Here is a 72,089-nt window from a genome sequence, read left to right on the forward strand (position 1 = left end):
GCCACCCTTTGCCTTGATGACAGCTTGTACACTCTTGGAATTATGTCATCAGCTCATGAGATAGTCACCTGGAATGCATTTCAATTAGCAGGTGTGCCTGGTTAAAAGTTAATTTGTGGAATTACTTTCCTTCTTAATGGTGTTTGACTCAATCAGTTGTTGTGACAAGTTAGGGGTGTTATACAGAAGATAGCCCTATTTGGTAAATACCAAGTCTATATTATGGCAAGAATAGCTCAAATAAGCAAAGAGAAACAACAGTCCAACAACTTAAGACATGAAGGTCAGTCAATCCGGAAAATGTCAAGAACTTTGAAAGTTTCAAGTGCTGTCGCAAAAACTTCAGATTGCATCCCAAATAAATGCTTCACATAGTTCAAGTAACAGACGCATCTCAACACCAACTGTTCAGAGGAGACTGCGTGAATCAGGCCTTCATGGTCGAATTGCTGCAAAGAAACCACTACTAAAGGACACCAATAATAAGAAGAGACTTGCTTGGGCCAAGAAACATGAGCAATGGACATTAGACCGGTGGAAATCTGTCCTTTGGTCTGATGAGTCCAAATTGAATGAGTAGGTTTGTCAAAACTTTTGACTGGTACTGTATATGTTTTGCAAATTCGTAACATGTTGTACAAAATTGCAAGTCGTAACATACTATTCAAACTGTAATTTGTAACGTATAATAAATGGATGATGGACAGTCACAAATTAATACACACCATATCAAACTTAAATTATCACACTAATTGGGAGTGTCCTGGATTTACATTTACTATGTTACATCTACCCCTGAGTCCAGGTTGGGGAAGAGAGTGGGGATATCATGAATTATCATTTGCAGTCCATTACAAAACCACAAAAAGTAAATCATTATACATCTTACAGAAAGTGTGAGTCTAAATAAAATGTCTGTTGATGCCACATAGGCCTACATATTTAGATAAGTAAAAAATATAAAAGAATAAGATGATAATGGTGGATAATAATCAAATAGTAGGGGAGAGTGTTATAAATGCTAGGCCTTAGTCTACTTGAAAACGGTTTAGATTAGATGGCCATGGGGTATGTATGGTGAGCAGCAGAGTATAATGCAATGTCGCCATGCAGCTATGTTGTCTTGTAAACCTTATTATCCTTGCTGGAGACGCCATCTCACTTGCTGTGTCTGAATGGTGTAACCACCCTCATGTCTCTTTGTCTCCTGATCTATTTTCTGTCCAAGACCCGGTGAACTGGCATGCGAAATGCCACAGGTGGCTAGAGGCTGCACGCCAAGCTATCAATAGGACACCTTAGCCAGCGAGTTGGAGGCTGTGATATTTACCTCTCCCAGCATGCTGCCGAGGCAAATGATATGCAGATCATCGTCTGTAAATAAGAGATAGGGTTCTCCCCATCGCTTAAAAAATGAAGTAACAACACACGCACACCAACTCACGCACAAACACAACAAGACGAACGTTTGTTTCCCTGCTTTTTAATTGAGTAAATTTGGCAGTCGTTTTAATCTCCTGGCAAATTGAACCGGTAGGGGATCGTGGCAAGCGTTGGATGAATGCTATTAATTCTTCGCTATATCCGTGTTGCGCAATTAGTCACTGTTTGCTGCGGAAAACGTCTCATTAATTATCAACACCCGGTATTCAACCAAAGGTATATTTACCTCGAAATACGCACCAGTCAGCAGCCAGTCAGCCCAGCAGCCGTCCACGCTTCCCGGGGCCCCTTGGTTGAGCACCTCTGCAAATAAGAGAGGGGTAGAAAAGGTATTTGAATGCTGTTGTTTTTAATTCCTGAACTCCCAACCTCTATTTTCCTTGATATATGTAACATAGGATCCCAGCGTCTCAAAAAAAAATAGGCATAGCCTACTCTAGGTCTAGTTTGAATATTACATATGACATTCTTGCTCTAGGATTGTAGTGGTTTTTAATAAACTATATGTTTTTAATACACTATATGTGACCCGTTTCAGGAAACTAGGCACACGTCTCAAGTCATGACTTCACAGGAGAGCCGTTTTAACTTAATAAATTATATATATTATTGGGTAACTTTTACTTCAGTCATTTTCTATTAAGATATCTTTACTCAAGTATGAAAATTTAGTACTTTTTCCAACACTGGATGTGGATGGGGGTTACATCATTTCTTTCATATAGTGGTCATCAATTTAGACAAGTGTGTCTGGGTAAGAGTCATCTAATATTTATGAAATATTTTTATCTGGACACTTTCTGTTTACCTGGAATTTTTCCTTATTGTAGACTTCTACCACTTTTAGTCTTAATCGATACTACATTACTCACTGTTTGGCACATGACCTCCCATGTGAATCCTTAAAGAGATGGGGGGGCTGGCTTAAGAGGGTGTGAACAATGCTGAATGGGTGTAGACAAAGGAGAGCTCTCCAGTGGGTACCAAAACATTCAAAGGCCCTATTCTCAAAATTATGTTTACAAGTTGATCAACTTTCAAAGCAGAATTACTTTCCAATTTTTCCTCAAATGCAGTGTATGATATACCATTTTGTAGCTCAGTCTCAACCTTCTACCAATTTAAAAAAAAATGATTTCAAATTGTCCTACATAAGACCGAATCCAGGTGGGGAGTCACATTTTTTTTTATATGTGACACCCCTTGATATTAGTGGATTCGGCTATTTCAGCCACACCCATGCTGACAGGCATATAAATCGAGCACACAGCCATGCAATCTCCATAGACACACATTGGCAGTAGAATGGCCCGTACTGAAGAGTTCAGTGACTTTCAACGTGGAAAAAAATCATCTGTCCTCTGAAACACATAGTCTGGGGCTGTTTTTCATGGTTCGGGCTAGGCCCCTTAGTTCCAGTGAAGAGACATCTTAACACTAGAGCATACAATGTTGGAAGCACAGAATCATATAGAATGTCTATATGATTCTGTGCTTCCAACTTTGTGGCAATAGTTTGGGTAAGGCCCTTTCCTGTTTCAGCATGACAATGCCCCTGTGCACAAAGCAAGGTCCCTACAGAAATGGTTTGTTGAGATCAATGTGTAAGAACTTTACTGTCCTGCACAGAGCCCTGACCTCAACCCCATCGAAGACATTTGGGATAAATTGGAACACCGACTGCGAGCCAGGTCTAATCGGCCAACATCAGTGTCCAACCTTACTAATGCTCTTGTGGCTGAATGGAAGCAAGTCCCCACAGCAATGCTCCAACATCTAGTGGAAAGCCTTCCCAGAAGAGTGGAGGCTATTATAGCAAAGGGTGGACCAATTCTGTATTAATGCACATGATTTTGGAATGAGATGTTTTGGTCATGTAGTGTAGGGCTCCCGAGTGGCGCAGCTGTCTAAGGCACTGCATCTCAGTGCTAGAGGTGTCACTACAGACACCCTGGTTTGATTCCAGGCTGTATCACAACCGGCCGTGATTGTGTGCCGCCCTATGGGACTCCCAATTGGCCCAGTGTCGTCCGGGTTTGGCCGGAGTTGTAAATAATAATTTGCTCTCAACTGACTTGCCTAGTTAAATAAATAACATTTGTCATTAAAATTGTCCCCACTCTCCCCTATACAGCATATGCCTATTGGAAGGCAAAAGACCCAACCTCATTAAGAAGACCTTGACTATGACTGTAACGGCGGTTTGAAGAAGTGGACCAAAGTCAAATCAAATGTATTTGTCACATACACATGGTTAGCAGATGTTAATGCGAGTGTAGCGAAATGCTTGTGCTTCTAGTTCCGACAATGCAGTAATAACCAACGAGTAATCTAACCTAACAATTCCAAAACTACTACCTTATACACACAGGTGTAAAGGGATAAAGAATATGTACATGAAGATATGAATGACTGATGGTACAGAACGGCATAGGCAAGATGCAGTAGATGGTATCGAGTGCAGTATATACATATGAGATGAGTAATGTAGGGTATCTAAACAAAGTGGCATAGTTTAAAGTGGCTAGTGATACATGTATTACATAAAGATGCAGTAGATGATAGAGTACTATATATATATATATATATGAGATGAATAATGTAGGGTATGTAAACATTATATTAAGTAGTATTGTATAAAGTGACTAGTGATGTATTTTACATCAATTCCCATTATTAAAGTGGCTGGAGTCTGATGGCCTTGAGATATAAGCTGTTTTTCAGTCTCTCGGTCCCTGCTTTGATGCACCTGTACTGACCTCGCCTTCTGAATGATAGCGGGGTGAACAGGCAGTGGCTCGGGTGGTTGTTGTCCTTGATGATCTTTATGGCCTTCCTGTGACATCGTGTGGTGTAGGTGTCCTGGAGGGCAGGTAGTTTGCCCCCGGTGATGCGTTGTGCAGACCTCACTACCCTCTGGAGAGCCTTACGGTTGTGGGCGGAGCAGTTGCCGTACCAGGAGGTGATACAGCCCGACAGGATGCTCTCAATTGTGCATCTGTAGAAGTTTGTGAGTGCTTTTGGTGACAAGCCAAATTTCTTCAGCCTCCTGAGGTTGAAGAGGCGCTGCTGCGCCTTCTTCACGATGCTGTCTGTGTGGGTGGACCAATTCAGTTTGTCTGTGATGTGTACGCCGAGGAACTTAAAATTTACTACCCTCTCCACTACTGTCCCATCGATGTGGATAGGGGGGTGCTCCCTCTGCTGTTTCCTGAAGTCCACAATCATCTCCTTTGTTTTGTTGATGTTGAGTGTGAGGTTATTTTCCTGACACCACACTCCGAGGGCCCTCACCTCCTCCCTGTAGGCCATCTCGTCGTTGTTTGTAATCAAGTCTACCACTGTAGTGTCGTCCGCAAACTTGATGATTGAGTTGGAGGCGTGCGTGGCCACGCAGTCGTGGGTGAACAGGGAGTACAGGAGAGGGCTCAGAACGCACCCTTGTGGGGCCCCAGTGTTGAGGATCAGCGGGGTGGAGATGGTTATCTACCCTCACCACCTGGGGGCGGCCCGTCAGGAAGTCCAGTACCCAGTTGCACAGGGCGGGGTCGAGACCCAGGGTCTCGAGCTTGATGACAAGTTTGGAGGGTACTATGGTGTTAAATGCTGAGCTGTAGTCAATGAACAGCATTCTCACATAGGTATTCCTCTTGTCCAGATGGGTTAGGGCAGTGTGCAGCGTGGTAAGTGTTCATGATTTATTAATAGAACACTGAATAACAAAGAGAACGAACAAAACCGAAAAAGTTCGGTCTGGTGCAGACACAAAAACAGAAAACTACCCACAAAACACAGGTGGGAAAAGGCTACCTAAGTATGGTTCTCAATCAGAGACAACGATAGACAGCTGCCTCAGATTGAGAACCACACCCGGCAAAACACACAGAGAATGCCCACCCCAACTCACGCCCTGACCAAACCAAAATAGACATAAAAAAGATCTCTAAGATCAAGGCATGACAGTACCCCCCCAAAGGTGCGGACTCCGGCCGCAAAACCTAAACCTATAGGAAAGGGTCTGGGTGTGCATCTATCCGCGGTGTCGGCTCTGGTGCGGGACGTGGACCCCGCTCCACCTTAGGCTTGGCCCACTTAGGTGGAGACCCTCGCCGCCGACCCCGGACTGGGGACCCTCGCAGCGGGCCCCGGACAGGAGGGAGACTCTGGCAGCGGGCCCCGGACAGGAGGGAGACTCTGGCAAAACATTTTTGGGGCTGCCTCTCGGGCTTCCTGGTCAGCCGTGTTCCCTCAAACCTCTGGTTCCTTTCTCCTGGCTGCCTCCACCTGTTCCCATGGGAGGCGATCCATTCCAGCCAGGATCTCCTCCCATGTGTAGGATCTCTTGCCGTCCAGAATGTCCTCCCATGTCCAGTCCTCTCTTCCACACTGCTTGGTCCTTTGGTGGTGGGTAGTTCTGTAACGGCTGTTTGAAGAAGTGGACCAAAGTGCCGCGTGGTAAGTATTCATGATTTATTAATAGAACTGAACACTGAATAACAAAGAGAACGAACAAAACCGAAACAGTTCTGTCTGGTGCAGACACAAAAACAGAAAACAACTACCCACAAACACAGGTAGGAAAAGGCTACCTAAGTATTGTTCTCAATCAGAGACAACAATAGACAGTTGCCTCTGATTGAGAACCACACCCGGCCAAACACACAGAAATAGAAAACATAGAACACAAAACATAGAATGCCCACCCCAACTCACGCCCTGACCAAACCAAAATAGACATAAACATAAAAACATTTTCACCTACCTCATCCCCACAGTTTTTATTTATTTACTTTTCTGCTCTTTTGCACACCAATATCTCTACCTGTACATGACCATTTATCAATCCAGTGTTAATCTGCAATATTGTAATTATTCGCCTACCTCCTCATGCCTTTTGCACATATTGTATATAGACTCCACTTTTTTTTCTACTGTGTTATTGACTTGTTAATTGTTTACTTCATGTGTAACTCTGTGTTGTCTGTTCACACTGCAATGCTTTATCTTGGCCAGGTCGCAGTTGTAAATGAGAACTTGTTCTCAACTAGCCTACCTGGTTAAATAAAGGTGAAATAAAAAAATAAAAATAAAAAAGGATCTCTAAGGTCAGGGTGTGACAATGACCTTTTCGCTGTTATTTTGCATAGGCCTACTCTGAATGTGCATTTTTGTCATCAACTCAATTTGTTTGGGGGCAGATGGCCTTTATTCTTCTGATTTTACCCCCCCCCCCCCTTTCTTTTCTCTGACACTCCCACCTTCTTCAATTTCCTATTTTGTGGCAGCTGTGGCATATAGTCTACTCATCCCAACAAGGGGACAAATTACTTTAATTACATAGCAATTGCAGAGTTGTGTGTTAATTAAATCTTTATCAGTTTAAGTAAGTGGATTGCTCCCACATGGAAGTCATGCTGTGACGTTCAGTCTCTCTCTCCCTCCTGTTATTTCTAAATTCTCCACACCACAGTCTAGGACTATCTTATTTCCTTTATTCTCATACTCTCAGCCCTGTTCTCTCTCTCTCCTCACCCTTCTCTCCCTCTCCCTGTCTAAATGCATTGTGTAGTAGGATTAGTGCCATTTTGGAGGGGTAGTTTGGACCAACTCTGTCAGTAGCCAGCTGCTTTTCTGAAATGCCACAACAAACATGATAGAAACCAAAGTAAGGGAGTGGCCTTCACTGCAAACTGAGATACAAGATTTATCTTCAGGTTCCTGTTGTTTTGCAAAATTGAATCCACACATTTTAATTGGTCTCCATTAAGTGTACTGCTCTGGGCGATTGGAACAAGGGCTCACTTTGTTGTCCTCTGTTCTCCCAACCCCATTGTGTTCCATTGTGCAAAATGTTGATTATCATTTGTCTTATCCTTTCCATCTTGCGGTCTAGTTTAGAAACATTTTGTAAACCACATGGTGCAAAGGTAAAACAGCTAACTTTAGTTTACAACATCCTTGTCTTTCAGTTGATACACAAGTGTGTTGGGACCCGTGTGTATTTGTGACCCCTGTCAACAGACTTAGATTGAGAGTGGTACCTAATTTGCTTTTTGGAATCACAACAGGATCTGTGAGAATACCTACATCTGAAATGGCTTTGCCACCTGCAGTGTTTAGACCACCTACCAGAACGCACAAAGAAAGACTCAGTATACAGTAGACCTGGGCCTAACTATCACCTCTGGACATAGAAGATACGTTTCTCTGGTGTAGCGATACATCCCTTTGCAGCTTTTGTATGCGGCCGACTTTCTGCTTGTTTGCATTTGATCTCCATGGATAAACACCGTGTCTGAATCCTGGCAGTATATGAATCTCTGGATCTCTATGGATATACACTGTGTCTGAATCCTGGCAGTATATGAATCTCTGGATCTCTATGGATATACACCGTGTCTGTATCCTGGCAGTAGGCCTGTACTTGTAGACAGTATCACTTAGTCTGTGTGTGCAACTGTTTGGTGGGAGGATGAACAATTCTATTAGGACTTTGAAGCATATTTCACAGAGGCTTTAGTGGATTACACAGGGTTTGCAGGATGCTTAAGTTAAGATTAAAACAGATGTATAGTAAATCACAGTAAGAGGAGGGAAGTCTGATCAAATAGATCTCTTTGAGTAGCCATTTGTCTGCATTGGTGTGTAGTAGATAAGCTCTGTATGGGTATTTGACAATGTAAGACATATACACTACCGTTCAAATGTTTGGGGTCACTTAGAAATGTCCTTGTTTTTGAAAGAAAAGCTTTTTTTGTCCATTTAAAATAACATAAAATTGATCAGAAATGCAGTGTAGTGTCACGACCATCTGAATGAATGGACCAAGGCGCAGCGAGTTCCACATGTTTAATAAATATGAAACTCACCAAAAACAATACAGAAGAAAACGAAACGTGACATTCTGGGCTGCTCACAGGCAGCTACACAAAAACAAGATCCCACAAAAAAACAGTGGGAAAAGGCTGCCTAAATATGATCCCAATCAGAGACAATGATAGACAGCTGCCTCTGATTGGGAACCATACCAGGCCAACATATAAATTGAAAAAACTAGACTACCCAGCCCTAGTCACACCCCGACCTAACCAAAATAGAGAATAAAAAGGATCTCTAAGGTCAGGGCGTGACATGTAGACATTGTAAATGTTGTAAATGACTATTGTAGCTGGAAACGGCAGATATTTTATGGAATATCTACATAGGCATACAGAGGCCCATTATCAGCAACCATCACTCCTGTGTTCCAATGGCACGTTGTGTTTAGCTAATCCAAGCTTATCATTTTAAAGGCTAATTTGATCATTAGAAAACCCTTTAAAATTATGTTAGCACAGCTGAAAACTGTGCCTTCTTTAGACTAGTTTAGTATCTGGAGCATCAGCATTGGTGGGTTCAATTATAGGCTCAAAATGGCCAGGAACAAAGAACTATCTTTTGAAACTTGTCAGTCTATTCTTGTTCTGAGAAATTAAGGCTATTAAATGTGAGAAATTTCCAAGAAACTGAAGATCTCGTACAATGCTGTGTACTACTCCCTTCACAGAACAGCAGAAACGGTCTCTAACCAGAATAGAAAGAGGAGTGGGAGGCCCCGGAGCACAACTGAGCAAGAGGACAAGTACATTAGAGTGTCTAGCTTGAGAAACAGACTCCTCACAAGTCCTCAACTGGCAGCTTCATTAAATAGTACCTGCCAAACACCAGTCTCAATGTCAACAGTGAAGAGACGACTCTGGGATGCTGGCTTTATAGGAAGAGTTGCAAAGAAAAAGCCATATCTCAGACTGGCCAATAAAAAGAAAAGACTAAGATGGGCAAAAGAACACAGACACTGGACAGAGAAACTCTGCCTAGAAGACCAGCATCCCGGAGTCGCCTCTTCACTGTTGACGTTGAGACTGTTGTTTTGCGGGTACTATTTAATGAAGCTGCCTTTTGAGGACTTGTGAGGCGTCTGTTTCTCAAACAAGACACACTAATGTACGTTTCTTTCAAAAGCACGGACATTTCTAAGTGACCCCAAACTTTTGAACAGTCGTGTACATTGTGGATATTAATGATGGGCTGCACTCTGACAAGGGTGGGGAGAGCACCAGTGTCATCAGATTGTCCTGAATGCTTACCTCTGCATAGAAAATATTCCTCCAAGAATTGGAATAACAACATGACCAAGTACTCATGCAATACTATCAAGAGTGCTCTTTCCCATTTTCAACATATGGGTCTTTGTCACATAGAGGTCATTAATTATTCCTTCCTAGTGAGACTTTAGCGCAGCTCACAATGTGCCCAATGAACATACTGTACAGGAGAATAGTGCTACAACAAGTTAGACAAAAAAAACAACATAATTATAGTTCAGATGCCAGGCACTAACCCACAAGCTCTAGCCTACCACCACTACCATTTAAAGTGGATGCCCTTACCCTATCACTGCACTTGACAAATTCCCCTTGCTAACACATGAACTCTCTCTACACCCACATACAACGATAATGAATGTAATACCACAGCCATTAGAGAGTAGGAATATTTTGCTAATATGGAACCAGGACATCTTTGGACAAGCTGTCAATGAAAATGCATTGCATTTTCAGCAAGCGCTGGGGATGAGTTCTCTGTCACTAATGTGGCCTGCCAGCCTGCCACATAGTGTACAGACATGCCTCTGTACTTTGTACACACAGTCGAATTTGTAGCTACACTAACAGCCTAGCATGGTCTGTCTACAAAATATCATAAATGCAACATGAGACAAATAGAGGTGAATAGTTGTGGTGTGGTGGGCAAATTTGGATTTCCTAGCCAAGAGAGACATTTCAAATAACGAATGAAACATGTTTCAAGCTAGAAAATGGGAAATACAGAGTAGCAGCAGTTCTGTATTGTCCAACGATCCCCTTGGAGAATTCCTCTGACAACCCTGTTGTTTGGAAGATCACTGGAATCGGTGTGTATTTTAATTACACCACCATTCATCTGTGCATCTATACAGTCTGCCGTAAATCCCCCTTTTCTATGTGCTGGGATTTGTGAGGGTAATGGAACAGGGAGTTTAGAAGGAATGCTTCCTGGTGTGCCTGAACGAAGCCCCCCCCACCCTCCCTCATATCCCTCTGCCAGCGCTGCAGCCCAGCGGATAACCAAGCGTGGATTAAGAGTGACATCACATTGAAGAGATAGCTGAGCTGAGAGTGAAGATGTGTGTGTGTGTGTGTTTAAGACTGATTAGACAGAACCATCTCTGAGTTCTTTAGGTGCTGACACCACTCCACCTCGCCAAGGGCTCAATTTACTGAGGGATCAGACTCATTTATGATAGTCGTGGGATTATTAGCAGTTCAATAGGGCAATTTATTTATTAGGGTAACCCTTCAGCTTTGGAAGGTGGACACTTGTGAGACATTTAAGGATGCATGGACACCTAATTTCAGAATCATTGAAAGGTACAGTATATTATTGCGCAGTAGCCCACATTTAAACCTATACATAGATGTAGCTGGACATATAGAACAAGGGATCTAGCTATAAAATATTGGGAAAGTACAGTATGTAATTTACTCCCTAGAATTATGTGGCTACACTTCCTTCACAACCATGTTTTAATGCCATTAAATACTTGACTATTTTAGTCAATTTTATGAACAGTTTTGTAGAACTGTTTAAATGAATTTGCACCATCTACATTCTACACAAGTGAACATATGATTTGATCTGAGAAGATGCTGACCAATTCTCATCGGCTGTATGTTACACTGTGCATATATTAGTGGAGATGCTAATCTCTTCTCTCTCCGCCTTTTTCAGCTTGATTGACTGTATCAACACCCCCGTTAGGGAAACCAAGACAAATACATTTTTGTTCAGTCATTCTTTAAACACCTCACCAGGTTTAAAGGGGGCTCGGATGACCGTGGCGTATAGCTTCTTTCAAAAGGCTCTAAATCCGATAAGGCGGTCGGCTATGTTTGACTTTAGGTTTACCTGGTTTGTCAACATTCTTAAGCTGGCCCGGTGTATGGGATCCCTTGTAATGCATTGTGCTTCCTCCTCTGACTTGCACAGAGTAGTCCATCATTGATTACAAGCTCAAAATCAGGTTAGAAGATACAAAAAAAGACAGGGAGTAATGGTCCCCATTCTCAGCATGTTGAGCAAACTACAGGACAACCTCGTCTTCCCTAAACACCTCTGTTATAAACATCTTCCATCTTCACATTTTATAGATCCTTATGATTATCACAAGGAAAATGACTTTGACCACACAGAAAGAACATACCTAAATGTAGGTTAAAATAACGTTTTACCTTCAGTCATACATGGCAACCAAAGTGGCTTTATCCAAATATGATAGCCACTAATCACTCTGCAGGGACTGATAAGGGAGGGGGTGGGTGATTGGTGTCTGTATTTTAGTAAAGAGTATCTATGCTATAAATGGATGTGGTTTGATGGATATGGTTTGTTTGTTTCACATAAAGACAAGAAATAAATGTTTTGCTCTAGGCTACTTTTGGTTTGTTTCCTATGATCAATAAAATGTTGATTCCACATGGGGCTTGCCTGGACTCGATCATCAACAGGTGACAATGAACAACTGACTGACTATATGTGGTTTCCTTAACGGTGGCAAATTACGATCATCAACAGCTGATTGTGCGTAACGACAGGGACAAAGACGCGATAGAAATCTACTTCGACGTTTGATGAAGCGCTAACAGACTGACATGCCTGTCTAATTAGCCAGTTTATCCTATTGATGCGTTTAAAGGTTGGGCCTTTACACATGTAGATCAACAACGGCAACAGCCAAAAACAACACCCCTGCACTCGAGGCTAATGGTCAGTCAATGAAACTTCTCTTTTGCCCAAATATACTGTTGAATTCGGATGTTTACATACACCTTAGCCAAATATATTTAAACTCAGTTTCTCACAATTTCTAATATTTAATCCTCGTAAAAATTCCCTGTCTTAGGTCAGTTAGGATCACCACTTTATTTTAAGAATGTGAAATGTCAGAATAATAGTAGAGATAATTATTTATTTATTTCAGCTTTTATTTATTTCATCACATTCCCAGTGGGTCAGAAGCTTACATACACTCAATTAGTACATACTTTTCCTCCCTCATGATGCCATCTATTTTATGAAGTCCCTCCTGCAGCAAAGCACCCCCACAACATGATGCTGCCATCCCGTGCTTCACGGTTGGGATGGTGTTCTTCAGCTTGCAAGCATCCCCCTTTCCCTCCAAACATAACAATGGTCATTATGGCCAAACAGTTTTATTTTTGTTTCATCAGACCAGAGGACATTTCTCCAAAAAGTACAATCTTTGTCCCCATGTGCAACTGCAAACCGTAGTCTGTCTTTTTTTATGGCGGTTTTGGAGCAGTGGCTTCTTCTTTGCTGAGCAGCCTTTCAGGTTATGTCGATACAGGACTCATTTTACTGTGGACATGGATACTTTTGTACCTGTTTCCGCCAGCATCTTCACAAAGTCCTTTGCTGTTGTTCTGGGATTGATTTTCACTTTTCGCACGGTATGCGGTATGACGGCTGCATGGTTCCATGGTGTTTATACTTGCATACTATTGTTTGTACAGATGAACGTGGTACCTTCAGGCATTTGGAAATTGTTGGAAAAATGACTTGCGTCATGCACAAAGTAGATGTCCTAACCGACTTGCCAAAACTATAGATTGTTAAGAAGAAATGTGTGGAGTGGTTGTAAAACGAGTTTTATTGACTCCAACCTAAGTGTATGTAAACTTCCGACTTCCAACTGTAAATATAATTTGTTACCTCAGGTAAATGGGGCAATGGGCTCCCATCTGTGTGACTCAGTTATGTGATTTCAATAGGCGAAAGGCCTCATTGATGTATCAGGTAGGCCTATCCCAGAGATGGGAAACTTTGATGGTGGTGGGGGCCACAAAAAATCTGAACTCCTCATGAGGGGCAGCAGTTATGAGCAGATCTGCACACACAACTCCATACCCACATCTAGCCTTTTGGGGGCCCTAACTGAAATTGTTGCTTACCTTGTGAGCAAAACATTCTAACGGCCACCCTATTGACAGCAGAGATTTTTTTTGTTGTTTTAAGGTTAATTTCCTGCAATTTTGCCATGGGGTGTAGAGGAAATTTAGCAGTTTTAAAGCAGGTTTGATGCAATTCTACACATTTTGCCAAGGACAGACTGAAGATTTTGCGATTTTATAGCTTATTTCATGCAATTCTACTCATTTAGCCATAGTGTGGGGAGAAATGTTTGACGTTTTGAATATGATATCTGAGTGAGAGTGACTAACGAAATCAGTGTTGGCCACCCGGCAGTGATGTTAAGTACTTAAGTAGTACTTTAAAGAATTTTTACTTCCAGTGCATTCGGAAAGATTTCAGACCCCTTGACTTTTTCCACATTTTGTTACCTTACAGCCTTATTTTAAAATGGATGAAATCGTTTTTTCCCTCATCAATCTACACACTGTACTCCATAATGACAAAGCAAAAACAAGTTTTTAGACATTTTTGCAAATGTATTAAAAATGTATCAGGTATTTCAGTTTTTTATATATATATATATTTGCAAAACATTTCTAAAACCCTGGTTTTGCTTTGTCATTATGGGTTAGTTTTCTATATTTTTTTAAATGCATTTTAGAATAAGGCTGTAACGTAACAAAATTTGGAAAAAGTCAAGGGCTCTGAATTCTTTCCGGCTGCACTCTAAATAATGTTTTGGAGGTATCTGTACGTTAGTGTATTATTTATTATTTTTGACAACTTTTACTTAACTATATAACTGAAGAAAATAATATAGTTTTTACTCCATCCATTTTCCCTGACACCCAAAAGTACTCATTACATTTTGAATGCTAAACAAGAAAGAAAATGGTCCAATTCACGTACGCACTTATCAAGAGAACATCCCTGGGCCTCTATGTCACATCCAAGAGGAAATAGAGTGCTTGTGTTAGCAGAGACTGCTACAACTCAGCAATGTTTGTGTGTGCTCGCCAAATGTTTACATTTTAGCCGGATTTCCGAGTTGCAGCAGTCTCTGGAAACACGTTAGTGATCACGCAAGCACTCTTATCTCCTCTTGGATGTGACATAGGCTAACCCTGACCCACTTTTTCTCCCAAAATCTCTATCCGTCGAACTGCAGTGCTACTCTAATTTCCTCTGGTTGTCCCAATGTCCATTGGAGAATGCTGCTGATAGGGCAGACCAGGAAGGGAAATCAGCAGTGTGACTATTCGGAGGAATAACCTGTTGTGGACCATGCAAGTACTTTTTGGAAGCTAGCTATTTGTTTTTCTTACAGTAAGACATTTGATAAAAAATACTTCATAAGCACGCGTAGGTCTGGGGTACAGATATGTCAATGAATAGGCTAGCTAGCTCACATAGTTGCCTGGGCAACGTTAGCTAGTCTGTGTTGTAAAGATTAGAATAGCTACTTTGGCAACAAAACATATATATTTGTAAATAGAGTTCTGGGTGTTAGCATTGACACCTAAAGCTAGCGAGCGATCTACTAATTGTTTCAGTGATAGCCAGCTAGCTTAGCTTTCCAGTTAATTGTGCAAGCTAGTTAGCGAAAACACGAATTGTTATCTGACTAGCCATGGTGGTGGAGCGGAGAACCTGGCGCCTGTGTCGCGGCTCTTTACCTGCCCTGCACGCAAAAGGCTGTCCCGGAGGAGACTCAGGTTAAGCTTATGCAGCCATGGTTTATCAAATTTTATTGGTCACATACACATGGTTAGCAGATGTTATTATGAGTGTAGCGAAATGCTTATGCTTCTATATCTGACAGTGCAGCAGTATCTAACAATTCCACAACAAACCTAATATCTAATAAATTCCTCAACAGAACCTAATACACACAATCTAGTAAAGGAATGGGATGAGAATATATAAGTATAAAATATATGGATGAGCAGTGACCGATAGCAATAGATAGTAATGGATACAGTATATACATATGAGATGAGTAATTCGAGATATGTAAACGTTCTTAAAGTGGCATTATTAAAGCGACTAGTGTTCCATTTATTAAAGTGGCCAATGTTATCAAGTCTGTAGGTTAGCAGCTGCCTCTCTGTGCTAGTGGTGGCTGTTTTAACAATCTGATGGCCTTGAGAGAAGCTGCCTTTTAAATCTCTCTGTCCCAGCGCCGATGCACATGCACTGACCTCGCCCTCTGGATGGAAGTGGGGTGAACAGGTAGTGGCTCGGGTGGTTATTGTCCTTCTTGATGATCCGTTTTGCCTTCCTTATCAGTGACTGGTGGTGACCTATAATCTACTCGTGATCCGACAAATTCTACAGGTACATTAGTACTGCCATGGTTAAGGATAACGCCATGGACATCAAAGGGATAATATGTGTTCATGGTGTGTGAGCGAATAACTTTTGCATCAATGTTTTCGGTGTGCCTGCAGAAGTATTGTACAGTAGCTAATGTGAGTTCCCTACTCTTTGCATTCAAATGTTCTCCACGTATCTATATAGGCTACTCTGATACAGCCAGAAAGTTTTCTATTATATTAAGTGTACACCTTTTTGGTGGTGACATCCCAGTGCGTTGAATCTTCTCTTGAAATGAGCTGCCTTCGTGCAGCGCTGTTCAGTGGTCGTGGTGCTGAATTGGCGATCAAGTCCTTTGGTGCTATACTGTCCATGGTGCTGAATGTTTTTCATGCGTCCATGCAAACATACTGTAAACATCTATGCCGTTTTTATAGGCCTACTTGATCAAATGAGCAAGTGAAATTCAATGCGATTTACTACTTTTACCAAATCTGCTATTTATGGTCTCTTGGGCTCCCTCTGTCTCTTTAGGTGCTTACTTTAAAAACGTTCCTATCAGAGGGGATTATTTTAGCATAAAGTGAAGGTTGGCAGTGCATATTAATTTGGTGATAAAGTATATTTTTCATTCTAATTATGACAATGAAGCGACAAGGAGCTGTGTCTAAAGTTGTTCAGTAATGTATTCCGTAAGCAGAGGTGTCTCTCTGCTTGCCTGCTGGCTGAGACAGGGAATTACTTCAGTGTCAGGATTACTGACGCATAGATGATCATGGATGGGGGACTGTGACATCTATTATTCTACCACAGTATTTTTGTCAGGCTTTAGTGTCAAAAGCCTCCTCTCTTCCACCATTTGCATTGTTAATAACATAGTGAGGGTCTATTTCCTTAGAGAAACTGCAAGATCCAAACATTTCTCTCTAAGAAAATGGTTGTGTGTTGTCTTACGTTCAGAAGTTTAACATTTAAACTCGATGTAGAGTAGCTACTAAAATGCCTAATTATATGCACTGTTACAGAGAGAAATCAATGGTTATTTAGTGTAGGTAGACTGTATATATATGTATATATTATATGTTGTTACTGGTACTCTTGATGCATGGTAACAAATGTCAATACTAAATCCTCTTTTGATTATGATTTCATGCCCAGTGTAAGTAGGCTCCAGACTGTGCTCAGAAAGAACATACCTGTAGGTTCAGAGACAGTGAAAGTGGACTTGGGGACATGAATGCTTTGCTCAGTAGGTTTGTGTAGTCCTGGAATACATTTTGCAAAGGGGAAGTACATTGAAACTGCATTTTGCAAGATGGAACCATTTTGAAAAGCCTGGGCCAGATATGGGGGGCAGGGGTGAGTGCATGAGAAAAACCCTGATTAGCCCTGCTGGTCGTGCTGCTGCCGAGCGGCCCGGGCCTTAGAAAAAATGTCCAGCCCCTTCTCCACAGCATTTAGGGATGGTGCAGGATGCCCGCTCTGATAGTGCCAGCTGGACACCCTTCCCAATTCTCCAGGTCTCCGTGTCCTAATCTCTTTAGGTGTGATGCGCCCCAGAGAGGCTTGAGCGCAGCCCCGCAGGAATGCTGTTGTCTAGGAATGTGGAGTGTGGAAATGACCGGGATTATGGGAAGACTGGTGTGGGTGCCCATGCTCTGCTATCACAAAGACTCTTGGCGTCCATGCTGCTACCCTGTCGACTGATATATTTTCCCATTTTAGTAATGGGGCCGTAGCAGTGACTCTCTGTGCATCTGCCACTCTGATGTTCTGCCCTTATATTTGTTAGAATTTGATGTTGGTGTGTAAAAGTGTATAATATGGAATATGTCGTTTTGTGTGAAATTGATGGAGGATGAGAGAGTGATGAAACATTTGGGCAGGAAGTTCTCATGCCAGGTGAAATGGACCAATGGAAATATTTGAGCTGTGCAGTTGAATAGGGTTGTGGTTTCACGGCCTATTAAACTGATAAGACTTCATGCTCCAGAAACTCAAATGTGATGATGCAGTGTATCACAGAGGTTAAATGCAAATGAAATTATACTGCAATGTTCTGTAATTTTGGTATTGCATCAAAACCCCAGTACTTGCAATTCAATCATTTATGGTAAATATAGCATATAACTGACTATTTACAACTATATAGCCTACTGGTTTTTATTGCAAATTGACCACATTCAATACCATCAATACAATTACATATAAACATTTTCAACAATATTTGGAAAGAATCTTATCCACAGTAATGCCTTGGTCAAGTTATATTTCATGCAAAACCGTAATGCAAAAATGACAATTCTCATGTTTAAATATAGGAAAATTTGACTTTATGCCAGCCCCCCCCCAAAAAAAATAAAATAAAACATAATATGAATAGATACAGTGCATTCGGAAAGTATTCAGACCCCTTGACTTTTTCTACATTTTGTTGCATTACAGTCTTATTCTAAAATGGATTAAATAGTTATTGCCCCTCACCAATCTAAGCACAATACCCCATAATGACAAGGCAAAAACAGGTTTAAATGTATAAAAAAATAAAACCCGGAAATATCACATTTACATAAGTATTCAGACCCTTTACTCAGTACTTTGGTAGTGATTGCAGCCTAGAGTCTTCTTGGGTATGACACTACAAGCTTGGCACACCTGTTTTTGTGCTATTTCTCCCATTCTTCTCTGCAGATCCTTTCAAGCTCTGTCGGGTTGGATGGGGAGCATCGCTGCACAGCTATTTTCAGGTCTCTCCAGAGATGCTTGATCGGGTTCAAGTCCAGCCTCTGACTGGGCTCTCAAGAACATTCAGAGAAGCCACTCCTGCATTGTCTTGGCTGTGTGCTTAGGGTCATTGTCCTGTTGGAAGGTGAACCTTCACCCCAGTCATCAAGGATCTCTCTGTACTTTGCTCCTTTCATCTTTCCCTCGATCCTGACGAGTCTCCCAGTCATTGCTGCTGAAAAACATTTCCACAGCATGATGCTGCCACCACCATGCTTCACCGTTGGGATGGTGCCAGGTTTTCTCCAGACGTGGCACTTGGCATTCAGGCCAAAGAGTTCAATCTTGGTTTCGTCAGAGAGTCTTGTTTCTCATGATCTGAGAGTCCTTTAGGTGCCTTATGGCGAACTCCAAGTGGGCTGTCGTGCCTTTTACCAATGAGTGGCTTCTGTCTGGTCATTCTACCATAAAGGCCTGATCGGTGGAGTGCTGCAGAGATGGTTGTCCTTCTGGAAGGTTTTCCCAGCTCCACAGAGGAACTCTGGAGCTCCACCCGAATGATCATCGGGTTGGTCACCTCCCTGACCAAGGCCTTTCTCCTTCGATTTCTCAGTTTGGCCGGGCGGCCAGCTCTAGGAAGAGTAGTTCCAAACTTCTTCCATTTAAGAATGATCGAGGCCACTGTGTTCTTGGGGACCTTCAATGCTGCAGAAATATTTGTGTACCCTTCCCCAGATCTGTGCCTTCGACATAATCCTGTCTCAGAGCTCTACGGACAATTCCTTTGATCTCGTGGCTTGGTTTTTTTCTCTGACATGCACTGTCAGCTGTGGGACCTTATATATATGTCCAATCAATTGCATTTACCACAGATCGACTCAATCAAGTTATAGAAACATCTCAAATATGATCAATGGAAACAGGATGCACCTGGGTTCAGTTTCGAGTGTCATAAGCAAAGGGTCTGAATACTTATTGCAAATAAAAAAGATACTTTATTTACATAAGTTTTTTTTAATGTAAAAACCTGTTTTTGCATTGTCATTATGGAATATTGTGTGTAGATTGATGATATTCTAATAACAATAATATTTTTTTCAAGAGGTCTGAATGCTTTCCCGAATGCAGTGTGTGTGTGTGTGTGTGTGTGTGTGTGTGTGTGTGTGTGCACCAGCAGAGGGTGCTATGTAAGACTCACACATTTATCAATTTAATCTGAATAGAATTTCAATTTTCATGAGTGGGAGATGCAAACATTGGGTGAAAAATCTGTTTAAGTGAACGCGCTTTGGGTGTATTCTGGCACGTGGGTTTGTGTCCCAAATGATCTGAGGCATCCTTAAATAGCGTTGTGTTGTATGCAGTTTCCACTGCACCCCACACAGAGGTAGAGACAGTTAGAAACTTTGCAACCAGCTTGTGTCCTTAAGCTTACCTCATCATGCTTTCATTGTCACCAATATTGTCTCTGTTTCTGTGTCCTCTCTGGATCAAAGGAGAGACTGGGAGTGTGGGAACAGAGAGAAAGAGAAAGGAATAGAGGAAGAGAAGGGACCTGGTGCATGGGGAGGACTGGGAGCAATACTCTCAGATCAGCCTACTTGTATGCCTGTGTGGCGGGGCATTGGGGAGGGAGTGTTATAGTGCGTGTAAGTGTGTGTGGCGGAGAAGGGAGTAGTGTGTGTGTGTGTGTGTGTGTGTGTGTGTGTGTGTGTGAGTGAGTGAGGGGAGAAGCAAGAGATGAAGAGAATGAGCGTGCCGCTTAGGAAATGTCACACTGGGAAGATTTGCAGGTTTTGATCCAGGCAAATTAATGCAAAACCCCAGTGCAAGTATTTGATTTGGGAAAAACTTTGGAGCAGACTCGTCTCTTAATAATAATGATTGGGTTTACATTCATTTCCTCCCCTATTCACTTCCACAGGAGAGCTGATCACCGCTGCTTGTGAGCTGGGGGTAAGAATTAGCCTTATTGTTTAATCAATTCACTCATTAACTCTTATAAGCATTAAGGGAGTTTAATTAAGCATGGGCAGAAAGCAGATTAATTTACTTTCAGTCCACATTTTTTCCCATTCTTTTCTTATTTTACCAAGTTAGAAGTGGAGAATGCTATAATTTGCATCCCGTTTTTTAAATCCAATTAAAGTCAATGGTAAGGCGATGGCTTTTGTAGGCTTTGCCTTATGTAGGGTATAAGGCTTATTATATCCACCCCTCTTTTTGTGTGTGTATGTGTGTGTAAGCCGCGAAGAATGAACTAAATCGGGTTAACAGTTATAATAAGTTGTATTATTTAATAAAGTTTATTACGCCGCTGTGATCCTTTTAGGGAGGCTGTGTCAGTGTCACTATGCCAGTAATCCTGTCGTTAGTGCCGCAGTCCGTGTGGCCTTCCCGTCTGTCTCAGGTCTCCCCAGGGTTCGGAGGGCCGCCGGCCCTTCCCTCCAATCCCCAGAGCTCTGGAGCTCTCTCTGCTCACAGCTTCCCGTGGCTTTGGTGCCCCTCCGTTGTCCTTTCATTCTTTAACTATGAGCCTGTCCGTCTAAATCTGCTCCAACATCCCCTCTTTCCTACCTCCACCTCATGTTCACCTGCCTGCCTGTCTGATACAACCGTCTGTTTACCAAACTGGGATTTTTCCCTTATTTCCCTTAGTCTTCCCTTATTTTCTCTTTCTTTGCAGTCTGTCCACTTTTCTCTCTCTCTCTCTCTCTCGTTGCTCGCTCTCGGGCTCCTCCCCTTTCACTCTTCCTTTTTGCCACCCACTCATCCTCTCCTTGTCTCTTTCCCTTTGACCATTCATTTACCTCCCTAGCTTTAAAAGCTCCTCCAGTCTCTCCTCAGACCTGCCTGGTTGTCGTGGACCTGGCCAGGGGTCATTGAGCCTCGGCAGTGTCTGTGATGATTGGTGGGGTAATCACACTCTCACCTCTCAGTGGCGGCTCCATTTGAAGGGCTGCCCCTGCTCTCCGGCTGGCCCAGCCTTATCAGTGCCAGGGAATGAGTCTGTGTTTAATGACTGAGCCCTTATCGGCCTGGAGGAGACTTAGCGGCTAATTGCAGTGATTTCTGGGATCCCCAGGGCGGGAGTGGCTGCGGCACCGAGGTAGTTTGGGTCCAGGGCTGGCGAGCACTACGTGCTGCATCACGGACTCCAGAGAGGTGCCTTGTCCTTGGGAAGTGATGAGGGGAGGAAGAGGAGGAGGAATGGGTTTTGTAGAGAGGAAGAAGAAAGAGGGTTGGGAGGCCCTCTCATTGCGGAGTCAGTCAGCGGTCAGGTCACACAGTAACACTATGGCTCTCTAGGCCAGGCCTGCCACTCCATCCATTCCTTCACCTCTACCACCGCTCCTCCAGGGTCACACACTCACTGCAGACAAAGATGCAGCTCACGTACAGCGCTGGTGGCAGTGGGGCTCATTAAAATTACAGGCTTTCATTTCCCTTCTACCCTCTCTCCCTTTCATCCTGCCTCAGCCCCATGCCCCCTCTCCTTCCCTCGCTGTATTCTTCCACCACACTTCATTTTGCACTCCTCAAACTCTTTAGCCTGATATCCAGGGCAAAGAGTATTTCCTCCATTGACCAGGAAAAACATCTACCTATACCCAGATGTTCTCAGTCTGGGATGGATAGCTGGCTTTCTCCGGTCTCTCTCTTCATAATCCCTCCCCTGGTTACTGACGTGTCCTCTCTCTGTGTTGGTCGGGGCAGGTGGCTCACCCCCTGGGCTACCCACTACCCAGTCTTCAGCCTGCTGGCCCGCCTTGCTCTGTCCCTGCTGCCCAGCCTCTCCATGTCTCCGGCCCACAGTGTCAACTTACTGAGCAGCCTGCCGTGGCCATCAGGGCCCTCTGCTTCACTGTCTGCAGGTAGGACTACAACTTAACGCCAAGGTCAGGAGTTCTCCTGGTCAGGCCACCTAGTCAGTGAAAACTCCTGGTCCTTCTCATCTACTCATTATAGTCAACATGATTAGTCTGCTGCATCCAATAGTGCTGTAACTCTGCAGTTACACGTCTGTTAATGGACCGCCGCGACAACAATTGGCTTGAAGGTCAATGTTACATTCAAATCTCCTGTCATCATATCTAAGCCATTATGATGCCAATGTCGATGAAAATTCGCAAATCACCTTGTTTGGAAGTACACAATAAACTCCCTCCTCTCGTCATGAGTTGTCAGGCCGTTACCGAGAACCACATACCGGATTTTTAACAGGGTCGTTAGCATTAGGAGTAAGGCAATTCTTTGCCCCATCTTAGTGCAATATCTAGGCCTTAGATAAGAAGGAGACTACAGCATCCACAAAGTGACCATTAGACATACCACCTTTCAGACTGAATATGTTTGTAGGGGCAACAGTTTTGATTTAAATTGATCATTTATCGCTCTCACCTGACAATAGAAAACCAGCTATGTGCTACCTTTTTTGTAGCATTTCTGACAAAGCTCATATCTTTTTCAGCCAAAGCTCAAGAGTTCTAACACCAGGTCAAGCAACTCGGTTGCTCGGAAACTCACAGGTGCTGCTTCACCAGGCTGCCAATCATAAGAAGTGTATGATAACAAACCTGGGCTACTGTAGATAGCTAGCTATATGGTGGTTTTTAAGCTGAGGTTTATCAATAAATGCAAACAGATCATTTGATTAGCTAGGTAGCTATCTAGCTAATGTTAGTGAGTGCAGCAGCTAGGCTCTGTAGCTAGCTAACACCAGACAGCTGAAAGCTAATTAGCTAGAAAGGCAAAGAAAGGTAGCTAGCTATATTTGGTTATTTAAGGTTTTTACACAAATTCCTTCAGCCATTAGCTAGCTAGCTAGCTCGAGCCAGACAACAACAGCTGACCTCAACACAGAGTTTAGCTCACGTCCAAATTCCAGTTTTACATTTTTCCACAAAACATAGCTAGCTGGTCTGCCTGACACATTTCACTGTCAGAAAGGACACAACTCAAACTGAGAATTGCTAGCTAACTCCACATGTAAACAGTGCCTTAGCTGTACACCACTGCAGTGTGCAAATGCATGCTTTTTAGCATCAGAAAAACTCACCAGTTTCTAGCATCCATAATAAATTCCAGTACGCTCCTTCACTTGTCTTCTTCAAATTTTTATCCAAATGTGTGCCAAACTAGCAACTCTGCCATGTGTTGGATCTTTGTCAACAACTCTGCCGTGCACAGCTCTAGGGGAGGGGGCTTTGATTATATAAATGTATAGGACGCATAACTGCAATGCTGTAGGCTAGAAACAAGCTGTAAAAGGCACAAGAAAGACACACCTCTAGTGTAAATGGAGGTATTTTTGTTTAGTCTCTATGGCTGAGTTATATGACTTTCAGAAGTGAATGACTTAAAACAGTTTTCTTTCTTTTTACTTGAGCCATCACCTTCTGAAAACTGCAGACAATTACTTTTGACTATCAATGGTCAATTCTACACATACTAACTAATAGTTAGTTCAACTTTTATTTGAGATATTAGAGGGCAACAGCCAGCAGACCAGGGTTTAAACCGGCAACCCTTGCAGTTATGCAAGTACACCACCTGTGTGTGCCATTAAGGTCCAGACCTTTTGTCAGATGCCACATTACAGGTTACAATAGCACTGCCAATGACAGCCTTTTGGTTGCTTAAAAAAATCAGACTTTGCATTTGGAAATGTTTTATAATGCTCCTTTAAAAGAAAATCACCCTCCGGTGTAAAAAACATGGAAATAAAAAACAAACCATGATTTTAATGGATAATGTAGATAATTTAGGTTGGCCTAATAACTAACCTGAACAATTACTAAATGAGCCAACAAATGGGATTTTATCACAACATTTCAACTCCCAAAGACCAGTTCTTCATAGCATAATTCTGTAATCCCTGAACATTTTCCAACTGACGTTTGCATCTTGCTGCTTAGAGAAGGGGTTGGTGATATTTGTGGGTTGTCTCTTTCAGCTAGTAGTGTTTCTGATCCCCTGTTCTGTATTCAGAACAGAGTCCCACCACACTCCTCACCCACAAACACACCCAGCCTGTTTACCCATTGCCCTCCCATTGTCACTGTGTGTGTGTGTTTGTGTGTGACACAGTCACGCCCCCTCCAAGTGCCTGACCCCCCCCTCTCATCACCCAGCATGCTCCCAATCCTGACATGGCATGATTTCTAATCTCTCCCCTTCTGCCCACCTGGGTCTAAGACGGACAGGATCACCACTCCTCCCTCGCTGTCCCTCCCTCCCTCAATCATGAGCTCAGAATGTGTTATGTTACTGTGTCTCTGCACATTCCCATGCCAACCCGCCTGTGGTGGTCCTCCTACAGCTCAGCCTGCCTGCTGACCCCATCATGAAAATCTTTTCCACTCTCACTCTTTGTGTGCGTTTATCTCACACTGTCGGCTGGCATACCTTGCATAACCGTTTTCTGATTGAGGTAGTTTCCTACTTGTGTGCGCTGTGCACCATTGGTGGCAGTTTACTGTTAGAATGTTTTCCCTTTGACATAGTTTGACATTTTACAAGGCCCATTTATGCATGCAGTGCTATATTAAATATATATTATACGCTGTGTTTGATTTACCGTTCCCACAAATTAGTTGTGGCATATGTTAAAAACTGTTTTAGCACAGATACACTACCTATCAGCAAGCTGTTTTGGGCCAGAGAAGGCAGGTGATACAGGGCTGTGAGTGTCACACTGTGTGCTTGGCCGGTGGTGGGCTAGGTGGCAGGTTTGCTGGAGGGGTCAGGGTATAAGGTTAGTCCTGCTGGAGCAGGACTGACTGCAGCCTTAGCCCCTGCCCTGCCTCTCCCTTTCCTTTCCTACTCACTGCTCTGGACCTGCTGTGGTTTGGGCTCTGTGGATCTCTGAGTCTCTGTCTCTCTGATATGGACTCAACTCCATTTTGGAATTTGTTTCATAAACGATCAATAGCACTATTTCACTAAGCTCTGGCTAGCCACTTCCATACTGTGATTTCTGGAGCCAGCAGCTATGCATGCTGTCTGAAGATATTTGGACCACAGCACATGCAAAGTGCAGCTCTGTTTGTAATCTCTAAGGATTTAGATCCAATTTTGGATTATAGTTAGACTAAGTGAAAAGTCATTATGTAGACCCCCCCACCCCCCCCCCCCACTGGGCTGATGGGCACTGAGGACTTCAGCCAGAGCACCAACCCACACTCTGTAAGCTCTTAAGTATGTATAATCTAGCTTTTCAATTTGAAAAATAGGCATAAAAGGTTTTAGTCATTATCTGTTTGGGGCTTGGTTTGGGTTTAGCCTGTGGCTGGAGTTCAGCTGGCAGACTTGGTGTGGTACTGGTAGGGTTTGAGGGGCAAGGGGGTAGATGGTTTCCGGAATGGTTGTCTGGGGGCCTTGGGTGCTTTGCCCGTGCCCGGTAAGGTGGCAGAGATGGCATGCTACGCCCCTGTGGGGGTCCCTCCGGCCAGACCGGTCCTTCAGACTATATGCCAAACCTGACCAGTCTGTACTTCCTACCTGCCTAGCCCTCTCATGGACATTTAGGTTAAGCTCTATAAGTGGAATTCTAGTAATACCTATAATATGGCTGTGATTGGCATTTCCCCTGGTTTGTATCCAATTTGCGTAAGTTTTGTTTGTACCCCAGCAGAATATTGAGAGTGGTTATGGAAGTGGGTGCACCAGAGGAATAGTCCCAGTTTTAAATGCATAGGGACTTAGTATCAATTGTCTGCAGACCTATTGCATTGAAGTTATTACATGTTATGCACTTTTATTTTTTTAGACTTGAAATGTTAGTTTCTCACGAACAGTAAATTGCAAGACCTTGAAATTTGTCTGGAATATTGCCAACATAGCAAGCCTTTGATGTATCAATTTAAATTAGTTGGACAGATTGCCGTGTTTAATGTGGTGGAATGTAAGTTGATAGGCTTGGAAGCCATTTCTCCCTAAACTGCCAGTTGCGTAAGTTTAAAATGTAGCACTTAGCTTCCCTTTGATTTGTCAATTACAGCACACTTGGCTTGATCACATGGTTTGATGGCCAAATTGCACATCTCGTTATGTTTTCACACCAGGACTTGATAGGCCTTTGAAGATGGTGGCCATAATGATAATAATTAGTATCGATTGCACTTGAAACTTCATAGGAATAATATGTGGCCCTGTCAGTCCTAGATGACAAGCCAGAGAGCTCAGTATTTGGTGCTCCCTCATTTCACAGTTGATCTGCTAAAGCTCCTCTGAAACTGTGCTACCTGAGAGGAATCTCTCTCACTTCAGAGAGAGACAGAGCACACAGACACAACCAGAGGAGCGCTAAAACAACAACAACATTGTCTGTTACAACCACTAACATCCAACAATCAGCACTTTTGACACGTTGTGTAAGATTAAGATTACAAAACAACAGGATTCGTGAGGCTCACCAAATGGGCCCCATACCCCTTCCTTGTCCCAAAGGTACACCTGCGAGACACTCAACTGCCAAGAGCAGGCCTCTGTGGACCAGCTGATAACTCAGTGGACTGGCAGGGGCGGGCGGTGTGCCAGACCCCTTAAACGGGCCTCCACCACATGGTCCTGATGGTGCACCCCCTTCCTCGTTGCTGCTCCCTCAGATGGGTTGTTTTTCCACAGGGCTGGGGCTGCTGGGGGGACGTGTGTGGGGGGGTCATCACTGAATCAGTCTGTGTATGTGTCTTTTTGGGTGCTTATGTGTGTTTTTGTCCGGAGTTTTATAGGGGTTAACAGCTGAACATCCCCCTCTATCCCCATCCGCTACCCCCCCCTTTCACATCAGACCCTCCCTTTCACATCTGTTGTGGTCAGGCTCTCAGTGTTCAAGGCGCTCAGTGTTCAGAGCCATAGCTTCTCTCAACCATAATTGAAGAGGGTAGTTGTATTGTTTGATAACCTATGTTTGGACCTTTGCCCTGTCTGTATGATATCCTACTGTCTCCTAAGACATGAGGCCTCCTGCTCCTCTCACCCCCATCCTCAGCATGACCAATGGTTCCCCCCAGGACTCATTCTGTAATGCAGTTGAACAGATGTTTAATGAAGATGTTATTTCCTCATTACTGGCAGTGGGATGGGGTAGGAGGGGGGTAGAGTGGGGTAGATAGACAGCATAACAAAGTACCAGTTTTAATATTCCTTTCGCCCGTGGGCCCGAGATTGTGTCGGCCTCGGACGTCAATATTACATCCCTCACCCACCACAGGCAGTCTTAATAAGGCACCAGGCTAGGAGATGGATCAGACTCGGCAATTACAATTCTTCCAGAATTAGTTAATGGAATCTGTAGAGCAACATTTATATATCAGTGGTGGCTGCCTAATGACTTTGTTAAAATAGCAGCAGCAGCTGTATAAAAATGGCTTTCTATGAATTGCATAAACATAGGATTTCTGTAATTTGTTTTTTTCTGTTTTATGTAATTTTTGTGTGTTGGTCTGGAGATTAAGATGGCATTCTGGGCCAAATTGTCATATCATAGGCTGCATTGTTTGAGCAGGATTGTGGTGATTAATTTTGCACGCGCGATCGGGCGGGTACTCTCCTGGAGGAGGGGTGTCTGAGCCTCATTCCCCTCTCAGGTCCTTTTTTACCTCTCTGCTCTTCTCCTCTCTTTGCTGCTGTGGCTGCCTCTGACTGATTGGAGAGTTTAAACAGCAATGGTTGCACATTGAGGAAGGTTAGTTTACTAGCTGTTGGAAGGCACATACAGTGCCTTGCGAAAGTATTCGGCCCCCTTGAACTTTGCGACCTTTTGCCACATTTCAGGCTTCAAACATAAAGATATAAAACTGTATTTTTTTGTGAATAATCAACAACAAGTGGGACACAATCATGAAGTGGAACGACATTTATTGGATATTTCAAACTTTTTTAACAAATCAAAAACTGAAAAATTGGGCGTGCAAAATTATTCAGCCCCCTTAAGTTAATACTTTGTAGCGTCACCTTTTGCTGCAATTACAGCTGTAAGTCGCTTGGGGTATGTCTCTATCAGTTTTGCACATCGAGAGACTAAATTTTTTCCCCATTCCTCCTTGTAAAACAGCTCAAGCTCAGTGAGGTTGGATGGAGAGCATTTGTGAACAGCAGTTTTCAGTTCTTTCCACAGATTCTCGATTGGATTCAAGTCTGGACTTTGACTTGGCCATTCTAACACCTGGATATGTTTATTTTTGAACTATTACATTGTAAATTTTGCTTTATGTTTTGGATCATTGTCTTGTTGGAAGACAAATCTCCGTCCCAGTCTCAGGTCTTTTGCAGACTCCATCAGGTTTTCTTCCAGAATGGTCCTGTATTTGGCTCCATCCATCTTCCCATCAATTTTAACCATCTTCCCTGTCCCTGCTGAAGAAAAGCAGGCCCAAACCATGATGCTGCCACCACCATGTTTGACAGTGGGGATGGTGTGGTCAGGGTGATGAGCTGTGTTGCTTTTACGCCAAACATAACGTTTTGCATTGTTGCCAAAAAGTTACATTTTGGTTTCATCTGACCAGAGCACCTTCTTCCACATGTTTGGTGTGTCTCCCAGGTGGCTTGTGGCAAACTTTAAACAACACTTTTTATGGATATCTTTAAGAAATGGCTTTCTTCTTGCCACTCTTCCATAAAGGCCAGATTTGTGCAATATACGACTGATTGTTGTCCTATGGACAGAGTCTCCCACCTCAGCTTTAGATATCTGCAGTTCATCCAGAGTGATCATGAGCCTCTTGGCTGCATCTCTGATCAGTCTTCTCCTTGTATGAGCTGAAAGTTTAGAGGGACGGCCAGGTCTTGGTAGATACTCCTTCCATTTCAATATTATCGCTTGCACAGTGCTCCTTGGGATGTTTAAAGCTTGGGAAATCTTTTTGTATCCAAATCCGGCTTTAAACTTCTTCACAACAGTATCTCGGACCTGCCTGGTGTGTTCCTTGTTCTTCATGATGCTCTCTGCGCTTTTAACGGACATCTGAGACTATCACAGTGCAGGTGCATTTATACGGAGACTTGATTACACACAGGTGGATTGTATTTTTATTCATTAGTCATTTAGGTCAACATTGGATCATTCAGAGATCCTCACTGAACTTCTGGAGAGAGTTTGCTGCACTGAAAGTAAAGGGGCTGAATAATTTTGCACGCCTAATTTTTCAGTTTTTGATTTGTTAAAAAAGTTTGAAATATCCAATAAATGTCGTTCCACTTCATGATTGTGTCCCACTTGTTGTTGATTCTTCACAAAAAAATACAGTTTTATATCTTTATGTTTGAAGCCTGAAATGTGGCAAAAGGTCGCAAAGTTCAAGGGGGCCGAATACTTTCGCAAGGCACTGTACTAGGCATTATGAATACATTTATTATATTTTAATAATTATATACAGTACCAGTCAAAAGTTTGGACACCTACTCATTCTAGGGTATTTCTTTATTTGTACTTTTTTTCTACATTGTAGAAAGCAGTGAAGACATCAACACTATGAAATTACACCAATGTAATCATGTAGTAACCAAACAAATGTTAAACAAATCAAAATATATTTTATATATGGTTTTCAATTAACAGGTGTGCCTTGTTAAAAGTTAATTTGTGGAATTTCTTTCCTCAATGCGTTTGATCCAATCAGTTGTGTTGTGACAAAGTAGTGGTGGTATATAGAAGACAGCCCTATTATGGCAATAACAGCTCAAATAAACAAAGAGAAACGACAGTCCGTCATTACTTTAAATCCGGTCAATCCGGATATTGTCAAGAACTTTGAACGTTTCTTCAAGTGCAGTCGCAAAAACCATCAAATACTTTGATGAAAGGGAAAGGGGTTGAGACCTCGTCAGTTGTACAACTGAAGGCCTTAAACTGAAATGTGTCTTCCGCATTTAACCCAACACAACCCTCTGAATCAGAAAGGTGTGGGGGGCTGCCTTAATCGACATCCGTGTCTTCAACCAAACTGGCTCTCATGAGGACTGCCACAGGAAAGGAAGATCCAGAGTTACCTCTGCTGCAGAGGATAAGTTCATTAGAGTTACCAGCCTTAGATTGCAGCCCAAATAAATACTACAGAGATCAAGGAACACACATCTCAACAGCAACTGTTCAGATGAGACTGTGTGAATCAGGACTTCACGGTCAAATTGCTGGAAAGAAACCACCACTAAAGGACACCAATAAGAAGAAGAGACTTGCTTGGGCCAAGAAAATTTGATTAGTGGAAATCCGTCCTTTGGTCTGATGAGTCCAAATGTGAGATTTTTGCTTCCAACCATTGTGTCTTTGTGAGACGCAGAGTAGGTGAACGGATGATCTTCGCATGTGTCGTTCCCATCGTGAAGCATGGAGGCAGTTTGGGGGTGCTTTGCTGGTGACACTGTCAGTGATTTATGTAGAATTCAAGGCACACTTAACCAGCATGGCTACCACAGCATTCTGCAGCAATATGCCATCCCATCTGGTTTGCGCTTAGTGGGACTATCATTTGGTTTTCAACAGGACAATGACCCAACACACCTTCAGCATGTGTAAGGACTTTGACCAAGAAAGAGTGATGGTGCTGCATCAGGTGACCTGGCCTCCACAATCACCCAACCTCAACCCAATTGAGATGGTTTGGGATGAGTTGGACCACAGAGTCAAGGAAAGTCAGCCAACAAGTGCTCAGCATATGTGGGAACGCCTTCAAGACTGTTGGGAAAGCATTCCTCATGAAGCTGGATGAGAGAATGCCAAGAAGGCCAAGGCAGAGGGGAATACTTTGAAGGATCTAAAATATATTTGATTTGTTTTAACACTTTTTTTGGTTACTACATGGTTCCATATTTGTTATTTCATAGTTTCGATGTCTTCACTATTATTCTACAATGTCGAAAATAATAAAAATAAAGAAACCCTGGAATGAGTAGGTGTTTCCAAAAATTTGACTTGTCCTGTATGTAGCAGCCATACAATCATGTTCATGAGCTACTATACATGTGTATTGTACTTTATCCCATTACACGTGTGTGTGTGTGTATAAGGTAGTAGTTGTGGAATTGTTAGGTTAGATTACTCGTTGGTTATTACTGCATTGTCGGAACTAGAAGCACAAGCATTTCGCTACACTCGCATTAACATCTGCTAACCATGTGTATGTGACAAATAAAATGTATTTGATTTGGTATGCTTTATATGACAGTTTTGTTACCCCTATTTTTTCCTAGCTTGGCTCAAAAACAGGGTTGCGTGTCTGTTTTCCAAATGTGATACAACAGAGCACTAAGCCACAAACACTCTCATATTATCTAAAGATCCTCAGTGTTCAGCCCACTGTCCTGTCCTGGCCACAGCTAAGCCCTGGGGTGTCAGTGTTACTGAGCCAAGGCCAGCTGGAACCCTCTGTCACACCAGACCAGGCCGGGACACCACTTCATGGGCTTCATCCTAGCCTCTTCAGGAATGTGTGATTCTTTTCCAGCCATGTCTCTCTCAAAGCGCCACTCTCTGGGTGAGGGAACAGTGGTGGGCCGATCTGTGATGGCACAGCTGTGGCATTGTGTGGTCCCTGGGGTGTTGTGTGACAGTCCATCCCCTGGTCTGGCTCTTTGTGTTGCCTCATTCACTACACATTCACTACAGACTGCTGCTTCTGCTGGTGGTGGCGCTTTGTGTGGTATTATTGTGGCCAGCCCAGGCAGGCATTTGGTGCTGGGCTGCAGTGTAGTGCTGGCAAGCCTCTGGCCCATGTTTAGGAATTGAGGGGGTAAATGAGGCATTTTCTGCTTTGACTCTTCAACGTGACAGTGGCAAGCTATTAGTGTCCTACTGTCTGTCCTTGTGGAAGACACTGGTAACTGCAGTGCATTCAAAGTATTCAGACCCATTTACTTTTTCCACATGTTACCTTACAGCCTAATTCTAAAATTGATAAAATTATTATAGTTTCATTTTTTTCTCATCAATCTACACACAATACTCCATAATGACGAAGTGAAAACGGGTTTTTAGACATTTTTGCAATTGTATTAAACATAAAAAACATATACCTTATTTACATAAGTATTCAGACTTTTTGCTATGAGATTCAAAAATTGGCCTCAGGTGCATCCTGTTTCCATTGATCATCCTTGATGTTTTTACAACTTGATTGGGGTGCACCTATGGTAAATTCAATTGATTGGACTTGATTTGGAAAGGCACACACCTGTCTATATAAGGTCCCACAGTTGACGGTGCATGACAGAGCAAAAACCAAGCCATGAGGTCGAAGGAATTGTCCATAGAGCTCCGAGACAGGATTGTGTTGAGGCACAAATCTGGGGAAGGGTACCAAAACATTTCTGCAGCATTGAAGCTCCAAGAACATAGTGGCCTCCATAATTCTTAAATGGAAGAAGTTTGGAACCACCAAGACTATTCCTAGAGCTGGCCGCCCGGCCAAACTGAGCAAATGGAGGAGAAGGGCCTTGGTCAGGAAGGTGACCAAGAACCTGATGGTCACTCTGACAGAGCTCCAGAGTTCCTCTGTGGATATGAGAGAACCTTCCTGAAGGACAACCATCTCTGCATCACTCCACCAATCAGGCCTTTATGGTAGAGTGGCCAGACGGAAGACTCTCCTCAGTAAAAGGGTGGCAGGGTAGCCTAGTGGTTAGAGTGTTGGACTATTAACTTGAAGGTTGCGAGTTCAAACCCCCGAGCTGACAAGGTACAAATCTGTCGTTCTGCCCCTGAACAGGCAGTTAACCCACTGTTCCCAGGCCGTCATTGAAAATAAGAATTTTTACTATTTTCTACATTGTAGAATAATAGTGAAGACATCAAAACTATGAAATAACGCATGCAATCATGTAGTAACCAAAAAAGTGTTAATCAAATATATGATATATTTGAGAATCTTCAAAGTATCCACCCTTTGCCTTGATGACAGTTTTGCCCACTCTTTGCATTGTCTCAACCAGTTCATGATGTAGTCACCTGGAATGCATTTAAATTATCAGGTGTATCAGGCCTTGCTAAAAGCCTTGTTAAATAAAGGTTACATAAAAATAAAATAAAAGGTTTATTTGGGGATTTTCTTTCCTTCTTAATGTGTTATGAGACAATCAGTTGTGTTGTGACATGATAGGGGTGGTATACAGAAGTTAGCCCTATTTGGTAAAAGACCATGTCCATATTATGGCAATAACAGCTCAAATAAGCAAAAGCAAAGAGAAAGACAGTCCATCATTACTTTAAGACACGACGGTCAGTCAATAAGTACAATTTCAAGAACTATGAACGTTTCTTCAAGTGCCGTCGCAAAATCCATCAAGCGCTACGATGCAACTGGCTCTCCCGAGGACCGCCACAGGAAAGACCCAGAGTTACCTCCGCTGCAGAGGATAAGTTCATTAGAGTTAACTGCACTTCAGATTGCAGCCCAAATAAATGCTTCACGGAGTTCAAGTAAACAACACTCAGTAAACGATCTCAACATCAACTGTTCAGAGGAGACTGTGTGAATCAGGCCTTCATGGTTGAATTGCTATAAAGAAACCACTACTAAAGGACACCAATAAGAAGAGACATGCTTGGGCCAAGAAACATGAGAAATGGACATTAGACCGGTGGAAATCTGTCCTTTGGTCTGATGAGTCCAAATTTGCTTTGTGATGCAGAGTAAGTGAACGGATGATCTCCGCATGTGTGGTTCCCAACTTGAAGCATGAAGGAGGAGGTGTGATGGTGTGTCGGCTTGCTTTGCTGGTGACACTGTCGATGATTGATTGATTGGTTGATTTAGAATTCAAGGCACACAACCAGCATGGCTACCACAGCATTCTGCAGCGATACGCCATCCCATCTAAGTTGAGGTTAGTGAGACAATTTGTTTTTCAACAGACAATGACCCAACACACCTCCAGCGTGTGTAAAGGCTATTTGACCAAGAAGGAGAGTGATAGAATGCTGCATCAGATGACCTGGCCTCCACAATCACCCTACCTCAACCCAACTGAGATCGTTTGAGATGAGTTGGACCGCAGAGTGAAGGAAAAGCATCCAACAAGTGCTCAGCATATGTGAGAACACCTTTAAGACTGTTGGAAAAACATTCCTTAAGAAGCTGGTTGAAAGAATTCCAAGAGTGGGCAAAGCTGTCATCAAGGCAAAGGGTGGCTACTTTGAAGAATCTCAAATATAAAATATATTTTGATTTGTTTTAACACTTTTTGGTTACTACATGATTCCATATGTGTTATTTCATAGTTGTGATGTCTTCACTATTATTCTACAATGTAGAAAATAGTAAAAAATACAGAAAAATCCTATAATGAGTAGGTGTGTCCAAACTTTTGACTGGTCCTGTATGTAAATGTGATATTTAGCTTTTTATTTATTTATTTTTGCTAAAAATTCTAAAGACCTGTTTTTGCTTTGTCATTTTGGGAATTTGTGTGTAGATTGATGAGCGGAAAAATATTTTATACATTTTAGATTAAGGCTGTAACGTAACAAAATGTGACTGGGTCTGAATACTTTCCAAATGCACTGTATATCTGTTGGTTTGAGGACAATGTCTACAGGGTTTGTGGTTAGGAGTATTTATGGGTATTTGTGTTTGCTTGAAGGTATTTGTTCTGGTTACTGACTTATATATTTCTTTTAGGATATTTTATTTTACAAAGTGAATTATTATATGATTTCGGTAGATTTATTTTACTTCAATAAGAGCTTGATGATTATGGTTCAAATTCCCAGGATTTAAAAAAATATTTTAATGAAATTAATTTCCATTATTTATGTGTTTTTTTTAGCAGAGCTAAGATCTCCCAATTCATGAAATACAATTTATTTACAGAATTTCTGTATAGAATTCCTTTGTCATCCAGTTAGTTACCCCAGTGATGAGACTGAGACATTCTGGCAAGCTGGATCAGTTCAGGGTAAAATACCCATATATTATTCTCCTGCCATGTCTCAACATTACAGCTATTGTCACTGAGCCACAACATTACAGAACAGCAGCACCCTGCACCACATTGAGCTTTGATAACAGTAAACATGGCCACAATGGTGTCATATTCTCTCCCTCTTCATCTCCCTACCATGGGAGTAGCTAGCCCCATCCCCAGCCCAGAGAATGAGCCATGGAGACGCTGACTGGGACCCAGGTGGTCCTCTGCAGACAGACAGGTAATTTAAACCTAAGTGTACACACATCACTGGGTTTTAACACACTGACAGGCCCTGAGAGAGAGATGTCAGCTTCTCAGAAAGAGAGGACAGGAGTGTGTGTGTGTGTCTGTCTCGACAGGCATGTCCGTAGAAGCCATGGCAAGCCTGGTGTAATAGCCACATTACTTCCAAGGACCCCCACTACTGCTCAGCACCCTGCTTTGCCCCAAAACCAGCACCCCTGCTAAGTGTGTGGGCTGCGTGTTAATTGCTACACAGGGGGGTAGAATTGAGGGCGAGGGGCATCCCTGCACCTCAAGAAAAGTCCCCATCCACCCCCCACCCCCTTCTCCTACCGTTCAAGTTGCAGTTAATTCCTGGAGCGATGCAGTGAGAAAGACGCTGCTATCTCTTACTAAGACTGACCCCCACTCCCACCACTAGACACGCCCCCCACCCCAGTCCTGCATCACATAGAACACAGAGCAAAAAGACTGGCAGAAAGGAGAGGGAAAAATTAAGGAAAAAAGTCATCAGCAAGCAATACTTTTTTTACTCTCCTCCCTCTCCTTTTTTTTCTGATTTACGGCGCTTTCCTCAGAAAGCTCCATTGTTCCCCTAGCCTAAGTCTCATCAGGCCTTTTGTGGCTGACTATCATAGCGGCAGGCAGAGAGCTGGAAATGTATAAATGGTATCATGCCTTGTGATTAATGGCGGTACTTATGAGTCAGGTCTGATAACGGGCCTGCTCTCTACTCAATTTCAGATACCGTTAATGGAATCTGTCTTCTGCGATTGTAATGTGAGAGCGCCTAATTTGCTATGGAGCTTGAAGCTGTCACCGGCAAGGGATTGTGGGGTCATAAGGGACCTGGCAGCCGTTTGGCCTGCAGCTTGTATCTGCCGTGCTGAATAGAGCAGCTCTCTGCCTGTCAGTTAGCTGATAGGCTGATGAGGACTCTAAGCCACTCTACACAATGGCGGAAACGGCCATACTGCCTGACTTCCTTAATTGTGGAGCCCGCTCATATTTCAGAGCCAGCGTGCCAGGGACTGGGCGGATTTTTTTCTTCCTCTTTTCCCCCCTCTCCTCCTCAACGTATTTTCTGTTTTCTTCATTTCATCCTCACGTACTCTGACCCCCCCCCCCCACTCACACATCTGTACTATTTGAGTTGTCTTCCCCTTCTCCTCCTCATCATTTGTCGTCCCTCTCCCTCTGTGTCTCTATTTAGTAAGTGGTGGGTCTTGCATATGACAGATTTATCCCAAGTTTGCTTCAGTTACCACTAAAGAGATGGAAGAGAGGAAGAAGGGGGGGGGGCTTTTGAAGTAAAGGAGTACTTCTCCCATAGTGGTTATCTATGTCAGGCTGGCGGTTGCTTCTGGAGAGAGAGGCCTGAAGGATGTGGTATGGGAGTGGTCAGAGCTTTAGATAGTTCCTATGGCTACAAAAATAGAATTGTTTCAATGACCGGTACTTGGACATTTTCAAAAATATGTCAATGATTTTGTTTTGCAGTCGTGGTCAACCATATCCGTCTATCATCATTATGAGTTTTCTAACTTTGGATAGCCACGAACCATACACTTACCCATACCTGAGGTTGGACATGTGGTCACCCCTGTACCTGACCCCTCTGCCACTCCTCTAGACGGGCAGACCCGGGGCCAGGTGCGGTGCTGGCTGGGGGGTGTTTGCTGTGTCCAGGCCCAGCTGGCAGTGGTCGGTGGTGGCCGAGGTCTTCTCCCTCAACCTCTTCATTGGGCTCTTCTCCCTGACTGCCAGCTTCCACTGTGCAAATAGTGCCCCCCAGAGGAGTCAGGTAACTCCACCATCCTTCTATACCATCCACCCTCACACAGGACAAGACATGCATATCAGCCCCCTGAAACCAGATAGGCCGTTCCATTGTGATATCACAACTGTGTGCCCGAGGAAACTATATGGTACAATTTATAAAAATATGGTATGTTAATATACAGACTGTTTGTTTATTTTTTCAATGACAAATGCCATATGTTGATACATTTAAGGAGTTGTTCACGATTTTACAACTTGATGTTAGACTACTTTCAGGGTAACCATCTATCGGCCAAGAGAAACTAATCCAGGTTTCACTTTTCTTTAAACAGCCACTACAAACGTCTGCTAACCTTAGCCACCATAAGCTAACAATCAATGGATGTGATGGGGGCATGTGAGCATGTTTTTACAAAAATGATGTCCAAATCACCTGAAATCAAATCAACTCCATATTTGGTTTGCTGTTACTTAAAGGTGAATTGGCCATAAACATTTTTTTAACATGCTCACATCACTTCCATTAATTGTTAGCTTGTGGTGGCCAAAGTTAACTGAAGTTTGTACTGGCTGTTTAAAGAGAACTAAACCATGGGTTACAGTTAATACTGGCCATAGACTACTTTCAGGGTGAGGAACCATCTAACTACTCCTTTAAGTCTCGTCTTGTTGTTGTCAGGTTGCCCATTGGGGGGCTGGGCCCGTGTAACCAGCACACTCTGGTGTTGTACGTGATGGTCATCATTCCCAGGGTCCTGCTCCACCTCTGCTCTCACAAAGTAAGTTTAACGACACACCGCTCTTTTCCATCTGAGTGGCCATAGAGACGTAGGCAGAAAAACTGGCCTATCTGTTGCTGGGGAGACCAGACTTCCCTCTCAGGTCTCCTCACTCACCTACAGAGGACTGAGTACGGCACCTTTAGCCTGATACACACTTATATACATTTACATATACTGTACCAACATACATTACAGTATATTGGAGCTGTGGGAGGTATGGTAGTGAGTGTTGATGTGTTTCTTTCTTTAATAATTGACCTTAGGCCAAGACCGAGGGAACCTCACCATGATGCTAAAGTGAGTATTATTCACTTTATTTTACAGATGAAGTCATTGCTATAGCATGAATCTTAATTCAACAGTTTGTTTACACATTGTTTCCATTTATTTGAGCTTTTAGGGTATTTTATTTTGAAATAGTTTTCTGGAATATTACATTAAATGTTGAATATTGAAGGTTATTTATTGGATAATGTGATCTGTAGAAGTGAAAGAGTTGTTTTCTAATGCTTTTGACTCTAGACAGACAGGTTTAAACATCAGACAAAAACCCATCAGTTCTGTTCTGAAGGAGGGAAACCATCCATCGCCAGTACTGGAACCCGTCTCTCCCTCTCTTTCTCCTCTCTCCCCAGCTTTTGTTCTTCCCGCTCCCCTCTCCACCATCAAAGCAGAACTGAACCTGCTTAGAGGACCACATCTCTGTGTTCTGTTTCTCTAGCAGTTTGAAATGATCACTCAGCTCTGGTGTTTAAGCATGACAAGCTGTGATGATAGACACTGCAATATAGCTGGAGAGATTGTGTTTTCCTCCAACAACCCCCTCTATCCCCCCTGTCATCCAACTTCTGGTATTTTTCTACGGCTGACGCTTCTTAAGACCCCCCACCACCAACCCCCTCAGCCCGGCCCCACCCACTTCCACCACCCCCGCTGGTTGATGGACAAACATACCTTCAAGATGAGGGAGAGAGGCAAACATGACAAGCATGTCACATTGGGGACGTAAACCTCCCTAGAGAAGCTGACACAGTCTTACACACATATGCACATAACACACACACACACACACATTGGCCTACACTCAATGATATGGAGACTCAATAAGCTGTCAAAAAGAGATGGTATTAAAGAAGAGGCAGGGAGCCATCTCTGCTCCGGGGAAGTGTCTGTGACTGACAGGCTCTCTGACAGGGGTTGGGTGGAGGCCACATTCATTGGTGTCTGTCAATCGGATGGAAGGGTGCATACAGTCATTAAAGTTAGTCTGTTTGATTGGGGAGGGGTCAGTTATTTGTGTCTTCCAGTCACAAGAAAGGGAAGTGGGAGGTTATTCAATAATTGCTGTTCTTCAGTTTGATGAAGGTTAGAGGGATGCGGTCATGGAGACATTGGTGTCTGCTAATCAGAGGTGTGTGTGTGTGTGTGTGTGTGTGTGTGTGTGTGTCAGGGCTCAGCTGACCCACTGTATGGCTGACCTGTCCCTCTCTGTGCTGGTCCTGGCTGGACTGGGCTTGTTCCTCTCCTCCTGGGACAGGTATGGAAACACACCAGACAGACAGAAATCAATCTCTCAGACAGGCACAATCCAAATCCATATACACTCACTTCATTCCTTAATGAGAAAACTATTCGACCTGTCATGCTGCCATGGCACTGTACAATTAAAAGAAAGGGAGATTTTGATGTGTGTGTTTGTCTACTAGTTGTAATGATGTGTATGTGAATGCATGTATCTGTATGTAGCAGTGCTCTCTGATGCAGTAATTCATTACAGTAGTGTCTGTGCTGGGGTCGGTTGGGTGCCACTGATAAGGCAGAGCAGAGCCAGGCAGTCCCCAGGGCACAGCCAACCCCCTGCCTCCCCCTGCCTTCCCTGGGGGGCACCCAGACACACTTGGCTTTACAGACACACAAGCATGAACGTGCACAAACATACGTGGGTCATTCCATTGAAATTCCATGAAAATGTCAGCAAAGTTTTCTGAAATACAGCACAAATAAATATGTACTTTTATTTCCACTTTTTGTTTTCAATTTCCATGTGTTTAGATTACCACTAGGGGATAGTGTTTTGTCGTTCTTTTATATAACCATTTACAACTGTCCTCTGCGTTGTAATGGTGATGTGAGGCAGAGTGGTAGGCCCCGTCACACAGTGACTCACACTCTGTCATCCAGACCCAGCATTAGGAAAGCAATCATGCTGTGGGCTACAGAACATGTTAGCTGTGATAGTGTGTCTGTCTACGGGTGGAGTGACATTATCTCTCGTGTACCTCAATACATTTGGGAGGGAATTGCACTGCAAGTACTGTATTTTCATGTACTTATTAGGAGATTGAAAATAAATGTGATTTGTAAAATGAACAGGTACCCTGCACATGTATTGTTGTTTTGGTTCTGTACTCCAGCACTTCAGATTTTAAATTAGACAATGACTGAGATTGAAGTGCAGACTCTCAGCTTTCATTTCAAGGTATTTTTGATCCAAATCGTGTGAACCGTTTAGAAATTACAGCACTTTTTATACATAGTCCCTTCATTTTATGGGACCAAAAGTAATGGTACAAATTCACTTATTTGATTACATCAAGCTTGTGACTCTGCAAGCTTTTTGGATGCATTTCCTGTTTGTTTTGGTTGTGTTTCAGGAATGAATGGTAAATAATGTATTTTATCAAAACAAACAGCAAATGCATCCAACAAGTTTGTAGAGTCACAAGCTTGATGTAATCATTATGTGCTAGGAATATGGGACCAAATACTACACTTTTGACTACTTTAATACACATATAAGTAAATTAGTCCATATACTTTGGTCACCTTAAATGAGGGGACTATGTACAAAATTGCTGTAATTTCTACACGTTTCACCCGATATGGATGAAATTACCCTAAAATGAAATCTGACAGTCTGCTCTTTAATCTCAATCATTGTATCATTTCAAACCCAAAGTCCTGGAGGTAAAAGAGGTAAAACAAAAATGTGTTACTGTCCCAATAATTACGCAAAGAAGTGTATATGGTATTTCTGTCTATATACAGTAACTATGTGTAAGGTCAGTGGTCTTACGGTGATGAATGCCTGTCTTCCATTCCGGATGCAGGGTGCTGTTCCCTGGCTTCTGACGGCCATGCTACTACTCTACTCCCTGTTCTTCACCTGGAGAGCCAACCTGGACACTGGCAGACAGCGGACCCCTACTGCTGGGAGTGGTGAGCGATGGGGCTTAGTTAGGGCAGGGAGATGACTGGATGGGCCTGAGTTGGGCTGCCACAGTCTTCTCGGCCCCAGGTAAAAGCTGTGTAGTGTGTTTAGTCTCTCTGGTGGAGCAGTTCTGGCTTCAGAGTGATGCTGTGGTGTGTGTGCTGGCTGGGCTGGGCCTGAGTTGGACACACACAGGCCTGGGGAGGAGGCTAGGCCATGGGGGTCTGTGGAGGGCCGGAGGCTCTTCACTATAGGTCTCCTGGTACACATGGTGCACTCCAACCATTGGTAAACATCATATCCAGTAAAATCAACTGACTTTGGCTTGATGGCACCATCCTGTGTGTGGTGTTATAACACTGTAGTATCTTTACCTGCAACAACTGATTTCAGGATGACCGACAAACTGTAAAATAAATGCTGTCTTGTAGCTAAAGCTCGTGTCAAACTCAAGAATATTTATTTTTGCGGGAAATAACATTGAAATGACATTAAACTAAATCAAAACTGTGTAGAAATGATAATGATAATGACCTACATTTATAGTCTCCTCACTCTGTCCAGCTCACTAACAGTCATCAAACGGAGGCCAGGCCGTCAGGGAGCATCGTTCCATTTTAAAGCGATGGATAGAGGACAATTCTTTTGCTGATTTTAGACGGCAAGGAAATATAATCCATTTTAAGTGTGGTCCTCTGGACCTCGATTGAGACAGTTTGCCCCTCGGGCTGCATTCTGAGTTTGATACCCCTGGGCTAGAGGGTCACACACAAAACATCTTGAGAATTTTACTGACAAAAATCTCTGTACTTGTTTCACCTGAGCTAACCCAAAATGTTTCTCTGTACTTCAAACTGGGGCCCTGCACTCCACATGCCAGGTATTTTATTCTCCCGTCTCTCTTCATCCCATGGTGGGGGCTAAAGAGAGGCACGGTTAGCACATAGATTCCACTGTGAATGCTGAGTGTGAGATGTTAGCCGTGAGAGGTAGCAGATTACACCAGTGTGGTGCTGCGCTCTGCCAGGCAGACTGAGGGAGCATCACACAGCTGCTTTGATCAGGGGGAGGGCATACGCAGTCAGACCCATCACACCTGTCTACCCGCGATTAGATAGACAGAGCTGGGGTGGGGGCACTGACAACTTACCACAGAGGCACTTGAAAGCATACATAGAGTACACACACACACACACACACACACACACACACACACACACACACGGAGACCATCCTCAGTAGTGGAGATGGACAAACGTAACTCCACTCAAAAAAAAGTACACAGACACACAGTTGTAAGAGAATATATAACTCCTGTTGACTTGTAGAGGTTTGTGTTGCATCCCTCCCAGGGAGTGTGATCAGAGCAGTAACAGTGTGGTGGAGCAGTTTGGGCAGGAGCTTCTGGTCTCTGTCCCTCCAGACTCTATCATCCTGACCCAGGGAGACCTCCCAGGGAGTGTGATCAGAGCAGTAACAGTGTGGTGGAACAGTTTGGGCGGGAGCTTCTGGTCTCTGTCCCTCCAGACTCTATCATCCTGACCCAGGGAGACCTCCCAGGGAGTGTGATCAGAGCAGTAACAGTGTGGTGGAGCAGTTTGGGCAGGAGCTTCTGGTCTCTGTCCCTCCAGACTCTATCATCCTGACCCGGGGAGACCTCCCAGGGAGTGTGATCAGAGCAGTAACAGTGTGGTGGAGCAGTTTGGGCAGGAGCTTCTGGTCTCTGTCCCTCCAGACTCTATCATCCTGACCCAGGGAGACCTCCCAGGGAGTGTGATCAGAGCAGTAACAGTGTGGTGGAGCAGTTTGGGCAGGAGCTTCTGGTCTCTGTCCCTCCAGACTCTATCATCCTGACCCAGGGAGACCTCCCAGGGAACTCCCTGCGCTACTGCCAGAGACATACGCCTCGTTGACTAGGAGGTTACTACTTTGTCACTTAATGTAATTTGCATTGGTTTTAAGTCCAGGTCAGGACTTCCATTAATTCAGCGTCATGATAACAGCATTGTTAGAAGCATTTTGGAAGAAGATCCTAGTAAGACTCCTGTCTGTTGACCTCTCTGCTCCTCCAGATGATGATGTACAGCTGGAACGTGGCCAAGCTGGGCCAGCATCACCCTGGGGTTCACTTCCCAGGGCGTTGGTGGGACCCGGTCCACACGGAGGAGAAAGACACCTTCAGTCTGGAGCAGTACCACTCTCACAACACACAGTGAGTCACTGGGAGAGAAGGGAGGGAGAGAATACCATAGAGATACATACAGTGTCTTTCTTTATTGAGAATGTATGGACTGACTGAATGGACAAGTGAGAAATAGAGAGAGTGAATGAAGAGGACAATAATGGACTGAGTAGAAAGTGAGTGTAACCGATGTGAAATGGCTAGCTAGTTAGCGGGGTGCGCGCTAATAGCAATTCAATCTGTGACGTCACTCGCTCTGAGACCTTGAAGTAGTTGTTCACCTTGCTCCAGCTTATGTGGATCTATGTGTAGCGATGCTTCAAGGGTGACTGTTGTCTATGTGTGCAGAGGGTCCCTGGTTCGATCCCAGGTAGGGGTGAGGAGAGGGACGGAAGCTATACTGTTACATGAGGAATGGTGAGATTGTTGGAGAGCACTGAGTGGTTGAAACAATAAGGAGGAGATGAAACATAAAACCTACAGCATTTAGGACTATAACACCAGGCTACAGCCCCGTGAGGAGTCACAATACTTCAGATATATTCAGTGTATTTATGTTTTATCCATCTGACTATAGTACTCGAAGGATACAGAGAACAAATGGGTTGGACAGGACTCCTCCTGTAAATCCCCAGCCCACCAGGGGGCAGTGTTTGCTTGGCCAACAGGGGGGCAACACTGACCAGTGGGATCAACCCTCTGGGTACAGTACTGAAGAGGAGAGTGGATCAGTAGGAATGGGAGAGAGCTGAATGGTGGGTGTGTGTGCATGCTTGTGCTTGTTGGGTATGAGGTGGATGCACATGTGCTACCCATGTATGCCTATTCAGTTCTATCAGAAGTCACCTGGGGTGAGAGTGAGTAGTGTTTGAGGGGAGATAGATAGCTGAGGGTAGTTCCCTTTAGGGGCTCCAACACTGTGGTTCTGCTCTGTCCACCTCAGCAGCATGGTCACGGTGCCTGCCTGTTTGTGTGTGTGTCTGCAGGGGGGCTGTGCTGGCCTGCATCGGGCTGCCTGACCGGGACCCCAGCTGGGAGAGGAGCTTTTCTCACTGGCTCCTGGGTGTGTGTGACCACCTGGTGCCTGCCCAGGAGCCCTTCCACCAGGAGGAGTGGACCCGCCACACCCTCTAAATCTGGACCGAGCCACACAACAGGTACACAGTATACATACAGCCCAGAGGGCCCTCTGGAGAGGTGGGGGGCCTGCTCAGCAGGAGAGGCCTACAGTTCATGGGGAGTCTATGGTGTTCTGCTAGCTGCCATGGAAATGGTCATACTGTATGCCATAGCATGACGAACATGCTAGGCCTGTTAGTTAGGAATCCTGTGATCACACATTTCTATAGCAGAGTAAGAATCTTCTGTTCAGTGATACTCTTTGGTGTTGACTATTTCTTCTCTGTGGTCTTCCACAATACCGGCAGAGACTTAACGGATGTTCCTACAGCAAGGTTTCCTCTGTTCTCCGTGCTCTGATCCAGCAGCTCTTTTTGCGTTATACCAAAGCAAGACATTAGGCCTCCAGCCATTTGAAATGAGGCTAAAGATGAAACATAATTAGTTTCTTATTGCATTTTGTCAATAAGTGTGTCAAAAGTGGAATTAGTCAAAGCTCCATTTTTCTGTTGCCGTTGCCAGCCGTCCCTCATTCACTGCGATAATCATGGCTGAATACTGTGACATTATTTCCTTTGCCCTCAGTACAAGCGTGTCCGTCGATGCCCACAAGCCAAATATTAGCTCGGAACCCTGCTAAAATATTATTTTGAAGAAGAGGTCAAGTGTTTATACGCAACAAAATGAAAACGGATATGTGGTGCCTTCCATGTCTAATGTGCTGGTACTGTTGCTCTACAGTACTGTACTGTATATTCACATTGGGTTTGTGAAAACCTAAACCAGCACACTTTGAACAATGTGTATTAACATCCCATAGTGATACATGAATGAATATGATTTGTGTGGAAGGAATGATGCATGAGAAAAGCCCCGGAGGTGTGCAGATATAGAGCTGTGTCTTGTTCTATTCACCACCCAGGGTCCTGGGTAAGGGGGTCTAGGAGATGTGGCCGGCCAGGTAAAGTAAAGAGTAAACGCTGAAGACACTGACTCTCTTTTCTCTTGCAGTCACTGTATATATGTATAGTTTACAGATAGAGCCTCTCTGACAGATCAGCCTCGTCTGCCAGCTAAAACATCTACGTAACCCACTCTGGTGTGGTAGAGCACCAGCTATTCTACATGAAATGCTGTTGTGTAGCTCGCATCTACATAAATCACTATATTCTCCTAGTGCATCTCTGCGGATAAATCTCCACGGTTCATCCATCCAGAACTTAGCTCTGAGCCTGTGATATGTTCTCTTTGTTTCAGGATGAAGACGGCTTTCTTTCTTTTTGACCTGGCTGAGAGGATCCAGGGAGAGGAGAAAGCTCGCCTGTTTGACCTGGCTGAGAGGAGAAAGCTCGCCTGTTTGACCTGGCTGAGAGTAGAAAGCTCGCCTGTTTGACCTGGCTGAGAGGAGAAAGCTCGCCTGTTTGACCTGGCTGAGAGGAGAAAGCTCGCCTGTTTGACCTGGCTGAGAGGAGAAAGCTCGCCTGTTTGACCTGGCTGAGAGGAGAAAGCTCACCTGTTTGACCTGGCTGAGAGTAGAAAGCTCGCCTGTTTGACCTGGCTGAGAGGAGAAAGCTCGCCTGTTTGACCTGGCTGAAAGGAGAAAGCTCGCCTGTTTGACCTGGCTGAGAGGAGAAAGCTCGCCTGTTTGACCTGGCTGAGAGGAGAAAGCTCGCCTGTTTGACCTGGCTGAGAGGAGAAAGCTCGCCTGTTTGAACTGGCTGAGAGGAGAAAGCTCGCCTGTTTGACCTGGCTGAGAGTAGAAAGCTCGCCTGTTTGAACTGGCTGAGAGGAGAAAGCTCGCCTGTTTGACCTGGCTGAGAGGAGAAAGTTCGCCTGTTTGAACTGGCTGAGAGTAGAAAGCTTGCCTGTTTGACCTGGCTGAGAGGAGAAAGCTCGCCTGTTTGACCTGGCTGAGAGGAGAAAGCTCGCCTGTTTGACCTGGCTGAGAGTAGAAAGCTCGCCTGTTTGACCTGGCTGAGAGGATCCAGGGAGAGGAGAAAGCTCGCCTGTTTGACCTGGCTGAGAGTAGAAAGCTCGCCTGTTTGACCTGGCTGAGAGTAGAAAGCTCGCCTGTTTGACCTGGCTGAGAGTAGAAAGCTCGCCTGTTTGACCTGGCTGAGAGGAGAAAGCTCGCCTGTTTGACCTGGCTGAAAGGAGAAAGCTCGCCTGTTTGACCTGGCTGAGAGGAGAAAGCTCGCCTGTTTGACCTGGCTGAGAGGAGAAAGCTCGCCTGTTTGAACTGGCTGAGAGTAGAAAGCTCGCCTGTTTGACCTGGCTGAGAGGATCCAGGGAGAGGAGAAAGCTAGCCTGTTTGACCTGGCTGAGAGTAGAAAGCTCGCCTGTTTGACCTGGCTGAAAGGAGAAAGCTCGCCTGTTTGACCTGGCTGAGAGGAGAAAGCTCGCCTGTTTGACCTGGCTGAGAGGAGAAAGCTCGCCTGTTTGACCTGGCTGAGAGGAGAAAGCTCGCCTGTTTGACCTGGCTGAGAGGAGAAAGCTCGCCTGTTTGACCTGGCTGAGAGGAGAAAGCTCGCCTGTTTGACCTGGCTGAGAGGAGAAAGCTCGCCTGTTTGACCTGGCTGAGAGGAGAAAGCTCGCCTGTTTGACCTGGCTGAGAGGAGAAAGCTCACCTGTTTGACCTGGCTGAGAGGAGAAAGCTCACCTGTTTGACCTGGCTGAGAGGAGAAAGCTCGCCTGTTTGACCTGGCTGAAAGGAGAAAGCTCGCCTGTTTGACCTGGCTGAGAGGAGAAAGCTCACCTGTTTGCACTGGCTGAGAGTAGAAAGCTCGCCTGTTTGACCTGGCTGAGAGGAGAAAGCTCGCCTGTTTGCACTGGCTGAGAGTAGAAAGCTCGCCTGTTTGACCTGGCTGAGAGGAGAAAGCTCGCCTGTTTGACCTGGCTGAGAGGATCCAGGGAGAGGAGAAAGCTCACCTGTTTGCACTGGCTGAGAGTAGAAAGCTCGCCTGTTTGACCTGGCTGAGAGGAGAAAGCTCGCCTGTTTGCACTGGCTGAGAGTAGAAAGCTCGCCTGTTTGACCTGGCTGAGAGGAGAAAGCTCGCCTGTTTGACCTGGCTGAGAGGATCCAGGGAGAGGAGAAAGCTAGCCTGTTTGACCTGGCTGAGAGTAGAAAGCTCGCCTGTTTGACCTGGCTGAAAGGAGAAAGCTCGCCTGTTTGACCTGGCTGAGAGGAGAAAGCTCGCCTGTTGGACCTGGCTGAGAGGAGAAAGCTCGCCTGTTTGACCTGGCTGAGAGGAGAAAGCTCGCCTGTTTGACCTGGCTGAGAGGAGAAAGCTTGCCTGTTTGACCTGGCTGAGAGGAGAAAGCTCGCCTGTTTGACCTGGCTGAGAGGAGAAAGCTCGCCTGTTTGACCTGGCTGAGAGGAGAAAGCTCACCTGTTTGAGCTCTCCTACACAGAGAGTCAGTCCTCCCATAGCAAACAAATAGGAGTATGAGCATTAACCATAATCACATACAGTATATGGTCAAGATTTGTACAGTGGTGCTTGTTATGGTCATTGTATACAAGTTGTGTTCTTTGTGATTGACAGCTATGTAAGGAAATCGTGGAGAGGCACACAGGCTACCCTCCCAACTGGGATAAGAACCTGTCCCTGGCTAGCGAGAGGCTCCTGCAGCATCCAGCACTTCAGCCTGAACCTGGACAAGGAGCCCACGGACTCCCAGGCCCCCGGGATGGTGTTGTCCAGACAAACAGGACCCTGACTGCACCTCACACTGCAGGAATGTTTTCCACTGGGGACGTTACATGACTTTTGCAACCTGGACTGAACCCAATCAAGCTGTTCATCTCTCACACACACTCTTTTATTTACTATTTCCCTGTCTCTCTCTGTATCTCTTTCTCTGCCTCTCTCGTGGCTTTTAACGTCGTGATTGTGTGGCCTCCAGCTTTAGTTCTTTAGTTCTCCCATTAGGACGGTCAGGCTGAGATTGAGGGAAACCCAATGTGTGCGCAGAAAGGGAGGATTAGAGCAGGCTCTTAATCTTGGACAGACTTGTGCCGTGCCACACTTTCCTCTGGACTCTTAGCATGACCCAGGCTCCAAATCACCACCGCTGCCCACCGACTATCCATCCGGCTGAGATGGTCCTTTAAAAAACAAATGGATTCAAGGAGCTTTTTTTCTCCTTTTGACAGCAGGGCTATAATCCCTCACGGATTTAAATGACATATTAAATGTTACAATGCCAGGGACGCATTTAGAGGTGTGTGTGTGTACTCCTCCTGTGATACACAGACACGAGGACAGAAACACACACACACACAAACACACACACACACACACACACACACTGAACAGTGGAGCGCTTTCATCTCCACAGAGACATTTTGTTGCGCAGACATTGAGAGTCACAACTACGCTAACACAGACAGAGACATTGCACACAGACATGCAAGGGTCCTCAGCAGGGACTCATTCCTCTGTTCTCGGAGAGACCTTCTACCTCGCTCACCTTCCATTCCCTCGTTCCTCTGTTCTCGGAGAGACCTTCTACCTCGCTCACCTTCCATTCCCTCGTTCCTCTGTTCTCAAGAGAGACCTTCTACCTCGCTCACCTTCCATTCCCTCGTTCCTCTGTTCTCGGAGAGACCTTCTACCTCGCTCACCTTCCACATTCTGACTGTGAACATGCTATTTTTTTCTGCTGTCCACAGATGAAAATACTCTAACAAAGATTCATTTTTCCACTTTAAATGTTCTCAGAGCTTTACTTTTTTTCTACTGTGTTTATTTTTTCTATGAGACATTTTATTTCTGGTGTAAGTATTTATTGATGTATACAAATATGACAAATTAGTATTAGAAGGTGATGCAAAAAAATCTATGAATCTATAGTACAATGTACAGCTGTTTTAATATATTTTGTGTTTTTTGCTCTGTCACCTTACTTTATCATTTACCTTTTCTTATGTCCTCTCTTCTGCTTGAATCTCCCTCTATCTCTCTCCCTCTCCTGTCTCCCTCGCTCTCACATCCCTCTCTTATGTCCCTCTCTTCCACTGTCTCCCCCCCGCCCCCTGTCTCTGAGAGTTGGTTGCCCACCCCAAATCAGCAAGCTGCTGAAGGATTGTAGGAACCCATGGAATCGCCGTGACCACGGATGCAGGCAGGCAGCCACGGCAACGCTGGAATGTGGGGCGTCTGAGGAGATAAGAGCTGTGAGCCCAGCCAGGGAGAGAGGGAAGGGATGGAGGGAGAGGGGGAAAGAGACAGAGAGAGGGTGAGAGAGAGGCAAGCCTGTGAATGGGAGACAGAGAGACAACACTATAAACAGCCGGAAGAAGAGAATAGCGACAGAGCAGAAAAGAGAGGGGTGGGGGGGACATGGAGGCACACACTGGAGATGGGAAGTCTTATTCCTCTTTGCATTTAATTTACATCCCTGGCCGTATCGACCATCCGGATTGGGAGCAAAGCCCAGGGCTTAGGAGCGGAATAAAAAGACAAAATGCCTTTGCTGCTCTCATCCCTCCCTGATAATACCCCTTCTGTTTTTCTTTTCTCTTTTTCTCCATCTATAAGTAGATACTGTCCGAAATGCCAGCGGAAAAGCGACACCTCCGCTTGCTGTGCATCTCAGATAGACCGAACGGGAGTAGGGCTGAAAAGACGGCTTTAGAGGCTGGCCCTATCTCCTCTCTGGCTGGGTGGAGAAGGTTGGGTTGTGGTAGGGGGTGGAATAGGCATAATGTACTGAGCTGGCCACACATTTTGCATCATCTTACACTCTGGAAAAACTTCCCTGCAGATCAGTTTCCTAAGCAGGGAAACCTGTTTCAAGGGTGTTTAATCTACGCCAGCCATTTCTGTGATCATGGCCAATGGCCGCGACTGAACTTGACATATTTTTAGCACAGGATTGTTCTTGTTATTCATCCATACTTGTAGGTTTGTCTAATGCAGCGGCTGTTGGTGGTTGGTTTTGCACCGTAGGTCTTATAGATGGGCTCCCGCGTGGCACAGCGGTCTAAGGCACTGCATGTCAGTGCAAGAGGCGTTCCTACAGTCCATGGTTCAAATCCAGGCTGTATCACATCAGGCTGTGATTGAGAGTCCAGGGTAGGCCATCATTGTAAATAAGAATTTCTTCTTAACTGACTTGCCAAGTTAAATAAAGTTTTTTTTTTTTTTAAATGACAAAATATAGATGACAGTGTGGAGTGTCCCCATTGTAGTGCTGGGGCTCCAGAGTGCCTCAGCACCAGCAGACTAGCTGGGACATCCAAGGTGTTTTTCTAGTGTATGCTCAACAAACCAAGTCTAATAGAACATATATGGGACCAAAGCGTTCCTTTGTGTTATGCGCTGTAGGTTATTTTCTTCTTGGAGAATGACTTTGTTGACATGTTGTAATGTGTGAATTGGCATGCTTGCAGGTTGAGTTGGTTATTGCCTTAATGAGTGTGTGTCTCGGTGTGTGACAGCCGTTGTGTAAGACCCTGCAGGTACCGTGTGTTTGTGGCTTTACAGAGAGTCTGTTTGTACAGGTGCTAGCAGCTCTCTCCATTGTCTTTACTGTATATGTCTTTATGTTGGTTTGTTTGTCTCCTGTTGTGCAGAAAGTCTAAATGTGTATTCTCCGCCTGTAGGTGTCCCTGCCTGTTTTAAGTGGACTAAGTCATTGTGTTGATGAGAACATTGTCCAGGTCTTTGTGTAGGAATACTAGGTATATAGTGCTGTCATAGGACCTTGTGTTGCTGCTGCTGAGCTTATTGAAAGTGCTTGTTGTTGAACAGATTAATATCCACAACAGGGACCTAAAACAACGCCTGTAGACAGTGTGAGGAAGAGCGTGTTACCTGCCTCCACCAGACGCCTGGGGGTGATGGTCACCTCACAACCCCCTACCACACATCCACAGCATCCTCCTCATCGTCTCTTTTAATAAAGCACTCAACAATAGGGACAGATATAGGAGGGGTTGGGGGATTTGGCCATCTACATTTTCAGGGATGTCTGGACAAAGGGTTTTTAACGCTGTCTCCATAGTACACCGCCGCCCTACATCTCGACTGACAGCTTTGTCTTTTTTTTCAATATGTATTTTAGTATTACGGTATAGTAAATGTGAAATAACCTCTTGGAGTTATACTTGGCTAACTGAATTCCCATTGTTATTTCCCTAAATTCCCATTGTTATCTTGTGTACATACATTTGTTTATTTGATATAGCACCACTGCACTTTCGTATATCAAAGACAGCAGTGCAGAACATAATTGAAAATAGCTACTGTGGAGAAAGGTCTCTCTCCGCATTACTACGGAAAGGCAGAAAAAGCCCCTTTCTCCATTCCCTTCTTAGACCTATTTAAATAATTGAGGAGTAAACTGACAAATTAGGCACCTTTATGGACGCCCCTGGACTCTCTCAGGGGTCTCTCTGTTTCCCCTATACAACAGAGCGCCACTGGCCATGAGATAATATCTCTGTTTGCTTTGAGAGGGGCTGAGGGAGGGGGGTTGGCGGGGAGTTGGCCAGAACGAGAAGCAGGCCACACTTCCTCCCCCAGGTTCTAATTTTGTGCGACATTAAAGAGCTTGGCCTCCATTTAGGACACAGAGGCTTTTTCATAATTTTACGCGTCTCAGCTCGCTTGGGGTGCCTCTCTTTCTCTCTCTCTCTCCAGTCTCACTCCGTATCTGAATGAGAGGCCTGGGGATGAAGAGTGATTCACACCCTTGGTTTCTGTCGGCAGACTATGTTCCTGCGTAAGGCAGTTGGTAGTAGGTGAGGATACAGTAAAAGTATAAAACAATCTCTGTTTAGACCTGAATTACCTGTTAAAACATGTTTCATGTCAGGAGTACATCACTACAGGTGTGTATCATTTACAACTCATAGTAATTAAATATGCAAAGAGATAAACAATGTGACCCTATTAGAAATCAGCTCACATTGATCCTAAACACACGTCTTTTGCCTGGTAAAGTTTTTATTTTGTATATTTTTTGCTCAACACCACCACTCATTCATGCACAGCACCAGCATGCGTAAGCATTTATTCACGGGATTGGTCACCTCATTCACTGTCTCATTGGGGCAATTCACAGCTGACATACAGACAAGCTAATCTAAAATCACCCAATTTACAAATGGAAATCCCATCATCCAATTGAGCTAATAGAGGGACTTGAATGGGGTAATAAGATGTGGCGTAATACTGTGTAAAAAGCCTGTTGTGTTGGTGTTTGAGACTGCGTGACTGGGTGTTTGACTGTGCACAGTGATTAACGAGGCCTGTGGGGCTGACGGCAGCTCCGTGGCTGGGAAAGGGTGCCCCTCTCTGGGCTAGCAGACATGCCTGTCTACCCCTAGTGGTGGAGCCCTCGGTACCGGGACCAGAGGTGCAGGAGTAAATGTACTCCCTGTGCACTCAGTTCTTTCTCACTCACTCACTCTGTTTCTCTTTCTCTCTCTCTCAATGCTGCTGCAGTGCTTGCAGATGTGCACAAACAAGGGAGGATTAAAGCAAAACGAATCTAAACAGACAAATGGAATTAGAGTGATGGGTGTCGGTGGGCTGGTTTTGGAGTGATAAACATAATGTGTGTTGTGTGTGTGTGTGTGGCTGTGTGTGTTCCAGTGTCAAGGGGATTATCTGTGGTTAGGTGTGTTTGGCTTTGTGACTGCGGTGTCTTTGTGTATTTGCCTCTCCGTCTGTTTTTGTAATTATGTGTGTATATATTTACTCAGTCTTTACTTGTGTATGTGACAAATGTGTTACTACAACTTGCCTCTCAAATATCAGTCTGTGTCCTCTGCTTATGACGATGTGTATGTCTCTCCTCTTCCTGTCGGCGTTTGTTGCGATCATATTTTATTTTTGTTTATCACATTACGTCTGTGTACAGCTGTTAATCCCAGACAGACAGGACTGGTTTAGTCTACTGGATATACCCTGTGTGTTCAAATCTTTAAGAACACCTGCTCTTTCCGTGACATAGACCAACCAGGTGAATCCAGGTGAAAGCTATGATCCCTTATTGATGTCACTTGTTAAATCCACTTCAATCTGTGTAGATGAAGGGGAGGAGACAGGTTAAATAAGGATTTTTAAGCCTTGAGACATGTATTCTGTGTGTGTGTGTGCTATTCAGAGGGTAAATGGGCAAGACAAAAAGACTTAAGTGCCTTTGGACGGGGTATGGTAGTAGGTGCCAAGCGCAGCGGTTTGTGTGTGTCAAGAACTGCAACGCTAATGGGTTTTTCCCACTCAACAGTTTCCCGTGTGTATCAAGAATGGTCCAACACCCAAAGGACATGCAGCAAACTTGACACAACTGTGGGAAGCATTGGAGTCAATATGGGCCAGCATCCCCGTGGAACGCTTTTGACACCTTGTAGAATCCAGGCCCCACCGAATTGAGGCTGTTCTGAGGGCAAAAGAGGGTGTAACTCAATGTTAGGAAGGTGCTTCTAATGTTTTGCACACTCAGTGTATTATGTGTGTCGGCTAAGATGAAGTTTCCTGTGTCAATTAAAATATTAACATTTCCCACAGTGTACAATATCAATTGTAATGTCTCTGATGTGTTCTTGTCAATGTCCAGCAGTTGAAGACTTCTTGTTTTTCTCTGGTTTCTACAGTAGGTTATGTGTCTGCTGAGGAGTAGGAGAGGAATGAATAGGGACCAATGGGGGGTTCTGAACAGCAGCCTGGGGCTCCCCTGCCTAGGAGCTCTGGGATTAGGGCTAAATCCTGCCCTGCCAGATGGGCACCAGCACCACATCAATCCCACCCACCACCACCAACCTTAGACCTCAGGGCCAGGCCTTGCTCCCTCTGGCCCGCACTGGGCTCTGTGGACCGGACAATAGGGAGATGGAACCCCTTCGGGAGCTCAGAGGGTAGGGTTCTCCTCAACACATGCAGGGAGCGGCAGGGTAGCCTAGTGGTTAGAGTGTTGGACTAGTAACCAGGAGGTTGTAAGTTCAAACCCCCGAGCTGGCAAGGTACAAATCTGTCGTTCTGCCTCTGAACAGGCAGTTAACCCACTGTTCCTAGGCCGTCATTGAAAATAAGAATTTGTTCTTAACTGACTTGCCTGGTTAAAAAAACATTTTTGATAATAAATGATTATGTTGATTGTGATTAAATAACATTTCAAATATGTATTTTCCCCCAATAACTGTTTCCTTAAGCCCTGTAACTGTCCTACACTGCTAGCTTACAATACTCTTGCTGTACTTGCAAATAACTTTGGATGGAAATCTGTTAAGTTTGTGTGAGTTTGAACAGTCTGGCTGAGGTGTGTATGTCGAGTGCCCTCTGCACCTGCTTGGAAGTAGCAAAATAAATAATGTATTATTAAACTGGTGTTAAATCACACTAATTGGAAGTATTATTAAGGTACAATAGGAAACATTAAGACTTCAAAGTCATCCCTGACAAGCAGACAGCTCTAAAAGATCTACACTGTAGTATTTCCCTACCTGGATCAGTTATCCACAGCCTCTCCAGCAGCATCACTTACAAAATATTCTCTGAATTACTAGAAAGCAAATTACATGAAAGAAGTGTACAAACAAATAAAAGATTACAGGCTGTGTTCAGTCAAATGCCCTTTCAACAAGTAATGCACCACACAATGCCTTTCTCTCCCCAAGCTAAATGTGGATTTCTCCCTAAATACTATCCCCTGCTGGTCAGCCATGTTCTCCTCCAGGAGCAGTGAACAGTGAATCAGCGGCACCCAGGTAATGACAGTGTTCCATGCCACTGCCCTGTCTCCTTAACTGGTAATAGTTAGGCTTTGGAGTTCAAGTGGCTACAGGGTTTAGATGCAGATTTTCAAAAAGGGAAGAAAGAGTCTGGCTGTTGTTCTTGAAAAGCTGTGTTTATCCAGGATTAGAGACAGCAACATGTTAATAATTGTTTCTCACAGAACTGCAAAGAAGTACTTTTCTGTAATCCCCTAATCAGGCATTACACCTCTGAGCGAAGCCACAACACAGGCGCATGCTGGCTGTGACGCAGCACACCCGCACTGTATAAAACACCACATCACACCCGCACTGTATAAAACACCACATCACACCCGCACTGTATAAAACACCACATCACACCCGCACTGTATAAAACACCACATCACACCCGCACTGTATAAAACACCACATCACACCCGCACTGTATAAAACACCACATCACACCCGCACTGTATAAAACACCACATCACACCCGCACTGTATAAAACACCACATCACACCCGCACTGTATAAAACACCACATCACACCCGCACTGTATAAAACACCACATCACACCCGCACTGTACAAAACACCACATCACACCCGCACTGTACAAAACACCACATCACACCCGCACTGTACAAAACACCACATCACACCCGCACTGTACAAAACACCACATCACACCCGCACTGTACAAAACACCACATCACACCCGCACTGTACAAAACACCACATCACACCCGCACTGTGTAAAACACCACATCACACCCGCACTGTGTAAAACACCACATCACACCCGCACTGTGTAAAACACCACATCACACCCGCACTGTGTAATAAAACACCAAATTTTCTCTAACTCATCACAGCCACAGAAAACAGGAAGTTGCCATGGAAGCCAAGAGGTGGGGGTCACGCCCTGACCATAGCCTTCCCCTTTATTTTCTATGGTGGAGTTGGTCAGGGCGTGACTGGGGGGTTAGTCTAGTTTATATTTTCTATGTGGGGTTCAGGCTACGGTCCCCAGTCCAGAGCTTCCGGGCAGCGGTCCCCGGTCCGGATCTTCCGGGCGACGGTCCCCGGTCTGAGCACGGCGTCCAGTCCCGCTCCTTGGCATGAAGTATGTGGAACTCAAATCGCGCTGCGTCTTGGTCTGACCATTATTACAAAAATCATGACCGTGTGTGTGTGTCACCCATTCATTTATGGGTTATTTTTGACCGGGAACACCACAGATGTACACAAATTAAATAAAACACCCAACATTTTATGAAAATCATCCAAATGTATTTTGTGTGTTCAGATGCCCTGTGTGGACAAAGTCATGGATCCTTATGACAATCAGATTAAATAAACTACATGTTTCAGAGAGAACTTGTAAATCGGTCCAATTCGACTGGAACACAGCAGGAGGGTAAAACAGTACACCGTGAATTTCATCTTAAGTACAATATACTGAAAATAGGATTTTGTGCATTTTGATGGGTGTGGTGAAGACTCACTGAGTACTCATTCCATCGCCCTGCTGCCCCACTATTGGTCACAGGAGTAAGACATGAGTGTTTAGACAAGTGTTATTGCCTCATAATACAGGACGTCCCGCAGACATGCTGACATGAAGAGGCCAGAGCGGGGTGGTCTGTCTGTAGACTGGCTGTTCTGACAGCCCAGCTCCTGGTCATCAGAGGGTGGTCTACAGTAAGTAACCACAGAGGTCAGGCCCTCTGCTCTGGGACTGGAGATTATTGCTCTGACTGACACTTGATAGTTTGGTCCTTATCAAATCAAATGTTATTTGTCACATGCGCCGAATACAACAGGTGTAGACCTTACAGTGAAATGCTTAATTACAAGCCCTTAACCAACAATGCTTTAAAAAATTGAAATAAGTGTTGAGTAAAAAATGGATAAGTAGAAAACAGAAAATTACCATAACCATTCATTAAACAGCAGCAGTAAAATAACAAGTGAGGCTATATACAGGAGGTACCAATACAGAGTCAATGTGCAAGGACACCTTTTAGTCGAGGTAATTCAGGTAATATGTACATGTAGGGAGAGTTCGAGTGACTATGCATAGATTATAACAGAGAGTAGCAGCAGCGTAAAAGAGGGGTCTGGGTAGCCCTTTGATTAGCTGTTCAGTAGTCTTATGACTTTGGGGGGTAGAAGCTGTTAAGCCATTTGGACCTCAACTTGGAGCTCCGGTACTGCTTACCTTGCAGTAGCAGAGAGAACAGTCTATGACTTGGGTGGCTGGAGTCTTTGGCAAATTTCAGGGCCTTCCTCTGACACCGCTTGGTAAAGAGGTCCTGGATGGCAGGAAGCTTGGACCCAGTGATGTACTGGGCCATACGTACTACCCTCTGTAGTACCTTGCGGTCAGAGGCCGAGCAGTTGCAACCAGTCAGGATGCTGTCGATGGTGCAGCTGTAGAACCTTTTGAGGATCTGAGGACCCATGCCAAATCTTTTCAGTCTCCTGAGGGGGAACAGGCTTTGTCATGCCTACATCACAACTGTCTTAGTGTGTTTGGACCATAATAGTTTTTTGGTGATGTGGACACCAAGGAACTTGAAGCTCTCAACCTGTTCCACTACAGCCCCGTCGATGAGAATGGGGGCGTGCTCGGTCCTCCTTTTCCTGTAAGTCCACAATCATCTCCTTTGTCTTGATCACGTTGAGGGAGAGGTTGTTGTCCTGGCACCACACAGCCAGGTCTCTGATCTCCTCCCTATAGGCTGTCTCATCGTTGTTGGTGATCAATGTTGTGTCATCGGCAAACTTGATGATGCTGTTGGAGTCGTGCCTGGCCATACAGTCATGAGTAAACATGGAGTACGGGAGGGGACTGAGCACGCACCCCTGAGGGGCCCCTGTTTTGAGGATCAGGGTGACGGATGTGTTGTTACCTACCCTTACCACCTGGGGCTGGTCCAGGATCCAGGTGCAGAGGGAGGTGTTTAGTCCCAGGGTCCTTAGCTTATTGATGAGCTTTGAGGGCACTGTGGTGTTGAACGATGAGCTGTAGTCAATGAATAGCATTCTCACGTTGGTGTTCCTTATGTCCAGGTGTGAAAGGGCAGTGTTGAGTACAAAAGAGATAGCATCATCTGTGAAATTGTTGGGGAGGTATTAAAAATGGAGTGGGTCTAGGGTTGCTGGGATAATAGTGTTGATGTGCCCTCAGACTCTGGTTAATAAAACACAATTGTGTCCATTGTTAATTGTGCTATGATCTTATATGATAGCAACCATATTCAGCGTCCGGGGAAGAGATGTCACCACCCAGCCCAAATCTACCCCCCCTCAATAGCTTGGTTGGCGTCCACCCAGTACCCTGCCCTGAACTTAATCACGGTCACTAGCCGGCTACCACCCAGTTACTCAACCCTGCACCCTACAGGCTGCTGCCCTATGTACACTACTGTTCAAAAGTTTGGGGTCACTTAGAAATGTCCTTGTTTTTCAAAGAAAAGCAAACAATGTTGTCCATTAAAATAATGTCAAATTGATCAGAAATACAGTGGACAATGCAATGTTAATGTTGTAAATTACTATTGTAGCTGGAAATGGCTGATTTAAAAAAAAAATAAGGAATATCTACGTAGGTGTACAGAGGCCCATTATCAGCAACCATCACTCCTGTGTTCCAATAGCACGTTGTGTTCGCTAATCCAAGTTTATAATTTTAAAAGGTTAATTGATCATTAGAAAACGCTTTTGCAATTATGTTAGCACAGCTGAAAACTGTTGTTCTGTATGTTTATTCCCCCCTGTGTTGGGAGGCATAGGGTCAGCACCGAAGCTAGCCCTGAGCCAGGCTCATCTCCCAGCGAACAAACAAAATTACAAAATTACCACAACTACAATGCCCCACCGTACCACCACGACTGGTCCACAGATGTAATTCCATCAGCTGTGCCTTCAACCGGCCTTTGCCGGACGACGGAGCAGGCGCTTCTACTTACCCCGGACTGCTAACTTTTAAACGCCGCGTCTCCTGCGTGCTAGCGTAGTAACGACTACCTACCGGCTTCCCTGTTTCATCTATTGCTGTACACTGGACCCTATGAACACTTGGCTACATAGCTGATGCGGCGCTTTGTTTACCTTTGTTTATCTGTCGGCCCTAGCCCTAAACTCAGGCCCTGTGTGTAGTTAACCAACCCTCTCTGCACATTCATCGCCATTTTATCTGTTGTTGATGACGTAGCTGATTAGCAGGTGTTGTCTTCCCTGTTGTTGACTTAGCTAGCTCTCCCAATCTACACCTGTGATTGCTTTATGCCTCGCTTTATTTGTCTCTCAAATGTCAATATGCCTTGTATACTGTTGTTTAGGATAATTATCATTGTACTAGTTTACTGCAGAGCCCCTAGTCCCACTGTACATGCCTTAGATACCTCCTTTGTCCTACCTCCCACACATGCGGTGACCTCATCCAGTATAACCAGCATGTCCAGAGATGCAACCTCTCTTGTCATCACTCAGTGTCTGGGCTTACCTCCACTGTACCCGTACCCCACCATACCCCTGTCTGCACATTATGCCCTAAATCTATTCTACCACGCCCAGAAATCTGCTCCTTTTATTCTCTGTCCCCAACACATTAGACGACCAGTTTTGCTAGCCTTTAGCCATACCCTCATCCTACTCCTCCTCTGTTCCTCGGGTGATGTGGAGGCAAACCCAGGCCCTGCGTGTCCCCAGGCACTTGTTGACTTCTGTAATCGAAAAAGCCTTGGTTTCATGCATGTTAACATCAGAAGCCTCCTCCCTAAGTTTGTTTTACTCACTGCTTTAGCACACTCCGCCAACCCTGATGTCCTTGCCGTGCCTGAATCCTGGCTTAGGAAGGTCACCAAAATTTTGGAGATTTCCATACCCAACTACAACATTTTCCGTCAAGATAGAACTGCCAAAGGGGGAGGAGTTGCAATCTACTGCAGAGATAGCTTGCAAAGTTCTGTTATACTTTCCAGGTCTATGCCCAAACAGTTCAAGCTTCTAATTTAAAACATTAATCTCTCCAGGAATAATTCTCTCACTGTTGCCGCGTGTTATAGACCTCCCTCAGCTCCCAGCTGTGCCCTGGACACCATATGTGAATTGATTACCCCCCATCTACCTTCAGAGTTTTTTCTGTTAGGTGACCTAAACTAGGATATGCTTAACACCCCAGCAGTCCTACAATCTAAACTAGATGCCCTCAATCTCACTCAAATTATCAAGGAAACCACCAGGTACAACCCTAAATCCGTAAACATGGGCACCCTCTTAGATATTATCCTGACCAACTTGCCCTCCAAATACACCTCTGCTGTTTTCAATCAGGAGCTCAGCGATCACTGCCTCATTGCTGCGGTCAAACGACCACCACTCATCACTGTCAAAAGCTCCCTAAAACACTTCTGTGAGCAGGCCTTTCTAATCGACCTGGCCCAGGTATCCTGGAAGGATATTGACCTCATCCCGTCAGTCGAGGATGCCTGGTCGTTCTTTAACCTCTCTGGGATATTCCCTGGCCAAAAGCCAGGGAAAATGCAGAGTGCCAAATTCAAATAAATTACTATAAAAATCAAACTTTCATTAAATCACACATGCAAATTAAAGCTACACTTGTTGTGAATCCAGCCAACATGTCAGATTTCAAAAAGGCTTTTCAGCAAAAGCAAAGAATGCTATTATCTGAGGATAGCACCTCCGTAAAACAAAGAGAGAAAAGCATATTTCAACCCTGCAGGCGAGACACAACACGCAGAAATAGAAATATAATTCATGCCTTACCTTTTTTTTATTTTACTAGGCAAGTCAGTTAAGAACAAATTCTTATTTTCAATGACGGCCTAGGAACAGTGGGTTAACTGCCTGTTAAGGGGCAGAACAACAGATTTTGTACCTTGTCAGCTCAGGGATTTGAACTTGCAACCGTTTGGTTACTAGTCCAATGCTCTAACCACTAGGCTACACTGCCACTACACTTTGACGAGCTTCTTTTGTTGGCACTCCAATATGTCCCATAAACATCACAAATGGTCCTTTTGTTCGATTAATTCTGCCGATATATATCCAAAATGTCAATTTATTTGGCGCGTTTGATCCAGAAAAACACCAACTTGCGCAACGTGACCACAAAATATCTCAAAAGTTACCTGTAAACTTTGCCAAAACATTTCAAACTACTTTTGTAATGCAACTTTAGGTAATTTTTAACGTAAATAATCGATAAAATTGAAGACTGGATGATCTGTGTTCAATACAGGAGGAAAACAAACTGAAGCTAGCTTCCTTGTCACGCTCCTCTATCTAACAGTGCACTTCAAGTGACCCTCGTTCAAGATGGCCGTACTTCTTCATTACACAAAGGAAAAACCTCAACCAATTTCTAAACAACTGTTGACATCCAGTGGAGGCGATAGGAACTGCAAGAAGGTCCCTTAGAAATATGGAGTCCAAATGAAAGCCAATTGAAATGAGAATGACCTCAAAAAACATCGGAATGGTTTGTCCTCTGGGTTTCGCCTGCTAAATAAGTTCTGTTATACTCACAGACATGATTCAAACAGTTTTAGATACTTCAGAGTCCAAATCTACTAATAGTATGCATATCTTATCTTCTGGGGATGAGTAGCAGGCAGTTGAATTTGGGCATGCATTTCATCCGGACGTGAAAATACTGCCCCTTGTCACCAAGTTAAAAGTAATTTCCTTACCGTCTTAAATAAGCATGCCCCTTTAATTAAAAAAATGTAGAACTAAGAACAGATATAGCCCTTGATTCACTCCAGGCCTGACTGCCCTTGACCAGCACAAAAACATCCTGTGGCGGACTGCAATAGCATCGAATAGTCCCCGTGATAAGCAACTGATCAGGGAAGTCAGGAACCAATACACACAGTCAGTCAGGAAAGCATAGGCTAGCTTTTTCAAACAGAAATTTTCATCCAGTAGCTCTAACTCATAAATGTTTTGGGACACTGTAAATTCCATGGAGAACAAGAGAACCTCCTCCCAGCTGCCCAGTGCACTGAGGCTAGGCAACACGGTCACCACCGATAAATCCATGCTAATTGAACATGTCAATAAGCATTTCTCTACGGCTGGCCATGCTTTCCTCCTGGCTACCCCAACCCCGGCCAAAAGCTCTGCACCCCTCGCAGCTACTTGCCCGAGCCTCCCCAGCTTCTCCTTCACCCAAATCCAGATCGCAGATGTTCTGAAAGAACTGCAAAACCTGGACCTGTACAAATCAACTGGGCTAGACAATCTGGACCCTCTCTTTCTAAAATGATCCGCCGCCATTGTTGCAACCCCTATTACCAGTCTGATCTCTCTTTCGTCCAAGATCCCTAAAGATTGGAAAGCTGCCACGGTCGTCCCCCTCTTCAAAGGGGGTGACTCTCTAGACCCAAACGGTTACAGACCTACAACCATCCTGCCCTGCCTTGCAAAAGTCTTTGAATGTCATGTTAATAAACAGGCCACGGACCATTTCGAATCCCACCGTACCTTCTCCGCTGTGCAATCCAGTTTCCGAGCTGGTCACGGGTGCACCTCAGCCACGCTCAAGGTACTAAACAATATCATAACCGCCATCGATAAAAGACAGTACTGTGCAGCCGTCTTCATCGACCTGGCCAAGGCTTTCGACTCTGTCAATCACCGTATTCAGACTCAATTTCCTTGGTTTCTCAAATGACTGCCTCGCCTGGTTCACCAACTACTTCGCAGACCGAGTTCAGTGTGTAAAATCGGAGGGCCTGTTGTCCGGGCCTCTAGCAGTCTCTATGGTGGTACCACAGGGTTCAATTCTTGGGCCGTCTCTTTTCTCTGTATACGTCAACGATGTCGCTCTTGCTGCAGGTGATTCCCTGATCAACCTCTACGCAGATGACACATTCTGTATACATCTGGCCCTTCTTTGTACACTGCGTTAACTAACCTCCAAACAAGCTTCAATGCCATACAACACTCCTTCTGTTGCCTCCAGCTGCTCTTAAACGCTAGTAAAACCAAATGCATGCTTTTCAACTGTTTGCTGCCCGCACCCGCCCGTCCGACTAGCATCACTACTCTGGACGGTTCTGACCTAGAATACGCCATTGTTGCAACCCCTATTACCAGTCTGTTCAACCTCTCTTTCGTCCAAGATCCCTAAAGATTGGAAAGCTGCTCAGCAAATTGGATGCAGTCTATCAAGCGCCTTATAAGCGCCTTATACGACCCACCACTGCGACCTGTATAATCTAGTCAGCTGGCCCTCGCTACATATTCGTCGCCAGACCCACTGGCTCCAGGTCATCTATAAGTCTATGCAAGGTAAAGCTCCGCCTTATGTCAGCTCACTGGTCACGATAACAACACCCACCCGTAGCACACACTCCAGCAGGTATATCTCACTGGTCATCCCCAAAGACAACACCTCCTTTGGCCGCCTTTCCGTACAGTTCTCTGCTGCCAGTGACTGGAACGAATTGCAAAAATCGCTGAAGCTGGAGACTTACATTTCCCTCATTAACTTTAAACATCAGCTATCTGAGCAGCTAACCGATCGCTGCAGCTGTACATAGTCCTTCTGTAAATAGCCCACCCAATCTACCTACCTCATCCTCATATTGTTTTTATTTTTTGTTTGCTGCTCTTTTGCACACCTGTATCACTACTTACACACCATCATCTGCTGATCATCATCTGCTCATTTATCACTCCAGTGTTAACCTGCTAAATTGTAATTTATTTGCTACTACGGCCTATTTATTGCCTTACCACCTCATGCCATTTGCACACACTGTTTATAGACTTTGTTTTTTTCTATTGTGTTATTGACTTACGCTTGTTTATTCCATGTGTAACTCTGTGTTGTTGTTTGTGTTGCACTACTTTGCTTTATCTTGTCCAGGTCGCAGTTGTACATGAGAACTTGTTCTCAACTAGCCTACCTGGTTAAATAAAGGTGAAATAAAAAATAAACACTTATGAGTAATGAATGCTGGGAGAATGAGGGTCCAAGGCCCATCTCAGTGGGCAGGGTTCAGGGCCACACACTCCTGGCTGGGACCAGGTCAGACAGTGATGGCAGGTTAGGAATAACAATTATAACAATTATTCCACATAGCTATAATATACAGTAAAATGTGTTGGACCAAAGGCAGTGGTTGGTAAAATGAACTATTTACTTCACTGGGAGAGTATCTTTTTCTGGGATGTATAAAGGACATCCTTTAGATTATGTCTGTATTGAATGTATAGCTCTGTGCATTTTATTACATAGGATGCAATGATGGGTGATGGCTATTGTTCAGGATATTTAGCATGCGCAGGTTAACAGTTTGGTCATATTAACATATCTGTCAATAGTGGCAAATGTTTGTTTCTGTTTTACGTGTTTTGTTTAAGTGCTTGTTTATAAAAAGGCTTTTCGTGAAACATGCGTGCAATACAATAGGCCTGCACTGTTCCAATTGTTCCAACCACACTCATCCTCCCATCTATTGTTTCCTTATTTCACTCTGCTTTTCCCCCTCCTTTTGGTTTTCATTTTGTTTGTGTTCCCCTGGCTTCCCTCTCTCCCTCTCTCTTGCAGGGACTGGCCGGAAAGTGTGATGAAGGGATTGGCAGGGATTAACCTGGGAAATGTAATTAGTGGAGCTGTCGTCCCTGCCCTTAACATTTCAATCTCCCTCCCTCTCTCTCCCTGCCTGCCTGGCTGGCTGGAGCTGGGGCTTGGCCTATGGCGGCCAAGCGCCGTTGGATGTGGCTCGAGGGGCAGGCGTGCAGAGGCAGAACACACGTTTCACAAACAGATTAGTCCCCCAGCCCTGAGTGTCTCTGATGGGGGAACGTGATGGAGAAGGGGGATGGAGTGATGATGGAGAGATACAAGTGTTGTTTTTCCTGTTGTAGAGGATGGGTGGTTGACTGACTGTGTGCCTGGACTCTCAGTGACCAGTAGCCTGGCCACACCCATCACCAGGGAGGGGGGTGTTGTTGAACTTGGAGAGGAGGGGGAGTGGGTGTAGACAGTGTGAGCTTGGGCTAATCGCCACTCAATCCAAAGCCGGCACTGTTGCATTGTAATCCTGATGCTAAACTCCTCATTAACCCATCTGGGACCCCCATCCCAGTCCCACCCCCTACAACACAAACACACACTCACCAGGGCTGTGGTGGTTGTGTGCTAGAAGTGTGCCTGGCTATCCACAGAGCACCTGTTGGGAGGCTGTCCAGACAGATCATATTAAAGACCTGCTCGAGGAATGTTCCCAACTCCCCCAGACCCTCAGGAACTACCTTCCCACCCCTCTACCAGCTCTGCCCCCTGACCCACTGGTCACTGATGATCCCCTGTTAATATTCCACACACGTCTGACTCTGGGGACGGGTCCATCTGAACCCCTGTGGGACCGCTGATAATTCAAGTCAAATATGATGCCTCTGCTTGTTTAAGTGTGCCAAAGTGTTTCATTCAGTCAGGGTGGGCAATGTCCTAACCTTGACACAATATCAATATCACACCATGTTTATAGGAAAATCAATTTAGTTTGAAGGAGTTCCCCCTGTCGTTTTACAAATATTCGACAGAGATAAAGGGAATGAATTTAGTGTATCCAAGTAAGTATGATGGACTCCTATTTGGTTGAGTATTGGGGGTGTACTAGATTGATTTGATGGAGTGTTAGGAGGTAAGGTCTGCACTGTATCTTTGTATCTTTTTGCCCCCTCCCCCTTAGCCTGCCTGCACTGTGTCAGTGTGTGTCCCCCCCCCCCCCTTTGCTGGCCTGCACTGTGTCAGTGTCCCCCCCCCCCCCCCCCCCCTTGCTGGCTTGCACTGTGTCAGTGTGTGTGTCCCCCCCCCCCTTGCTGGCCTGCACTGTGTCAGTGTGCCACTAATTAAGGACTCGATGGCCTGCTCTCATTAGTAAACTGTAGCATCCTTACTGTCCAGGGAGAGAAGTGGGGGGGAAGGGCCCAAGCTTTACATCTTATTCAGTTTGAGGACCTGCTGTCTCCTGTGGAAAATTGGTGTCCATAAGGTCATGAAGAACAACTATTGGGTTAAATATACAATGTGTGTATATATAGATTTTTGTCATTCAGTTTTTCACTGTAATTGTCAGTCTTCTTCCATCAATTTTAGTAGCATGCCCTATCATTGATGTTGCTGATATGAACTGTTCTCTTCAGGAAATACTGTACCAATACTGGAGCAATTTGTTGAGCTCTGTTTGTTTTATTTCATTGTCCTGTTATCTTTTGTTCAGTATTCACTGGCTATTAGTATACTTTACAATTGTCGAAGTCAGCGTTAGAATAGCATTTTGTTGTTTGATTCATGCGAGTACTGTTTGTCCCCTCTTTTAGGTGTGGCCATTGTTGTCGTTTTTGTTGTTAAACCACATCACGACTTCCCCCTCCCCCCAACGATTCAGCTGCCGCTCCACTTCTTTCTTCCTTTTTCATGGAAATGAAAAACAAAAAGGTTGTGTTGTTGTTTATGAAAGTAGGCCAAACAACTGCTGACAAACAAGAGGGTTAGTTGTAGGTCAGGACAGCACAAGCCATGCGTTACTGTGTCAGAGAGGACAGGCTGTCGTCCACAATAGCACGAGAACAACATACATGCACCCCCTCTGAGATGATGTAGCACAGTCTAGACTGGGTGCTACAGCACACACACCACGTTATCAACATAATTATTCTCACAAAGTCCAAACATAACTCAGAATACGAGAGATTGCAACCACTCTGAATCTACAAATATACCTTGTTAAAAACACCCATACTGACTACTTTAGATTATTTTATGGCAGATTGAATGGAACACTAAAGAACCAAGAACATGGAACGATACAACATAGGAGTAGCGTCTTGACATGTAACACAGAAACAATACTGCCTGGGGAATGAACCTAAGGGAGTGCCAGATAAAGGGGAGGTAATGAGTGAGGTAATGGAGTCCGAGTGTGCCTCATGATGAAGCACGGGCGTGTAATGATGGTTGCCAGGTGCTCGTAATGATGGTTGCCAGGACTGGTGGTTAGTAAACCAGCGACGTCGAACGCTAGAGGGGAGGAGCGGTGAGAAGACGTGACATCGTCTCCGACCGTGGTCCCCAATTCACATCATGGGTATGGAGAGCTTTATGGACGCGGCTTCAGCCGCAGGACGATGCCGGCCCTGAGGATGAGGTGCGGGCCAGTCTGGGTGACGAAGATGGAATTCAGGGATGATGTTGGGATCCAGAATGTCCTCCAGTGGAACCCAACACCGCTCCCTGAGCCGTACACCTCCCAGTTCACCAGGTGCTGGAGCCGACCCCCACGACGTCGGGAGTCCAGTAGGGATCTGACAGCATAGGCGGGACCTTCCTCGACATCCAGGGGGGACGGCGGGGTGTCGTGATGGACAGCATCAGCCAGGGGACCAGGAACCACCGGCCTGAGATGGGAGACATGAAAAGAAGGTGAGATACGGTAGTCACTGGGAAGCTGTGACTTGTACGTCATCTCGTTGACCCTCTGGAAAACCTTGAACGGCCTCACTACCCGGGGGCTCAGCTTCTTGCAGGGCAGGCGGAGTGGGAGGTTCCTGGTAGAGAGTCAGACACGATTCCCAGGATGGAACACAGAAGTCTATCTGCGGTGGCGGTCTGCTTGCTCATTCTGGCGGTGGACGGCGTGCTGGAGTCTCACGTGAGCATCGCGCCACACCTCTTCTGCACACCTGTACCATTCATCCACCGCATGAGCTTCGGTCTGGCCCGGGGTCCATGGAGCCAGGGCCGGCTGAAAACCCAGAACACACTGGAAGGGAGTCAGCCCGGTAGAGGAGGGACGTAAGGAATTCTGGGCGAACTCCACCCATGGAAGGAATCTCCCTGCCGGTCCTGGCAGTGACTCCTCGGGAACCTCTCCAGCTCCTGGTTCATCCTCTCCACCTGCCCGTTAGACCGGGGCCTATACCCGGAAGTGAGGCTGACCATGACCCTGAGTTTCTCCATAAAGGCTCTCCATACCCGTGATGTGAATTGGGGGCCACGGTTGGAGACTATGTCCTCCCAGACGGCCAAAATGCCGGGAGACCTGCTGGAATAGTGCCTCAGCGACCTCGAGAGCAGTAGGGAGACGAGAGAGAGGGATGAGACGACAGGATTTTGAAAATCTATCCACAACCACCAAAATGGTGGTGTAACCGTCAGAGGAGGGGAGATCAGTGACAAAGTCAATGGACTGATGAGACCACGGACGCTGAGGCACGGGAAGGGGAAGGAGTTTCCCTGCTGGAGCATGCCGAGGGGATGTGGTTTGAGCACATACGGAACAGGAGTTGACATAGTCCTTGGCACCCTCCAGCCAGGGAATCCACTCCTCTAATGCCAACTTCACCACCAGGAGCTCTCGATCACCGATGTCGTAATTCCTCTCTGCAGGGGACAGTTTCTCCGAGTAATACACACACGGATACAATTTGTGGATTACCCTGTCGTTGAGACAGAACTGCCCCCATACCCACCGCTGAAGCGTCCACCTTCACTACCGAGGGTGTCGTGGGATCTGGGTGTTTGAGCAATGGGGCGAAGGTGAAACGTCCCTTCAGTAGGCGGAAGGCCTCGACTCCACACCAACCTACGGGGACCACCCTTGAGGAGAGAGGAATGGTGATGGAGCTAAAGTTCCAAACCCCCAAAAAACATTGTAACCCCTTTATGGTGGTTGGGACTGGCCATGACAAGAAACACCATGTTAAGCTTACAGCTATACTAACGGTTTCTACTTAGCCAAGTTCCAATTTATTTTTAAAGGTTGTGTTGATAATTGGCATGTTCCATGGCTCAGTATCTGACATGTTGTCTGTTTAATGTTTCAGTTGACCTCTAGGTTAGGATCCTCATCATCACAACCAAGAGGGACTTGACCTCAGTGACCCCTAGATGCTTCTGGCACGACCCCAATAACCTGTCAAAGCTAGTTTTCTCCACTCACCAAGGAGTTATTAAATCAAAGACCAACACAGCCTCTGGTGGATCTGCCCAATCTGAAGTGAGTAGCTAATCAATTTTCCATTTCAATTAGTTTTATTCTTCTGTGAAACAAGTATTTCCTATGAGTGATTAAAGCATTATCCCTACTGCCCTGCAGCAGCAGCCAATGGCTGAAGTACACAGAGACTCCATGGTTTGGTTAAAATCTCTGGGGGGATCAGCCATCAGTAGGCTATAGAGGCCCAGTTCCAACAGATCTGAATACCCCAGGCAATTGACTGAGGGGAACAGACTGTAAACAAGTTCAACTAGGTGGTGCTGGAGGACTGTGTGAGGGCTCCCAAATGCCTATTTATTGAACTTTGTTGATTGGCTGTCTTTCAGCATAGATGGCACCTCACACTGATGCTGTATCAGGAAATGGATACCATAGTTGTCTACTACTCTATACTTTAATGAATAAATAACAATCAGTAAAGAAAATACAAGGAAAAATACATATATTGTGACTGCACTAGTAAACAGAAGTAATTGACAGCGGTGTGTATGTCAACAGCAGTGGATACTGACCGGTTATGAGTGGGTAACGCTAGAACCCACAATGCATTTCTGTCTAGATCTCATTTAATCATAATGAATACAATTGTTCAAAAAAATAAAAAACAACCCCATCCGTTTCCTCTGTGCCCCTCCTCCTTGGCATAATACCTCGGGTGACACACACATAACAGATGCCCCCTGACACTCACACACACAAGCGGGCACGTGATTCAGGAGCTTGTGGCCACAGGCTTGCCAGCCTCATGGCATTGTGTTCCCCCGGGCAGGCAAGCTGCCCCCGGCCACCCTAAATACCCCTTTGTCTGGGGTGTGATAATAATCAGTTTCCAAGCCGCTGATATGGCACGCGTGCGGCCGCTCAGCTCTCGTCTGTGGCCCAAACAGGTGGGTAGGAGAGGAGGGGAGGGGAAAGGGAGAGAGGGGGAATAATGAGAGGGAAGGGCTGCATCTGTCCCTCTACCCAACAACTCCCTTACGTTTTTCAGCCTAGACCCCGACCAGCCCCAGCTACCACCCCATATGGTCTCAGGAGAGAGGGAGGCAAACCAGGGACAAAAGGTGGAGGGGTTTAGGGTGATTAGAAGAGGTAGACATCAGAGGGATAGAAGACATTGGAAAAAATTCAAATAAGCTTTATAAGTAAGATTTCACTTGGATCAGACCCCTACCCCTAAGCCATATTAAATGCTTGGCCTTCGGTAAGAGATGCCCTGTTGTCTTGTCTGGGCTCAGTGGCCTGCCATACTAGACCCAGAGAACATCACCCCTCCAACATGAGACAGATACTATGCACGACATGTCAATGTGTTTGTTGGCTACACTTCCAAGCCAAAACACTGGCATATTTATATAATGGGTCGACTGGAATGGAGAACTAATTGAGAAAACAAAAGCCAAATATGGCAGGAGCTTAATTTATGAAGTGGAATGGGACTCAGCTTTTTGAATGATTATTACATTTTTATTTGACCTATTACTTATTGATTGTGTTCTTTCTGTGTAATAAAATCCATAAATATAGTCATATTTTTGTAGGTGCCTTTATCAACAATATGTCCATCAGTTAGTTATATGAATATCTAGGCCTGGTTTAGTCAAACATAACTAGGCCTGGTTTAGTCAAACATAACTAGGCCTGGTTTAGTCAAACATAACTAGACCTGGTTTAGACTACCATAACTAGGCCTGGTTTAGCCTACCATAACTAGACCTGGCTGAGCCTCTGCAAGCATTATGCCAGTGGCTGGTTATGGTCTGCTGTGGTGTGGGCAGTGCAGTAGGCAGGCTCAGCAGGAGATGGGGTCTGGTTCCAGTAGTAGTGTTGGATGGGTCAAGGAGGGTAAGAGGAGAGTAGGGCAGAGCAGTAAGATGATTGGGAGCAGAGCAGAGTGGAGCAGGGCATGCAGACTGGGCTCTCCTCATTCTGTCTAATCCTCTTTTAGCTCAGCAGCACTGGGCCTGCCTGGGTGACAGCTGACAGTATTATGACAGCTGTAGCATCTTCCCTTGACCCTGCATAGTAAAATAATAATATAAAAATGTAATTAAATTAGTCAAGGTCCCTCAGAGGTGGCGACAGGGTCTGAAGGGAGGGATGTGAGGGACAACCTTGATGGAGATGGTCTCGCTGTGTTTCCTCCAGTTTCCTTTGTCCCACTTACACTTCTACATGTGACTAATATGCTTGACATAGCCTGAATGACATGTAGCACTATGTACATTTCATATTTTTTTTAAATGCCAAAAAACATGTTTTGTGCAGCGGTGTCCCCCTATATCCCACAGGGACATGAAGGTCAAATGTCAGATTACCCCAGTCACTGTGGTAGAGGGGGATCAAGGCACTGGTTACAAAAACGCACTGTTCGAGATTCAGCCTCCTTAATCCTACCCTATTCTCAACAATTGAGAAGTAAACAGTGAAACTGGCCTTGGAACAGTGCTTCGGGTAATTTACCCCCTACACCGTGAGGAACACAATGCAATCTTGAATGAGGGATTAGATATCTCCTGCCTTTATATCAAGATAATGAGGTGGTCCTGTGAGGGCTCAGTCACCTTTTCTCCTAACAATTAGATGCCGTCTGAACCTTTTGAGGAGGTATTACC

At 44.8% G+C, this 72,089-nt stretch overlaps 1 pseudogene; it reads left to right on the forward strand.

Moving 5' to 3' along the window:
- The first annotated feature begins 17,117 nt into the window (after positions 1-17,117).
- On the forward strand, positions 17,118-48,489 carry LOC135527180 (protein O-mannosyl-transferase TMEM260-like; annotated as a pseudogene).
- The last annotated feature ends 23,600 nt before the right edge of the window (positions 48,490-72,089 follow it).

This window comes from Oncorhynchus masou, chromosome 32, assembly GCF_036934945.1.
Source record: "Oncorhynchus masou masou isolate Uvic2021 chromosome 32, UVic_Omas_1.1, whole genome shotgun sequence".
Lineage (NCBI taxonomy): Eukaryota > Metazoa > Chordata > Actinopteri > Salmoniformes > Salmonidae > Oncorhynchus > Oncorhynchus masou.